This window comes from Salvia splendens, chromosome 18, assembly GCF_004379255.2.
Source record: "Salvia splendens isolate huo1 chromosome 18, SspV2, whole genome shotgun sequence".
NCBI lineage: Eukaryota > Viridiplantae > Streptophyta > Magnoliopsida > Lamiales > Lamiaceae > Salvia > Salvia splendens.
Window position 1 is genome coordinate 19,536,869 of NC_056049.1, and position 64,879 is coordinate 19,601,747.

At 37.4% G+C, this 64,879-nt stretch overlaps 7 protein-coding genes across 9 annotated transcripts; 5 read left to right on the forward strand and 2 right to left on the reverse strand.

Annotated features, from left to right (window-relative positions):
• The first annotated feature begins 10,714 nt into the window (after positions 1-10,714).
• On the forward strand, positions 10,715-14,186 carry LOC121776232 (5'-nucleotidase SurE-like). The gene is made up of 9 exons (XM_042173391.1): positions 10,715-11,068; positions 11,390-11,484; positions 11,678-11,742; positions 12,038-12,081; positions 12,490-12,567; positions 12,699-12,852; positions 13,134-13,307; positions 13,601-13,660; positions 13,736-14,186. The coding sequence occupies exons 1-9, from the start codon at positions 10,746-10,748 to the stop codon at positions 13,826-13,828; spliced, it is 1,086 nt and encodes a 361-aa protein (XP_042029325.1). The 5' UTR covers positions 10,715-10,745; the 3' UTR covers positions 13,829-14,186.
• Positions 14,187-16,410: 2,224 nt separating this feature from the next.
• On the forward strand, positions 16,411-19,994 carry LOC121776870 (phosphatidylinositol transfer protein 3-like). Its single transcript, XM_042174025.1, has 7 exons — positions 16,411-16,493; positions 16,529-16,650; positions 18,121-18,209; positions 18,288-18,334; positions 18,412-18,500; positions 19,221-19,353; positions 19,712-19,994. Exons 1-7 carry the CDS (start codon positions 16,411-16,413, stop codon positions 19,992-19,994), a joined length of 846 nt encoding a protein of 281 aa, XP_042029959.1.
• Positions 19,995-24,240: 4,246 nt separating this feature from the next.
• LOC121776101 lies at positions 24,241-25,786 on the forward strand. Its single transcript, XM_042173235.1, has 2 exons — positions 24,241-24,485; positions 24,719-25,786. Exon 2 carries the CDS (start codon positions 24,774-24,776, stop codon positions 25,512-25,514), a length of 741 nt encoding a protein of 246 aa, XP_042029169.1. The 5' UTR covers positions 24,241-24,485; positions 24,719-24,773; the 3' UTR covers positions 25,515-25,786.
• Positions 25,787-26,448: 662 nt separating this feature from the next.
• LOC121777096 (chloride channel protein CLC-d-like) lies at positions 26,449-33,547 on the reverse strand. 3 transcript variants are annotated; one of them, XM_042174238.1, is made up of 23 exons: positions 32,903-33,547; positions 32,306-32,378; positions 31,950-32,171; positions 31,829-31,875; positions 31,644-31,742; positions 31,160-31,234; positions 30,836-30,924; positions 30,510-30,650; positions 30,351-30,421; positions 30,184-30,263; positions 29,946-30,095; positions 29,701-29,757; positions 29,547-29,621; positions 29,269-29,420; positions 28,596-28,731; positions 28,202-28,333; positions 28,015-28,092; positions 27,878-27,933; positions 27,687-27,773; positions 27,444-27,603; positions 27,233-27,334; positions 27,108-27,149; positions 26,449-26,824 (listed from the first exon to the last, which is right to left on the reverse strand). In XM_042174238.1, the coding sequence occupies exons 1-23, from the start codon at positions 33,089-33,091 to the stop codon at positions 26,810-26,812; spliced, it is 2,328 nt and encodes a 775-aa protein (XP_042030172.1). In that variant the 5' UTR covers positions 33,092-33,547; the 3' UTR covers positions 26,449-26,809. The 3 variants fall into 3 exon arrangements, with proteins under 3 accessions (XP_042030172.1, XP_042030170.1, XP_042030171.1); XM_042174236.1 differs by having other exon boundaries at positions 27,103-27,149; XM_042174237.1 differs by having other exon boundaries at positions 27,103-27,149; positions 27,444-27,600; positions 32,903-33,546.
• Positions 33,548-35,955: 2,408 nt separating this feature from the next.
• Positions 35,956-38,867, reverse strand: LOC121776376 (cation/H(+) antiporter 4-like). Its single transcript, XM_042173549.1, has 3 exons — positions 38,569-38,867; positions 37,275-38,276; positions 35,956-37,176 (listed from the first exon to the last, which is right to left on the reverse strand). The coding sequence occupies exons 1-3, from the start codon at positions 38,812-38,814 to the stop codon at positions 36,073-36,075; spliced, it is 2,352 nt and encodes a 783-aa protein (XP_042029483.1). The 5' UTR covers positions 38,815-38,867; the 3' UTR covers positions 35,956-36,072.
• A 15,134-nt stretch (positions 38,868-54,001) lies between these two features.
• LOC121777961 (WAT1-related protein At5g07050-like) lies at positions 54,002-55,959 on the forward strand. Its single transcript, XM_042175308.1, has 5 exons — positions 54,002-54,342; positions 54,417-54,533; positions 54,680-55,103; positions 55,308-55,459; positions 55,543-55,959. Exons 1-5 carry the CDS (start codon positions 54,086-54,088, stop codon positions 55,787-55,789), a joined length of 1,197 nt encoding a protein of 398 aa, XP_042031242.1. The 5' UTR covers positions 54,002-54,085; the 3' UTR covers positions 55,790-55,959.
• A 138-nt stretch (positions 55,960-56,097) lies between these two features.
• On the forward strand, positions 56,098-57,586 carry LOC121777963 (deacetoxyvindoline 4-hydroxylase-like). The gene is made up of 3 exons (XM_042175309.1): positions 56,098-56,595; positions 56,726-56,993; positions 57,200-57,586. Exons 1-3 carry the CDS (start codon positions 56,396-56,398, stop codon positions 57,473-57,475), a joined length of 744 nt encoding a protein of 247 aa, XP_042031243.1. The 5' UTR covers positions 56,098-56,395; the 3' UTR covers positions 57,476-57,586.
• The last annotated feature ends 7,293 nt before the right edge of the window (positions 57,587-64,879 follow it).

The window sequence follows — 64,879 nt, forward strand, 5'->3', positions numbered from 1 at the left end:
TTCGGCTCAGCTGCTTTCTATACGTCAAGGTCGCGACGAAAAGATCAGCGACTTTATGACGAGATTCCACAAGGAATGCCTACAAGTAGATGATCTCAATGATCTACTTGTCATTTCGGCATTCCAAAATGGAATCCTGCCCGGAGCTCTCTACAGAAAGCTCGTGGAATGCAGTCCGCAAACAGCTCAAGAGATGTGGGACATTGCGGACCAGTTCTCCCGTGCCGATGAGGCAGACCGTCGCAAACGGTCTTTAGACAGCTCATCCCGAGGAGACAGGAGGAAGCCCGATCATAGCGATCAGGGACATCCTCGCCGAACTCCTTTTGGCGATCAGGGACATCCTCGCCGAACTCCTTTTGAAAGGATTCAAAGGATTCCGGTGCAAGACCGATTGGGGCCACGTCTCAATCCTGAGAAGCCGCCCGCTCAGTTCGTACCATTGAACAAGTCGAGAGCGGAAATTTTCGAACTGCATTCCGATATGTTCGAAAAACCAAAGCGGATGACGAAATCGGCCGCGCGTCGACCTCAGGATCAATATTGCTCCTTCCATCAAGACCACGGTCACGATACCGAGGAGTGCCGACATTTGGCTGCAGGTATTGATGCTCTTGTGAAAGCAGGGACGTTAAAAAAATACCAAAGCAAGCAGCCGAAAAAGAACAAAAAGCAGAGAGGTGCGAACTGCGCTCCTCAGGATCTGAAAAGCAACAGGACCCCGAAGACGATGACGAGCTGCAATATGATGGAGTAATCCTGACTATTGATGCTCTCCCCGCCGGGAAGACTAAATCGTCCCTGAAGTCAGAGCGCAGAGGCTTCAATCGAGAGGAGCCAACGCATAAAAGGCTGAAGCAGGACGAAGTGATTACATTTTCAGATGCAGATCCCGTCCCGGCCATCTCTCCTCATCAAGACGCTATTGTCATCCAAGCCGGAGTGGCAAACAAACTGATCCACAGAGTGTTTGTGGATACCGGAGCGTCAGTCAGCATTCTTTTTAAAGAATGTTTCGATAAACTAGAAGTGGATCCAGCTCGGCTCAGTCCGGCTCCACTTCCTCTGAAAAGTTTCGCCCAGGAGGACACCCGCCCTGAAGGTATTATCAGCCTTCCGATCACGGTGGGAAAAGCGCCTACAAGCTCCAGTACGATGATCGAGTTCTTTGTGGTAAAAGCTCGGTCCCCGTACAACATCATCTTGGGAAGAGACTGACTCAACGCAGTTCGGGCCGTTTGCTCTACTTATCACCTCACCATCAAGATTCCCACTAAAGGTGGGATAGCGGTCATCCGAGGTGATCAAAAGAGAGCAAAAGAGTGTCTGCAGATTGCGCTTAAAAGTGCCGAGCAATCAGATCGGCATCATCAAGCATAGCAATCACAGCAGCCGGAGTCAGAGGCAAGCGAAATGACCGAAGTCACACCAGAGTCGAACTCAATGACCGTTCAGTTATACGAAGATGATCCCTCCAGAACGGTCAAGATCGGTTTCGCGGGAACGCCTCTACTCCGGGAAAAGACCATCCAGCTCCTCAAGGAGTACAAAGATGTCTTTGCATGGTCTCCGTTGGACATGACCGGAGCGCCCCCTGAGGTAATCACTCATCGGTTAAATATTGATCCTTCAGTCCGGCCTATAAAACAGAAGCAAAGACTCTTTGCGGCAGAAAGAAATCAAGTCATCCATGACGAAGTCCGCCAATTATTGAAAGCGGATGTATTATTCGAGGTGAAATATCCTTCTTGGGTGGCCAATCCTGTGATGATCAAGAAAAAAGAAGGAGGATGGCGGATGTGCATAGATTTTACCGATCTAAACAAGCACTGTCCTAAAGATTGCTATCCCCTTCCGAACATAGATAAAAAAGTAGAAGCTTTGATCGGCTTCGAAATTTTCTGTTTTCTTGATTTATACAAAGGCTACCACCAAGTTTTAATGGATGAGAATGATGCTTCAAAAACGGCTTTCATTACTGACTTCGGCATCTTTGCTTATAAAAAGATGTCATTCGGTTTAAAGAATGCCGGAGCCACATATCAAAGGATGGTAGATAAGCTTTTTCGGCATTTGATCGGAAAAGAGGTTGAAGTGTATGTTGACGACATAGTCGTCAAAAGCAGAAACACTTCGGAGTACGAAGACAACCTCAAATCCACCCTCGACGTGCTCAAAAAAGCCAACCTCAAACTCAATCCCCAAAAATGTACCTTTTTGGTAGATTCGGGAAAGTTTCTGGGTTGTTGGGTTTCAAAGGACGGACTCAAGGCAAATCCCTCAAAAGTTCAAGTTGTTCAGAACATGGCGATGCCGAAGTCCATACATGATGTGCAAAGGCTAACTGGATGTCTAGCCGCACTGAATAGATTCCTTTCCCAAGCAGCCGAAAAGCAACTGCCGTTCTTCAAAGTGTTGAAAAAGGCACCAAAGTTTGAGTGGGGAGCCGAGCAGAAAAAGGCTTTTGACGAGCTCAAAAGTTATTTAGCCAAGCTTCCAATTCTCTCTGCTCCAACAGATGCCGAAGTGATATTCTTATACTTAGCGGCATCAGATCAAACCATTAGCGCGGTGCTTGTACGAGAAGAAGGCCTAAAGCAGCTTCCCATCTACTTTACAAGCCGAGCATTAAGAGGTCCAGAAACAAGGTATCAACCTCTGGAAAAAATTGCTCTGGCGTTAGTAAATGCAGCAAGGAGACTGCGGCCATACTTCTATGCTCACAAGGTATGCGTCTTAACCGATCTGCCACTTCGGCAAGTTTTGACCAAGCCAGAAGCATCAGGCAGAATCGCCAAATGGGCCATAGAGTTGGGAGAACACTCAATCGAATACCTACCTCGGAAAGCCATCAAGGGACAAGCCTTGGCAGATTTTCTTACAGAGGCAAAGTTCGATCAAGTAATCCCTGTCATTGCCGAACAGAAAAATTCTGCCAATACCGAACTAGCACAGCCCCTGGAATCCAAAGTAGAGCCGCCGGATTGCTGGAGCGGATTCGTAGATGGAGCTTCGAATAAAACGGGAAGTGGAGCTGGTATTCTACTTATCGCTCCCGACGGACACGAGGTAACTTATTCACTTCGGTTCTTATTCCCAACTACTAATAACGAAGCCGAATACGAAGCCCTCCTTGCCGGACTTCACTTAGCGCAAAGTCTATTTGTCAAATCTCTCAAAATCCATTGTGATTCACAAGTCATAGTGAATCACATGCTGGGTACAAGTGAAGCCCGAGATGAGAGGATGAAAAAATACTTGGACAAAGCGCAAAGCATTAGCCGAAGTTTCTCTTATTTTCGGATAATCCGCATTCCCAGAGCGGAAAACAGCCGAGCAGATACTTTAAGTAAGTTGGCCTCATATCCGAGCTCAAAGGTGGAGGAATTACTACACCGAAGCATTGATGAAGCTGAGGTACATTCAGTAACCAGCTCGCCAAACTGGATGACGCCGATCTTACAGTATCTAGATCAAGGACAACTGCCCGAAGATAAGAGAGAAGCTCGGAAAATCACATGCCGAGCACTTCGGTATGAACTTCATGAAGGAGTCCTATACAGAAAGTCCTACCTTCAACCGTTATTGCGATGTGTAGGACCAGAAGAGACGGACTACATCCTTAGAGAAGTTCATGAAGGATCTTGCGGTAGCCACATCGGAGCTAGAGCTTTAGCTAAAAAAGTTCTGAGATGGGGATATTATTGGCCAACTTTGGTACAAGAAGCAGTGCAGCTCGTCAAGACATGTACGAAGTGCCAAATCCATGCAAATGTCCCAAGGATGCCGCAGACCGATCTATGTGCTATGCAAAGCCCTTGGCCTTTTATGCAATGGGGCATAGACATAGTAGGACCACTACCACAAGCTCCTCGGCAAATGAAATTCCTTATCGTTGCCGTGGATTACTTCACGAAGTGGGTGGAGGCTGAACCATTAGCTACGATAACGAGCTCGAAGGCATTGAATTTCGTCTGGAAGAACATAGTGTGCCGATTTGGCATACCCCACATCCTCATTTCGGATAATGGGACTCAGTTCACCGACAAGACATTCAAGAATTGGTGCCAAGAGCTGAATATTCAACAGCGGTTCACTTCGGTCTCCCACCCACAAGCAAACGGACAAACGGAGGTAACAAACCGTATCATAGTGAAAGGGATAAAAGCTCGGTTAGAACAAGCCAAAGGACAATGGGTAGAAAATCTCCCTCAAGTCCTATGGTCCTACCGAACTACACCCAAAACCTCCAACGGTGAAACTCCGTACAGTCTGGTGTACGGCACTGAAGCCGTGATTCCGGTTGAGATCGGCGTACCCAGTCCCCGAACTCTAAATTTCTCCTCAGAAATGAATGATGACGGACTGAGAGCCGAACTAGATCTGGCCGAAGAAAGAAGAGAATTGGCCTGCATAAAAGCAGCCAAGTACAAGGAGCAAGTAGCCCGGTATTATAACCAAAGGGTGAAAAAGCTGCAATTTCAAGTGGGAGATCTCGTCTTGAGAAACAACGAAGTAAGCCGAGCAGAAAAGCTGGGCAAACTCGAACCCACATGGGAAGGTCCATATCGGGTGTCAGAAGTCCTCGGCAAAGGGTCTTACAAATTGACTCACGTGTCAGGAGAACAAGTACCCCGAACATGGCACATTTCCAACCTCAAGAAGTTCCATTTGTAAGAGACAGTCCGGTCAGTCAGTCTTGTGTCTGGTTCGGTCCTAGGGGTATGTGCTTTCTTTGTTTTTTACTTGTTTTTCGTCTTTTTATTTGTCTATGTGCGTTTTGTCTGTCTATGTGCGTGTCGTCTCTTACAAATGTTACTGAGGTATCTTGTTCTTCGAAGGCTGATCCCCTTTTTAGAACATGTATAAGCCAACGATTGTGAGTCCAAGCTTCTAAGGAGGATACAAGACCACAATTCAGCTTAAGAAACAAGCAGTTCGTCTGAAACGAACTGCAACAAAGGGAAAGTCCGATCCACGCGATAAAACTCGCCGAATTAGGACAAGGGAAAGTCCGATCCACGTGATAAAACTCGCCGAATTAGGACAAGGGAAAGTCCGATCCCCAAATTAGGACAAGGGAAAGTCCGATCCGAGCGATAAAACTCGCCAAATTAGGACACAAGCTTAGTCCGGTCAAAGAAATTTACTTCATAAGACCAAAGACGAGTCCGGTCAAAGAAGTTTACTTCATAAGACCAAAGACGAGTCCGGTCAAAGAAGTTTACTTCATAAGACCAAAGACGAGTCCGGTCAAAGAAGTTTATTTCATAAGACCGAGGACCAAGTCCGGTCAAAGAAGTTTACTTCATAAGACCAAAGACGAAGTCCGGTCAAAGAAGTTTACTTCATAAGACCGAGGACGAGCACGATGAAATTTTTTCGCTGAGCTGTAAATACGCAGTGATAGAAGCGAAATGAAGATTTCATTTATTAAAACTTGTTCGGCATACAACTCCGCTGCCCTACGAGAAGGCGTTACGCTATTACAAAGGACTATTCTACTGTCCACGGTTGCTAAAGTTGAGCCACCTATTCAAAAAATCCTCGTGAAGCCGAGTTCGGGCGTTCCGGGCAGCTGAAGAATAAGCAGGTCGACGAGATGCTCTCATCGACCTACCGCCTCTTCCTTGAGTCCGGGAAGTTCTGGCACCTCGGCGGCGAAGAGTCTATTCACGAAGCATTTGTTGATCTTGCTCACTCATAATCACAGCTCCTCTACGAACTTCAGTCCGTCCTTGTCTTGACGTTTCCGGTTGCTCCTGAGTCCGTTCTCGTCTTGACGTTTCCGGTTGCTCCTGAGTTCGTTGCTGATTTGGAGTAGGATTTTGAGCAAGTGGATCAGAGGTTTGAGCTGGAGTGTGAGCATCTGTTGGCGGGAAATGCCTAAGGAATCTCTCGATTGAAGGACGCCGGGAAAGAACGATGTCGTACCGAGAAGCCCAGCGCCGCAATGATTTCACAACTTGTTGGCAAGCCGAGCTCTCCAGCGCATTGTTCCTCCGGAGTACATGAAGCTCCTCCCACAGTTCATCAACTTGATTCTGAACTTCAGATATGCTCATTCCCCCGCGTCCGCAGATGAAATCTTCATACGCAGTCCTCTCAGCGACGGCAGTATTCAGCTCGGCCTCCAGATCTTTCTTTTCGGACTCTAAGTCCTTATTGTCGGCCTCCAGCTTCACTAAACAAGCCAAGAGTTCGTCATTCTTCATCTGGTCAGCTATGGCTTTTTTCTCAGCTTCGTCTAAAGCGGAAGAGTACAGCCGCTTCCAGTGAAGTACCTCCAGCTCCTTAAGAGTTAAGAATACAAAGCAGCTATGTCAGTTCGGCATTTCAGTTTACTGAGCAGGTAGTAAACCACAACAGGAGTAAAAGAGAGTACGAAAAGCTATACGAAGACACAAGTGTAGAAAGAAGAATTTTTTCATTCATAAGAAAAAATTTTTTACACAAGGAGGGCTTCAAGGCCATTTTACAAGAAGGAAGAAACTAAACTAAGAGAAGGGAGACGAAATCATACTCCGCCAGCTTCGTCTCCGGCTCCTCGGTGAGGTTTAGCTTCCTTCTCCTTGTCTGCCTCAGCTTCAGCCTCGGCCTCCTTGCTCCCCCCAGCCTGCTCGGTGCCCCCATCACCGATCAGCAGCACCTCTTGCTCGGCCTGCCTGTCTCCGGTCTGCTTATCAAGCTGCTCGGTCTCACCCTCTCCGTGGAAAATTGGAGCGGGTGAAACTGGCCCTAAGGAGGCAAAGATAGCCTCCATATTCTCGTCCCGGTCAGCTCGGCAACTACGAACTCGGTCAGCAGAAAGCAGAACCGAGGACGAAGCAAGCTCCTCAAGGAGCGGCAGACTCTGGAGACGAGCTGCTATCTCTCGGCCGTACAGCGGCAGGACGACTTCGGGCCCCTGCTCGGCATTATCGGTCATCAGTTTCAGCAGATCACCGACAAAGGCCGAAAATTGATTGCTCAGAAAGAGTTTCTCCGCGAAAGCACGGAGAACCTCCCCTTGGGCAACCACGGCGGCAGCATCCCTCCGTTTCGTCTGCTCTCGCTGGATGACGAGCTAGTTCTTGGCAAACTGGGCTTCATCCTGGGCCGAGATCCTAGCAGCTCTGGCCTTCTCAAAGTCTGCCTTAGCCTGTTCGGCCTGGTGACGAGCAGCCGCCAACTTCCTCTGCATCTCAGCATAATCGTTGGACGCTTTGGAGAGTTCAACGGCGACGAGCTTGGAGAGCATATCGTTCCTCTGAAAATGGAAAAAGGAAAAAGTCAACCGAGGGGCCACAAAAATACGGGAAAAAAGCAAGGCCAGAAAATCAAGAAGAGAATTCACCTCGGCGAAGTCCGTGGGCCATAAAAAGGGCTCACAGGTATGTTCCGAAGGAGGCGCCAAGACCACGTCTTTCTCTGGCGCTCTTGGGGGTTTCTGAATCCTCCCCTTCCCCCTTGCCGAAGTCGACTCCGGCTTCTTTGGATCCGAAGAGGTCTTTTGCCTCTTCGGATTCTTCTCGGCATCAGACGCCGAGCTGGTGGTTTTCGGCCTCTCCGGTTCCTTAGATTCGGAGGATTTGCGACCGAGCTTGTTTAGCAAGTTCACTGCCAAAAAGCAAGAAAACAAGGTTAGTTTTCGTCGTCAAGGCAGTAATGCATAAAAAAGAAATCCTCACCCTCAGTCTCTTCGTCCGAAGACGAGGAGTCGAACACGAAGTCGCCCTTGACGAGCTCAGACTCCAGGTACTGCTTCCTAATCATAGGAATCTTATTGAGCTCGCCCTCGAGCTCGTCCAACGGTTCTAACCGAGGATGAGGAATCACGGACTTCGGCCCTCTCCAGGGAAAGCCCGGAGCCGCTGTCCTATTATAAAAAAAGAAACGATTTTGCCATTTCGGCCATTTGGTTTTACAAAAGGCTCTAAAGGGCTGTAAAGGGATCAGGTAAAACCAAGATCCCTTCCTCTTAAACTGGAAGAAATTAAGGATTGCCCTCAGAGACAGATCCTTATCTAGCCTACGCAGTTCGGCAGCAAAGGCCGATAAGTGCCTCCAAGAATTCGGAGTCACCTGACCTAAAGGGAGTTGGAAAAAATCAAGAAGCTCTACAAAAGGTGGGGGAAGAGGGAAACGAAGCCCGCATTCTAAGCAGGCTTCGTAAACGGTGGCGTAACCCTCCGGCGGCGAGTCAGCCCTATGAAGGTCGTCGGGAATCGCAACCTTCCCCCCAGGAAAAAAATATTTTTCGTGTAGGGATATCACAGTATCCTTACTCAAGATGCTGTGAAAATACTCTACGGTCTTCTCCCCGGATTCTTTCCGGATAGAAGACCCCTTATCCCCTTTCCTACCGCTACCTGACTCAGAAGAAGAAGAAGAAGACATAGTTCTTACTCTTTGAAAGTCTGAAGAAATTCTGAAGAAATTCTTGAAAGCGGAAGGAAATTTTTACGCAAAAGAAAGAGAATGCAGAAGAAGCAATAGCAAAAGTGTTCAAATGATGAAGAAAGGACGTATTTATCAGATTCGGAGAAGATTTCAAAATCATCGCACCGTTTCGAATCCCACCTTTTCAGGATTCAACGGCCGGATTTTACTGTCGCATTTAATGCAGTCACGCGCAAGGCACGTCCCCTAACGTCAGCCTCCCCCGTACCTTTATCCAGAATGCCGAAGTGACTCGCTTCGCCGAAGTGATTCACTTCGCTTTTCGGGGGGGGGTAGTGATGGGGTACGTACTAAACAAGCCCAATAGCAGTGACGGCCCATCAGCCCAAAGCCCAAGGAAGAGTATCAGTTCGGCATTACCAAAGAGTTCGGCCCCAGCCTACAGCTCGGTAAAAGCCGACCAATCAAGCTCTACTCTCAGATCGGCAAAAGCTGCTCGGCAATAGTTCAGCAGTTCGGTCTCAGTATTCGACCGAACTGGGAGATAGTGGACTCATGCAGAACCTCCACGACCTCCACTACACGATCTATTTAGTGGTGTCAACTCATGCAGGATCTCATGCAGGATAGCGGACCAAACAAAGAGATAGTGGACCCATGCAGGATCTCATGACCTCCACGACATCCACAACCTAGTTAGTGGTGATGTAAGCCACGACCTAGTTAGTGGTGATGCAAGCCACGATCTTAGTTCAATGTATAAATAGAACTTAGATCAGATAGACTAGAAAAAAGGAAAACTCTCTAGACGAAAAAGATCATATAGCAAGTCTGTATTTGTAAGCTGTAAACCAGATCAAGCAATACAATCTTGCCCTCCGTTCTTCCCATGGACGTAGATTTACCTCAGTAAATCGAACCACGTAATTCCTTGTGTCGTGATCTATATTTTCTTTTACCCGCATTTGTTACCATCAAAAATTCGCCCAATCATCACTAGTGGTTTTAAATTTGATGATCTTTAAATTTTTTTATTTACCTATAAAAAAATTTAATGTACATTTAATCAACAATATAATTGTAGAAAAATATATACACATGCCAAAAAAAACATCAACAACATCGTGGCTATTACTAAGTAGTACATCGCTGCTGTAATAATTGTTTTCTGATGGAGTATGCATAGTACTACTCTTTAAAAGCTTTTCAAAATACAATTACGTGCCGACAAGAAGTAATTAAGAACTTAGTTTGATTAGTAGAAATATAACTACGAGCTTATAAGCTATAAGGTGCTTAGGAATTAATATCACTTTAATTTTTGGGGGGTGATTATTGTTTGAGATTTTGTTTTTCCTTTATAAGCTACATGTAGTAACACTTGGACAATCACCATTATATAAAAAAAAGAAGACAATCAGTCAGAACAAATTAATATATTCCATCATTTTTTAAACAGATGCATATTTCTAATATTATCATTTTCATTATCATATCAAAAGTTTTACTTATGCCGATTTGCTCAAATATTAAGTAAAAGATCTTGTAACCTACAAAGATTTTATATGTATATATTAATGAAAACTATCATTTTCGCCCACTTTGATATCAGTTTAGGCACTCTTACACTCCAGCTTTGCGTCCCCATATTTTATGAAGAACTACAAAATAGGTTATTGAATTGGAGATCGGACAATACTTGGTTTCATTTATGTGATACTTAAAAAAAAATTGAAAAAGAAAAGGCTCAAGCATGAAGGGGAGGCGAGCCGAAAGCCGATACAGAGAAAGGAACAAAAACAAACCCGAACGAACTATCTAGTAGAGGGGGTAGCCACAATCTGAAGACAACTCTCCAATTCTTCCGATATAGCCGATTGCCCTCAAAGCATCATAGAGAGTGCAGTTATTACATTATAGATTCCAGTCTTATAGATTTAACAATTAAATAAAAGTCTGTTGTATTAAATCATTTTTTATTATTTTAGACTGTTTTCTAAAACTAGATTATTCTATTTTTAATAAGTTCTTTTTATGAGGCAAACCTCATTCTTTACTAACAGCACACCTATATTTTACTTTACTAATTTCTTATTAAAATTCGTAATATTGCACTTGGTATTTTAATAGGGTAGAAGAAATATAAAATCAACTTATTATACGTAAGAGTCCGCCGTATTAAATTTAAAGCAGCATGATCTAGACTGAGAGTTATGTATACTCTTTTATCGTCGCCTATAAAATGCACTATATTTATTTGCTAAAAATAATTGTATACTAATACATGATTTGAGACTTTTAGTTAATCATCTAATCTTGTTAAATACTGAAATTATATTTCTTTGTTTTTTCTGAGTCGAAAAATGGGAGAATTGATCTTGGCATCCAAATCAATTGCACTTACAAAAGGTGGAAATACTACAAAGTTGCACAATTGGGGTGATTTGGATAGTGTGAGTAGAAATGTAAATGTAAGTTTTTGGCGGCAAAATGCAAAAGCTCAAATCGAAAAAGGAAAGAGAGAGATAACTGTAAAATCAATTGCCAGAATGAGCAGCGGAGGCGGCGATCGCCCGACGGTGATGGTCACGAACGACGACGGAATAGATGCTCCAGGGATTCGAGCTCTCCTTCATGTTCTCGTCTCCTCCTATCGATTTAACGTCTATGTTTGCGCTCCTGATTCGTATGTTTTCCAGCTCACATTGGTTTCTCCGTCTGCAATTGTATGTTATCTGCGTGGTGTGTGTGTGTGTGTGTGAGAGAGAGAGAGAGAGAGGAACTGTGCCAAATTAGGTTGAAATTATTGTAGAATTATTCTTCAGTATATGATACACTATATTTTGATTTCCTTTTCCTGTGATTTTTGTGTTGTTTTAGTTCAATTTTTGGCTTCCTTTCATGGTGTTGATCGTTTGAATCCCCTACTAATGATTCATGATTTTCAATCAATTTTATGTAGAAAAAATAAATCTCATCTGATAATTCTTACATTGATAATTCCCAGAGAAAAGTCTGCAGTTAGTCATAGCATCACATGGCAAAAAGCTCTATTTGCCAAGCCAGTAGAAATTGAGGGGACGGTTGCTTTTGCAGTTTCTGGTAGGTGCAATGTTTTCTGAAACTATATCTGTTTAAAGTTTAAACTATATCGGTTTAATACTCCCTCCGTTTACATGCTAAGTGACACAATATTCTTTTTTTGAATATTCCACTCTAATTGACACATTTCTTAAATGGAAACATCTTCATCTCTACTTTATTGTCCACGTAAATGTAATACCATATCTTGCAGGTACTCCTGCTGACTGTACATCATTAGGAATTTCCAAATCTCTGTTCACATCAGTACCTGATCTGGTACTTTACTTTCTCAGCATTTGAATGACTTTTCATAGTATGTAATCTCGCTTTGGTTGCACCCTGTCCTCTTTGTATATTAAAACAGGTAGCCTAATACATAAATTATTTATTCACCAATATCACTATATGTGTGTATCACTTAATAAGAACTTTTATTTCATGGCTCATTATTGATATCATGATATGTACAAAACGGCTTCTCCACAGTTGTTGGTGTGTGCATGTGCATGTGCCAGTAAGAAGTTTTGCAGATACAATTCCACATTCCAATTCTTAATCTTCTTTCCTGCAGGTTATCAGTGGGATCAATATGGGTAGCAATTGTGGTTATCACATGTCAGTAACAATTCTATATCTGACTTTTGGATCATTTTGATAATTTGTTTTTTGGATGTAGAATTGCTCATAACTTCTTTCCATGCAGTTTTTCTATATTGGGCTTAAGTAGTGTGCACCTAATAAACCATAGTATTTGTTTCTCTATGAAATACAGTAATGTGAATTCAACTGCTACTTGTCCTTGATGCCTTTATGTAATTGATATTGTAAATGTTTCAAATAATAAGTTGTCTGTAGGAAAATGTCTAAACATTCTATATAAATATAAGGAAGGAGATCAACCATTACAGAAATGTCGACCTCTGAGTCCTATAAGTCTTAAAGTTTGACGTCCTAGCAAAGATTATAGTAATATGTTTACCTGGTAACGTTAATGCAATGACTCTTGTATCTTGATGAATGCAGTTTATATTCTGGGACTGTAGCAGGGGCTCGAGAAGCATTTTTAAATGGAATAGCTTCGATCTCTTTATCATATGATTGGTATGTATACAATATGTTACTTCAGAACCCTGCTCTGTATATGTTTGCTACTATAGTGTTTTATAATCTATACTGCTTCTTCATCTTAAGACAGGAGTTCAGAATAATAGTTACACAGTTCTAGCTTGCAGGGTTGGAGGGAAAAGTACTATAAATGATTTTAAACTTGCAGCAGAGGCGTGCTTGCCGATAATCTGTGGCCTGTTGGGTGAAATCAAGAAGAAAACACACCCTCAAAACTGTTTTCTGAATGTAGATATACCGACAGATGTTGCGAATCATAAGGTAAGTTCGGGGTGGACTTTGGCAAGTCACTTGAGCTGATATGAGAAGGTGTTAAAGTCAATATGTTTGCGATTGTTTTTATCTATATACATATAATATTGACCAACTTAGATTTCTGTGCAACTGTTACGGCCACATCCCTTAAATTTTATTGTTATTCTGATAAATGGTGGTACTAATATGTGATCGTGCTCTCCTGCTCCCATATCTCTCATCCACTGCCTTGTTTTAGTGAAGATTATAAGTATATATATCAATGTTTGTTTGCTGGTCCGTAACAGGGTTATCGACTTACGAATCAGGGAAAGACTATGGTAAAAATGGGGTGGAGACAAGTTGCTTCTGAATCTGAAGGAGGGAAAATGCTGTCAACTATGACTATGGAGACAAGTTCACCATTGGGTTCTGAATCAACGCTTACCAATTTAAAGCATGAACTTGCATTCCAAAGAGAAGTATGACTCATTCTCTTATAATTGCTCTATTGTATATATGAATGGCCTTTTTCCTCCGACATCTATCTAGTCTATACAACTACCTGATAAAGATTTCAATATTTTCTGAATTTCCTAATGTGATTTATGATAAGTTTAGTATTAAGTCAAATGTTATTTATTAGACTACTATATTCGACCTAGTAGAGTATTTAGTAATTTCTGAAGTTCTGCATTGATCACTACCCTATGCTTATATGCACAATGGAATTTGATCTCGAGTAACAGTAATTATCTCTGCATCCTTTTTTCAGGTGAAGGGATCACAAGTTGACAATAGTGATACAGACTACAATTGCCTTAGAGAAGGATATGTATGTAGAGTTTTCTGTAAGTAGATAGTTAGAACGATACTTGTTCGTGTGTAATTTGCCACTTGTTTATTGCAGATAACTGTGAGTCCTTTAGGAGCCCTGTCTCCCGCAGACATGGAAAGCCAAGCTTATTTTAATCAGTGGTTGGCAGGTGTTTCAGCACTGTGAAGGGGTATTTTCTTCACATCTCTAAAGACAAAGTCGTTGATCAGGGTGCATTTTACTTGTTGAATCATGCCATCGACATATCTTGAACTAATCTATTCAGTTTTCTAAAAGGTTCCTAGTCCTGTCTCGGGATCTAGGATGTATGGAAGGATATCTAGATGGTTTGCTTATCATTTCTGATCACGAGATCTCTTTTAGAGGTATCATCTTCCCGGGTACGGGATCACTTATCAGCCTCGCACATCCTTTATTCAGTACCTATAGTAGTTAATCACAATCTCATTGGTTCTGTTGTTGGGACAAATCTGAATAGCCATGTTCTACTTTGGTTATAATGAATAAAAATTTCAGTTTGTTATGCCTTGAAAAGTCAGTTTGCCATTTCATTTTCATGATTCATCGAAATTGTAGTGACTATTAGAAAAAAAGGAGAAAGAACAACATGACAGAGTTTGAATTTTATAACAACAAAGTGTGTTTTGGAGAAAGAGTTTGGAAAAGAATGGCGTGGAAGAAGTCTTTGGAGAAGAAGATAGGCGCCGTTATTTTGTAGTAGTAGTAGTAAAATTGTATCTTGTCATTTTTATATTTTAAATTTATTTAATACTTTATTTAATATGGGTGTTTACTGTTTAGTTACTTATGTTGGAGTATTTTGAGTTGTTATTACTTAATTCAATCGGTATACAATATAAAAAGTATTTTTAATTAGTACTATTGTTTATTGATTTATTTATATTTTGAGTTCAATTTTATCATAGTTAAAATACAAGTAATAATATTACTATATTTATGCAAAATAACAAATATAATTGTACGACACACTAAAATGATTAACAAAAGTATAATCTGAACCAAAATGTGACAATAAATTACCAGTATATCATTAATAAAAATACAAATATTTTGGAATATAAAAAATATAAATGTTTTTGTGTGATATATGGCATTTTGATTTGGTTGCTATAAATCCACTTACTCGGTACTTTATTTTCCAATACAATTTTCACTGCTTTTTTGGCAAAAATCTTGTCTCAGTTTTAGCTATTTTTCTGTCTCTTCGGCAAAATTGTTTTAACATGAACTCCTATAACTATTTCAGTTATCAAAATGTGCTGTATAATTGGATTATTAGAGCACTCACAACGGTGAGCAACCCACCGTCCGTCCGTCCGTGCTGCTCTTAGAGCACTCACAACGGTGAGCAACCCACCGTCCGTCCGTCCGTGCCAGCGGCACGGAGACGGTGTCCGCCGCTGGCACGGCGCTGCTCGATGAATCGAGCACGTCCGTGCCAGCGAGCAGGCGACGTGGCAGCGTGTGATTGACCAACGGCATATCCGTTGGAAAATCTTTTTTTATATATTTTTTAAAAAATTGAAAATAATACCAAAAAATAAAAAAAAATATTTTCCCAATCCCAAAAAAATGCCCCTTTTTTTGCCCATTTTTCTATATTTTTTTTATTTTTTTATTTTTTTTCCCTAAAATCATCTATAAATACACACATTCATCATCCAATTTTCACATCAAATCATCTTTCATTCATATTTTTCATACAACTTATCTATACCTTCATCTCTCACTCAAAACCTCAAATGGATTTCACTCATCTCGTTGCAGAAGCGGAGCGCGAAGAACAAGAATACTACGAACAACATCGTGCTGCTTATGAAGCATATGTCGCAGCGAATACCCCCGCCCCTCCTCCTCAACCAACTAGATCAACTCGCCGCTACATCCATCGTGACCGGGAGGGAGCCCACGAAAGGCTCGTTGCCGACTATTTTGCCGACCCGCCGTGGTTTCCGGCAGATTACTTTAAGCGCCGTTTTCGCATGTCAAAGCGCTTGTTTATGCGTATTGTCAACACATTATCCGCCTGTGTTGAATTCTTCCAAACAGGTCCAAATGCAGCCGGTCGGCAAAGTATCTCGGCGTTGTAGAAGTGTACGTGTGCCATCCAACAACTCGCTACTGGGCAAACGGCCGACCTCTTCGACGAGTATTTGCATGTCGGTGAGTCCACTGGAATCCTTTGTCTGAAAATTTTTTGCGAGGGCGTTCGTACAGCTTTCGGTGATGAATTCCTTCGGGCACCCACCACCGATGATTGTCAACGGTTGCTTCGTCTTCACGAATCAGTCCATGGCTTTCCCGGAATGCTTGGCAGCATTGACTGCATGCATTGGAGGTTGAAGAATTGTCCGACTACTTGGAGGGGGCAACACTTAAGCGGCCACAAAGGCGGCGGCCCAGTACTTATCCTTGAAGAATTGCCGGATCCAACAACGACTTGAAAGTGCTTTATTCTTCACCCCTCTTCAATGATGTGTTGAATGGTGTAGCACCGGCGATCGCCTATAAAAAGGGCTCCATTGCTAATAGCATCTCTCTCTCCACATTAAACCTACATAGCATCACAGAGTGGACACTTAGTTAGTAGGTGTAGCTGGCAACACAAACATTTAAAAGAAACAAGATTTGCTAACGCAAGCTTTGTTTCATTCATTCATTCATTTCAATTTTCAGACACACTATCTCTCTTGTAGTAAGAGTATTCTCTTTCAAGTTTCAAGGAAATGGGATTTGGGGGAGATGAACATAATCAAAGAATTCAAACAGTTGTTCAACTCCTCAACAAACAATCTCCACTTTCCCTCAAAAGGTATCTCTTTCATATTATATGCAAATAATTTTGCAGGAGAAATTCTGCAACAATGCATGCGTGGGGAGGTTTTTGAAAGCCAAAGGCCAAAGTGTGAAGAAAGTAGCTAAACATCTCAGGAATTGCCTTTCTAGGAGAGATTCCTTTGCCATTGGTAATAATTTGGGGTTTTTTTTTTTTCTAGAATAGAGATATCATTCCTCAAGTGTACTGGACTTTTTTTTAATTCCGGATTTAGGAAAAACGCATGACCCTCATGCGTCACCCATTAATGAAACTCATGACCGTGATGCGTTTTAGGGTAAGAAGCATTAGCGTGATGCGTTTTTCAATTTTTTTTAATTTTAATTGAAAGACGTATGAGGGTCATGCGTCTTAGGGTAAAACGCATGACATTCATGCGTCTCTCTTCTAGATATCAAATGGCTTTGTAGTTCAGTGGTAAGAATGCCACATTGTGGCTGTGGAGATTTGGGTTCGAATCCCAGTTGCCACAATACAATTATTCTTCATGCCATTATTAATGATTTATAGTGCTACTAATTTAATAGAAATGCATATTTAGTCCTTCAACTTTTGTCAATTCTCTCTAATTATAAACATCTTAACAAAATTAGACTTATTTTATAAAATTTTGTTACATGACTATATATAAATAACCTTGTAATGCGGTATTGTATCTGTACGTCTATTTATATACATATTATTTTATTGTTAGAAAGAAGAGAAGATTACGGAGTATCAAATCAAGATCGATCAAGAATATTATTAGGAATACTGTTTTTCTTGTTACCATAGATACACACATTACCTTGTAAACCATACATGTATCTTATTACCACAGATACACACATTACCATAGAAAAGTTCAATTGTTTCACTGCGGCAAAATTTAGTTTTAGCAATCTTCATCTCTCTCTCTGAATTAAGATCACATAATAATGAAAAATTGGTGATCTTGATGTATCAAAACACCGTAACTAATCTAGAAAATGTGAAGTCATCTCAAAACATAACTAATCAAGAAAATGTGATTTGGGGCGATCATATTAAGGGTATGATAACTTCAAAATAAATGTACTGTGGCAGCTGGGATTTGAACCCAGATCTCCACAGCCACAATGTGGCATTCCTACCACTGAACTACAAAGCCATTTAATGTTTTGAAGAGAGACGCATGAGTCTCATGCGTTTATCCTAATACGCATGACCCTCATGCATCTTTCAATTAAAATTAAAAAAAATTGAAAAACGCATCACGCTCATGCGTCTTAGGATAAAACGCATCACGCTCATGCGTTTCATTAATGGGTGACGCATGAGGGTCATGCGTTTTTCCTAAATCCGAAACAAAAAAAAGTCCAGTACACTTGAGGAATGATAACTCTATTCTAGAATAAAAAAAGAAAAAGCCCCTAATAATTTTCCCTTTTTCTTTCCACACATCTATATTAATTACTTTCCATTTTTTCAAAACCCCACCTTTTCTTTGCCTATATCTCCTTTATTTCATCCAACTACTAGTAAGATTTTTTAAACTCTTGTAATTTAATTTGTAAGTAAGTAAACAAAGAAAAAGGAAATAGTACAACTTATTAATTGATGATTTTGTGTGTATTTGAAGATCATTTGAAGGCTGATGAATTCTCTCCCGAGATTGGTCAAGGAATGGCGTACGTCACTGGTCATGACGACGAACTAAGACCTGTCATGGTATATATTTACGTCGAATTTTGTAACTACTAAAATACTTAATTCTTCATAACAATTTTTTATAAACATAACTTGCAGATTTTCCGGATCACTCAAGAATACCAGAAATTCCATTCTCAGAAACTGTAATTCTATTTTTGTGTATCTGATCATCATCAAAAATATAAATTTATTTATATATAATTATTTTGATTTTTTTTAGATTTAATCGGTTGCTAGTGTTTACAATGGAAGTGGCAATTCAAACCATGGAAAAAAATGTCGAACAATTTGTCCTCCTCTTTGATGCAAGTAAGTTTTTATTTAATAAGTTTATAGAAATAAAACTTTTATTACTTTTAATTTCGCAATAGTACGAAACTCTTCAATTTAATTAATGTTTAATTTATTTATACTTGTGATGCATAACTTTTAGCGCATAAAACTTTAATTTGTAGTTCACATAGATATTATTTTTAGACATGTACACCATCTATAAGATTAATTAATTATAGCCGTGCTAGAAATTTGACGATAATGAATAGTTGATAGTTCATCGCTAGAGCCTATGTACATCAATATATTTATTTTACGAGTGTTTCACATATTTTCATCTAATTAAATTAGCGTACCTTGTAAAATGAATAAAGCTATGAAGTTGACTATCATAAAAGGGTATCTTTGTAAAGTGAATAAAGATAGTAACGAATTAATGCTTTCATTTAATTCTCACATCTTTTAATACTATTAGTCATTCATACTTATTCTAGTGACGCTCATTTGACTCAAATGAATCTCTTTACGTTATTATTCATTTATATTTCTTTATATGCTAATCTGACTCAAATGAAAGTTATAATAATCAGAAATTTTTTTATATACTTTTTGCTATAATTATATATGTACTGAACTAATTTGTATTTGAATCCAAATAATTATACACCACAACAAAATTTATCACTTAGTTTTTTCTATTCTCTTTGAAAATGCTGCCTTTTTTTATCAAAATTAAATTTTTATTGTGAATTATAGGCCTTTGCAGATTAGCATGTGGGTTTACGAACATGTTGGTTGGAAGTCTGAAAATCATAGGTGAATATTACCCAGGAAGACTTCACAAGGCTTTTGTGATTGACCCTCCACCCTTCTTCTCTTACCTTTGGAAGGTACCATATATCAACCCTTTTTTTCTTCTCTTTTGGCCATAAATATGATTGCATTTTACTTGCTTGTTTTAATTTGATGTGAAAAAGTAGTTGGCTGGTATTTTGGGACGTCCACATTTTAAAATTTTATTTTAGATAAGTCAGTCCAATAATTCACTAAAGCATTACACTCACATTCTACTAATACATTAAAAATGAGACATGCATTCAACCATAAACGTGGGACAAAGGGAGTATCTTTTTGTGCTAATTGTTGTGTTTGTTCTTTTGGAAAACTCATGACTTGTCCGTGGTCTGGTTTGAGCATTTTTCTTTTCACAAATTAAAAAATAATTATTTTAAACTTGTGATTTTATGGGGAGTTAGGCCGTTCGTTGAGCTTTCACCGATCATGATCACCATATCGTCGCTCGATTTTGAAGAATCTGCCGGATTGGATGATCTAACGCGACTGCGCTTTAACTCCTCCTCATCAAGAATCTCGGAGTCAAAATTAGGTGCGAAGATATCTCATCTGAATGTTAGGTCTCGCTCCTTAAGGGTGGTCAGAAAGGGCTTCTTTCCGGAAACTAAACAACCCAGAACTCCAAAACCCTCCTTCTTCGTCCAACCATTCGTCGTCCTTTTTTTCTCGGGGTAGAGTGGAGAGAAGCACCGAATCGTTCATGCCATATATAAAGTTATATCGACAGCCCTACGACGAAATGATTTATAGATCAAAGATGAGGCCTCCTCTTGGCGGCCTCATCTCCGTTGTTTGTCCACATATCACCCGCACTCATGTCTCTCACTCACAACGTTTTTTCGTCTAAAGTATCTATATTGAAACATTCTTTGATTTGGTATCATCAGCTCACAAATCTCCATTGCTTACATTGTCAATTTGATTTTTCATCTTATATATATTAGTAATGGACAATTGATCATTCAGAAAATTTGCATGGTTCTCTACTAAATTATAGTCATGAGCAATTTGGTACGATAATAACTTATCTATCTAAGAATTATATAATAAAATATTATTTAAAATATACTCTACCATGTTCTTATCACGTTTTGTTTATTTATCTTACCTAAAATAAAATATGAATTAAATAAAAATATGCCATCAAGTATTCAAGCAGGATGTTGAAAGAAAGTTTTAGAAAAAAAAAAAAAACAATTGTATGCATTTTAGCATGCATGCCATTAATCTAGTGGTACAATTGTATGTTATCCGGTATATACTCCGTATTTGTTTAATGTTGAACAAGAGTAACTAAATTCAACAATTGTCATAAAAATATTTAACATATATCAATCAATTAAGTCTAAATAAACTATACTCCGTCACTATTCCATTATATATAAAAATTAGGAAAGTCTCCATCACTCAACTATACTAAGCATTTTCATTAATTAAATCTAAGAGAGCGATTGATTTTTAGCAATCTGGTCACGAATTTGGATGGTCTAATATGGCCGTTATCATTTGATTACTTCTATATACTGTATATAATATACTCCACATAAAAATATATAGTTTCAAAATCATATGTTATATATACACCATTGATCATACGTACAATGAAAAATAAACAATGGCTTGTTTTTCATCATTAATATACCTGGCAGTAACAGAATTAAATTAAGCAATTGTATAATCGAGACAAACAGAAACGTAGAGACACATAATTTACGTGGTTAACCAACGTTATGTTGGCTACGTCCACGGGCAGGAAACAGAGAACAAATTGTATTCAGATTGTTATCAGATTACAAAGTTATGTGCCCTACTTCTATGCAAATAGGCACACAGACAACGGACTAGACCCAATATAACAATTAGGGCTAAAATAGAAACATAGCACATCGAGACCCCCGTTTGGCTACCGGCAAACAGTACAGATTCAAGGCATACTAACATAAAGTATGTTTGCATAATTTTACTACTTTCTCTGTTTTCTAAAAAAAAACTTTTAAAACAGTATGAGTTTAACATAAAATTGATAAAATAAGAGAAAGATAGAAAAGAAAAGTATGTTATTGGAAAATGGATTTTAAGAAAAGGTTTCCTATAATAAAAAAATTTATTTTAGGAAAATGGACAAAAATAGATAAAGTTTCTATTTTTAAAAAGCGAATTGAGTACTATTCTATAAACTGTGTAATCACAAAAGATGGAAATATGTGTTCATATTATTCAGGTAAACCCGCATGATATTTTCATTATCTATAGAGTAAAGGCCTAATTTGGTTCTTAACATATTGCGATTTTACGATTTTGGTCCAAAACATTATCTTTTGAATTATTCGGTCTCTCACAAATAAAAACGGGTCACATTTGGTTCGAATTTGACGAAACTGTTAAAATTTAACAGTCAACGGATTTTAATTACATTTTGACCAGATTAAGTTAATAAATACGTTTTATTAATGTCTAATATCTAATTAACCCAAAACTAATAAAATAAAAAAGATTGCCTCGCTCCAGGGGGAAGGATTGCCAGGGGTAGGTGTTGTTGAAGACGCGGGAGAGGATGGTGCGGCGGACGTCAGTGGGGGGAGGGGGCGGCGCAGGGGGCGGGGAAGGAGTTGTGCTCGAGGACGTCGCTAGCGGTGCTAGAAAGGAGGGGGTGGGAGAGGTAGCCGAGGGCGAGAACGAGGAGGAGGATGACGTATGCCCTGGGTTTGGATGCGGTGGTTTCGAGGCGTTTCTGGTAGGGGTTCTTCCGCCGCGGGTGGTGGTGGTGGAGGCTGCCGCCTTGCAGCAGGGGTAATTGACATGACATTGGCACATGGATTCTAAACCTTGGGCATTGCACGAATCCCCTATTTCGGAATAGAATAGAGCGGGCGAAGCCCTATTTCTTCTTTCATTCTCGGGTAGGAAGGCGCTCGAGGAAGAACCAGCATTTAGCTCATCTTCAATCTACTTTGAATCAGGGTCCAGAGCCTTTGTCCTAGCGGTAAGGAGCTTAGACATTATTGTATGAGGTGCCGAGTTCGAGTCCTCTTGACATCAGGTGTAATTTCCTCCTTTCTATAGTATAGAAGTTTATTTGTAATTTCCTCCTTCGTATAGGAGTTCATTTAAAAAAATCTACTTTGAATCAGGGAATTACCCCAAGAACAAAAAGAAGAGCTGGCGCATCAATCCCCTTGACTTAGGATTGAATTCCTCAGTCAGTTCAACAAACACTTGAGCAAAGCTGAAACACAAAGAAAACACAAAGCTGAATTCCTAAGGTGAATCACATTAATAAAACATATTTATTAACTTAATCCGGTCAAAATGTAATTAAAATTCGTTGACTGTTAAATTTTAACAGTTCCGTCAAATTCGGACCAAATGTGACTCGTTTTTATTTTTGAGGGATCAAATAATTCAAAAGATAATGTTTTGGACCAAAATCGTAAAATCGCTATATGTTAAGGACCAAATTGGGCATTTACTCTTATCTATACAAAATATTTTATAATACCAAAAAGTTGAAGTTCTTATAAGTACACAAAATTGTATTTTTTGCTTCTTTCTGTTAATTATATTTAGAAAACGCAATCTCTTTGCCCAAATGAAATACTCCATCCGTCCACGAAAAATAGGATACATTGTGAATGACACGGGATTTAATGTGAAATTGTTAAAGTAAAAGAGAAGTAGTGTCAGTGGAATGTGATATCCATATTATTAGTAAGAGATACGGGAAAAAAGTAAAAGAGAAGGAGGAAAAGTAAAAGAGAAGTAGTGATAGTGAGGTCCATATTATTAATATAAGAGAAAAGGGAAAAAAAGTAAGAGAGATGTTGAAAACTTTCCTTATTTAAATATGCTCTATTTTTCATGGACAATAAAAAATGGCAAATGGGCTCGGTACAAAATATTTCACTATTATTTTATTGTTAGTTCATGTATTACCAAATACTTTATTATTGTCATAATTTTATATCGCGCAGATGTAGATGACGCAAACTTTAAACCCTGGTGTAATAATTGTCGAAAAAAATAATTGTAAAATATTCTAAAAATTAACCGTGGAAAAACTTAATTGTAAATATTCATGTTTTATTCAAACAAAATTTAAAGAGAAAGGAGCGAGCATAATTTGGTATACGTTCCATACAAAATGTTTTACCATTATTTCAATTTAGTACAAAAAGTATTAAATTTACATATTTCATACAAAAAGTTTATTTAGTGTTCCAAAATAATACATTCCGTTAAGTCCCTACTAACACTGTTACTTCCAATTACATCATATATACAAAAAGTTTCATCAATGTTTCAAATTTGTACAAAAAAATTTAAATTAAAACTTTTCATTATTTATTTCAAACACAATTATCTTTATTATTCACAAAAATGAAAAACACATAAAAAAATCACCATTCTTCGCCATAAAATTAGAGAATTGGATTTTATTGTCGAAGTTTTCTCATGTAACAATGGAGAATACAACTAAAAAGATATTGAATCTTTCTTGTAAAAAATAAATATTGATTTATTGATTGTTTGAAGCTCAAATTAATCATTTTGTAAAGATGAAATGTGGAATTATTTGATACTATGTTCTATAAAGAATATAATAAAAAATAGAGTATATTGAAAAATAGAATTTTTTTCAAACCACGATCAATTGAAAAACAGAGTATATACTCTATATTGAAAAATAGAGTATAAAGAATATAATAAAAGATATCGACTGCTATTTTTTTAGAGTGATTAATTGTATTAAATCTTTAATTATTCTTTTATTATGATGATAAGTTGGACAAATTATAAATTAACTAACGGTGTTTAAAATATTTAACGGAATGTATTAATTTAAAATACTAATATAACTTTTTGTATGAAATATGTAAACTTAATACTTTTTGTACTAAATTGAAACAAGATAGTACTAAATTGAAACAAGATAGAAACATGTAATTACCCATAATTTGGTCCTAATCTAGAGCTACACTTTGTCCTTTCCTTGAAAAAGATGATTCCTTGTACCTCAAAGAACAATTCCTCTTCCGCATTCAACTCCAAATTCTTCTTGCATCACTACCCCAATTTGTTCAAGCAGTTCCATTTTCCTTGAATTCAATTCCCTCACACAGATATAATTCTTGACTCTATCTACCTTGAAAAGAGTCAATTTTATTGGTATGTTTACCGGCCATTTTCAATTCCTCCATCTTTGTTTTCATGCTCTTCAAAAGGGGCATAAAGATTAGATTTTTATTTAGGTGTTCTTCTGAGTTTGTGTACAATTTTGTGGGGAAAATGAGGGATTTTCCTTCTTGTTTGGGAGAGAGTGGGGTTCAAGTTGCTGATGTTTCGTGTTCAAGTGCAATTGTGAGTAAAGCCTCTCAGAATTCTGTGACTTGCATGTATAGGTGTAGGCTGTTTGATAAATCTTGCTTGATTAGCATTGTTTGGAGCAAGAATTTGATGGGGCAATGCCTCAGTGTTGAGATAGATGCTGCATCTCACCAATTTGTTTATAGAATGGATGTTAAGCCCTCCTTGTTCTCGAAGAGGAAAGGCTCCAAGTGTATAGAGCTTAATTCTTGCAAAATTGAAGTGTTTTGGGATCTTTCTGTGGCAAAATTTGGATCGGGGCCGGAGCCGTTGGGGTCTTATTATGTAGGTGTTGTGTGTAGAGGAGAGATGGTTTTTCTCATTGGGGATTTGGCAGAAGAGGCATTCAAGAAAACTGGAGCAGCTGCTGTAGTTTCTAAAGCAATGCTTGTTGCCAAGAGGGAACATACTGTGGGGAAGAGGTTTTTTGGTACCAAGGCTCGATTCTGTGAAATGGGACCGATCCATGACCTTAAGATCGAATGCGACACAAGGGGAAGTGGTGATCCGTTTCTAGTGGTTTGTGTTGATGCAAAAGCAGTTATGAAAGTGCAGCATTTGCATTGGAAGTTCCGTGGGAATAGTACAATCTTGGTTGATGACAGGCCGGTTGAGGTGTTTTGGGATGTCCATAACTGGTTGTTTGGTTCGGGCGTGGGGAGTGGGGTATTCATGTTTCAGACAAGTTTGTCAGCGGATAAACTGTGGAGCAGCCCTTCTTCGCTCTCTGATCCATCTGGCTGCTCGTTGAGATGCTCCGAGAGCTTCAAGGAGTCCAAATCGAGAAGCCTTGGATTTTCGCTAGTTTTATACGCTTGGAAGAGTGAATAGGTATATATTGATTCTTCCTTGGTTGCTAACTTTTGATATTCTTTGATCGGCTTATCTTTGATTTGATGGCGAATTTGGTTGCTTTAGAATTGTTATTTTGTCACCATAGAATGTTAGCAAAAATGCATTATGATGCTTCAATTCGAGTCTTTGTGAGTCATTTCATTGAGAGTTTCATCTTTGATTGGTCGGTCTTTTTGGATGCACGACTTTGTAAATTATCTTGTTTTGACAAGAGCCATTGTAAAATATAATCTCTCTTTCATACATTAGTTGATGATAGATTCAACCAGAGCTTCACATTTTCTAGTTGAACAAACAATTTTCTTGATAGTTCTACTTAGTTGGAGATTAGGTTTATGAATGCATACTACTAGCATTTTTGTCGTATATAAAACTACCTAGACAGCAATATTTGTTACTAGAGATTGTGTTATTCTTGTATGCTGCAATCAAATATACATGAAAAAATATAGATACAAGAATCAAGACAAGAAAATTGACTTTGAACAGAGAATGAGGCTGCTGTTTTTCAATCTCTCTTCTTAGTATTTATTGGCTTCTAAATTGCTAAACTTTCCATGGTTAGTTAAAAGAAGCTGGAAATTGATTGATGCTTTGACAATATTAGGTGACAGCTATTATAAATTTGTAGTTGAACTCGATAATGAGTTTGTCTGGTTTCAATCATGTCCCAATTTGGTGTTAAAATATGTTAGTTGAACATGTTATTTCTATTATTGGTAGTATAAGAGTTTAAAATTGTTTCTATTATTTATATAATGATAAATGTTACTCGTGTGATTTTATTTTAATGTATGAACCCAGACAGACACATAAATAAAACTATCACACCTTTACCCTTCATCAAAGAAATCAAAATACATTATTTTTTTAATGAAGAAAAAAAATGAAAAGGGAGAAATGTGACCTGTAATGTAATCCTTCCTATCTCAATATATGAATATATAAACTCAGAACTACGTACAATATCCTCCAGATTACAAAGTGATACAGTTTGCATGCATCTTACCAAATCAAGAATCACATACCATAGCTTGTATCGCATTGCTCCTTATACCATCATCGTCCCTTTCTATTTTACCACACTTTCTGTCTTTATTCTATACATTGGTACGCACCTATAATGAATCTCGAGATACTAGGAATGAACCTCTTGTTTAAAGAATGGAGGATATGTAAACGAACCGCCATGAACGGCCTTGTTGTAACTTTAGACGATAAGACCATCAAGCAGAGGTTGCTCGGCATCTTTCCTCCTCGACGCTTTTCTGTCATTTTGATGATCCCTGCAGAACCACGAGGAGAATTTATGCATATACATAGATAAGAATTAGGAACAACTACAATTGTAGATAAACGATAAAAAATAAATAGGTCTAACCGACGAGAAGATATTTGCCTGAATTGATGACATTCCAAATTGTACACATGCTAGCTACGAGGGATAATGGGAATGTGTCCTAAACCGCTATCTTATATAGTTTCAAAAGCAGCATTCAATTATCAATGCAACGGATTATGGTGTAGTGGAGTCGAGCAATAAAGTTAAGAGCAGATTTGAGACCTTACACTAGTGGATTGAAGCTCTATGGTTGTTGTATCTTCATGGTCCTGCGAAGCAGAAGGGAACATATATGATTACAACAAAGTGTGATCACATTCGACTGGGTAATACAATCTCTGTACTAAAATACCTCTATCAACAAATCCTTCCTCGTAATCATTCCGATAACACGAGAAGCACGTGGAACGACGAGTACATGCCTTAAACCTAATTGCCGGAATAAAGTATATACCTGAATCATCACCACCATCACCACGATCAACATGGTGACAATTTCAACCTCAATTCTTTAAATGAAGTAAGACAGTGACCACAAGAGTAAGATAACATGGGATTTTCACCTTAGTTAATGACATGTCTTCTGGAACAACATAAGGTGACGGGTTAAAAAATGGAACAAGGTCAATGTACATTTCCAGATCATCAGGGGTTAGGTGGATGTCATCAATAGAAATCCCCTTACTGGAAACAGGCTTGACGAATTCTGTTAGATTGTGCCTGCTATGTGGACGACCAAACAGAAAAAATTAGCATATTCTTCATGTAACTAAATGAGTAAGTGGAATGAAACTTATTTCCACCACCTGATCGGTACGGGCCCATCTCTCGAATTAAAGGGTAAAGGACTGTGTTGAAAGTCGACCTTTGACTGTAAAAGCACTAGTAGGTGACTGCAAGAATGAAAAGGATTTGATGTTGCATATCAAGTTATTTTGAATGCTCATAAGCAAAATAGTTAGGAAATTATGAAGTTGAAGCCATGTTGTAAAGCCACCTTCTCAATATGAGCCCGATGACCAGCGTCTCTCCACTTCTTGTGTGATCAATGACCTGGAAGGCATGTAAAAAAATACATCAATGATCAAGTACAACTCCTAGAGACTAATAACTGAAAAGAATGCACCAACTTACAGGAAACCCATTGTGATTGTTGCTCCTTAAAATAGAAAGTACATCCACAACCTTCACAACACGAGGGAAATAGACAACCTACAAAAAAAATATATGAAACGAACACATTCGAGGCAATGAAATGGGACAGACCCATATAGTAAGTGGTAAAAAAAGTAACTGGGGATGATATCATGATACCACCAACCTGTTGATTTCCAGAAGCCTCCTTCGCTGTCATATTCCGCATTTGGTATTTTGGTCTTGATTCCAATAAAGGAATACCCCTTAGTCGAGCCTGCTCTTCATACAGGCCTTCATTGAAAGCGTCACCAACAGCCTACAGACAGCTCTGTCAAATCTAGAGAATGGAAAGGAATATAACAGCTAGAGACCGTCTTTTGTACAGCATTTGGCCTTGCTTAATACTCTCTTGAAAACATGTGAGCACAAGGTTCTAGAAGATTCTAGGATTTCATTATAGATACATATATACACAATGGAGAATGATATTAACAAATTGAAAAAAGAAAGAAGAAAAAAATATATTTGTTCAAAGCAGCGGATAGTTCTTAGCAATATAGGTTTCAGGAAGATCATACCTTGGATATGAGGAGAACCAACATGATGAGAGGTAGAAACTTCAAGTTATTTGAAATCTCAACCATGATTACACAAAGAGATACAGTCATTCTCATAGAGCCTCCAAGAAAAGATGCAGCCCCTAAAAGAGCATACCTAATTCCAGAGACGAAAAATTATAAGACCTTTGAGAGACTATGTGAAAAAGCCTTATCAAAATTACAAAGGCGTATGATGTATCCCTATATTGACCGCCTCAAACTTTATAGGGTACCATTTCCATTTCATGAATAACAATGTCTTTAATACCCTTTAACTCAATTATGATACAATAATGTCATGGTACACTCTTCAACTCAAAATCTGAAAAGTAAATGGACTGCAGAGCATAAATCAAAATTTTAAGAACCAGAATATAATGCCAAAACATTCTGTGTTCAACTTAACATCTCAAGCATTTCTAATATTTCAGCAATCAGTGTGTAAAAGTTTATGGCCCATACTCCAATCACTAAAACTGCAATTACTTCAAAAATCAATATTTGGGTCCAGTAGTTTCTACTCTATTGATAATTTGATACTTGTTAAACCATAAATTTTGAACTTAAAGATGGCTCCAAAACATTCAGTTTGACTGTTGAGAGAGATGACAAATAATTGGTCAACTAGCAAAGAGTGGGATTGGGCACTTACGTTCCTTCTTCAATATTCAGCTTCTGGTAAAAGTTCACAACAAACATGCCAACAAGCCGACCATAAGTAGAGCCAATCATTATCCCAGGAACAAATTGACCAGCTGGAACAGCAGTTCCAAAAGTAACTACCGCTAAAGAGTAAAACATGACCTGCACAAGAACATAAAAATAGAATTCCATACATCGAGTGGTCAGAAGATCAGAGTTATTAGCATTTATAGTACAGAGATGTATATTTCTCATAATAAAGCACCATTTAGAAAATTAGTGCAATACCAAAAAGGTAAGGAGACTCTGTGCACTAAATTCATGAATTGTTTTAGCACTGAACAAATTTCTGATTGCATCATCCTGCAAGCATCACTGGTCATTAGCAAGGATCATATTATAACCATCATAAAGATAGAACTGCAGTGGAATTGTAATTGACCTGAGTGTTGAAGAATATAGTTGCAAGGTCATTGTATTCCTTGTCACTGCAATAAAACTGTAACATAAAAGATCCAATATCAATTCATTGTTCATACTTCATACAAAACCACAAAAGAGCAGTAGTCGTGTTTATCTAGTGGAGAAGTTCTACATGGGCACATCGAATTTCCACATAAAAAAGTTATGCCTAAACCAAACCAACCCTCCAGCAGAAGAATGAGCAAACAGCTGAAGAAATCTTACATTGACATAATTCCCATACATCCCTGGGCGACGTGGACACTCAATGCCAGAATTAGCATCTGCTTCAGGGCAGGGTGTGCATTTTCTAAAGATTGGCAATCCAAATGAAATAAGAGACGTTATCAAAGAGACAATGCACGCTTCAATAACCTACAGTATGAGGTGGGAAAAGTCAATTTATAGCTCACCAAGATAGTGCCAACTGCCAAAGCATAGTAATCTTATTTCAGGAACTTACTTTCACACGGTTCCCTCTCTTATGCAAATAATTTCGGCGCCAGTATGCTATGTGAAAAGTAAGTTGATTGAACAGTGCTCCTGCAAAGGCAGCAGTGAGGCAAGACTACATTAGCATGGATCATCACTCTAGTACTTGTAAAAAATTTCTTACTTATTCGCACATACCAAGAAGACCCCCAATAACACCTATGACTGCCATTGGCAACAGCTCCTGAAATGAGTAATCTTCTTGACCACTAAAAAGAACCTTTGTCAGAATGGATGTCAACACAGATGGATCAGAAATAAATTAGACATAATCAAGTAAAGCTTTCAGATCGTCACCCTGAGATGTCCCAAATAATAAAGCCTCCAGAACCAAAATGTCCACATTTTCCACTCCTACACCACGCCATTGCTGTCCGTACAACCACACCCACAATGGCAGATGTGAAAAAGACACGCCACATGAGCTGACTCCTCCACCTTAAATAAGAAAGACATAACTGAGTTCAGGTAACAATCACACTCAACCAATCCAAGCAACTGTCAAGACTTAGGGAGTTCAAGTAGACTGTTGAAACAAATTATCCATAGTAATTAATGCCCACCGGCATAAGAACACTTGGCAGATCATACTAAAAATGATTTGCTGGCATAAGAACACTTACCATGATGTTACTTCTTCTAGTGCAAACAATACACCACCAACTGGAGCTCTAAATGCAGCAGCCACTCCTGCTGCACATCCACAGGTGACCTTGTTCAAAAAATTAAAACAGTACAAATGAGCAAACCAGAGAGGCCTTGTCGCCTCTTCGATCACAACAACAATGTAATCTTTTAAAAAAAAACACATCCAATTGGCCACATAGGTTGCAAAAAAGGTTTAGATCAATTCAATATTCACTAGGGCAAAAGGAACACAGAATAAAAAATACAAGTTCCACATTAAATCCATCTCGGGTATATCTAACATGTTAAGATCAACTTACAAGATCACGCCGATCTCGTTCACTGGTAAAGATCTGTAGCCATCTTGTGCGCAGATGATACTTTGTGGATCCACCCTGTAGCAATAAACAAGAGGGAAGTTAAGAAAGCAGCTTGGTCCAGAACCAGCACATTAGAAAAAGAAAAAGACTTCTTATGTGGTCACTGCAATTAATCTTCCCTTGGGAGTTGCCTAGCAATAAATAAAAAGGCATTTAAACAAGTGATCATATATTTGACAGGTCTATGCATAGAAGTTGAATGAAATTTGAAGGCCTCAATTTACCATTGAAACAAATTCCTTGCGAAATTCAAACAAACATTTAAACACTTGCATGTCCAAGCGTGGAAGCAATACAAGCGCCAATATGCACAAGTGAACCTTCTTTACCAATAAATAAAAAAGCATAAACAAGTGATCATTTATTTGACTAGTCTATGCATAGAAGTTGAGTGAAATTTGAACACAAACATTTAAACACTTTCCTGTCCAAGCATGGAAGCAATACAAGCGCCAATATGCACAAGTGGACCTTCTTTACCAAGTGCTAAACCACCTCCCACGGATCCTATGCTGCCAAAAATCTATAGATGGGGTAAACTAATGTAAGCATTCACACAGCAATTATTTAGTGGAGTATCAAATAACATGCAGAGAACAGACACCCTACCTTGCCTACTAAAGTCCTGAACAATAGTATACCATGTGTGTCAATTCCTGCACATGTGGAGGACTGTCATGAGATTCAACAAGAAAGTAACCATCAACAGATCTGTCTCATTTAAACTTACCGTTTAAATAACCCTTTATTTCAGGGATTCCTGATCCCGCAGCTTCAGGTGAAAATTGTGTAACAATATAAACTGAGGATAACACTAGAGCCAAGTTGATCAGTGTATAGACCAAAAATCCAGCAAAGTATGACTTCTGAATCAGATTGAATGTCCAGGAATATTTCCATCCGGCAAAGTTCTCAACAGAAAGATTGATAAACACAGCAGCTAGTGCAGTACCTGATGGTAAGTATCAAGACAGTCAATGAAAGAAGTTACTTTCTGGGAACTCTGTTGGCTCTGGAGATTTACTCCGAGACAGTGAATATCTAATCAACCAGTAGATCAGACAAAGACAGAGGTAGCAAACTTACCAATCCCAATAAGCAATGCCATAAGCCATTTTACCACCACACTATACGCCATATAAACCTTCCCCCTTTTTGCCTGTAATTCAACAATACAGACTGAACCATTACGATAATAAGAAAAAGAATGGGTAAGTCATATTCATGGATATATGACCCAGTCCTGAATTATTTTTTCACTAAAACTGACTCGTACTCCATTCAATTTCTTGACTAGCATCAATTTTGGTCTCTCTGCATTTGCACAAATTATTCTTTCAATAAAAAAAGGATCCTATTGATAAAATGGAATGTAAGATACCTTCAAAGAAGATAGTATAAAATTGAATGCAATAGTGGCATGAAAAGGACAATTGAGTTAGCACCATGGAGTACGACAAGCTTTTCTCCACATTAATGCTAATAATCCAAACATAATTCCCCTTTTGAAAAAATAAATCAAACTAGTAAATTCAGCTCAACAAAATAAAAATCAGTCACAAATACTATCTAAATCCATGAGCCAGTTTGTTCTTAATAAATCTACAATCAGGCTACATAATTCAACCCATAAATCCGATAAAGATCAAAACTTCACGCATAAACGCGAGTGTTATACTGCACCTGTTCTTGTCTGTAGGCATAATTTTCAATTACTTCATAGTCAAGGCTTTCAACAGTGCCGCCATCGCCCTTCTTAATCCGGCTGAAATCTCCGGCAGAAATCCCATCTGCTTCCACCTCCGAGTTAGGCACCCGTGACCAGATCAACTTCGCCGTCTCCATCCCATTCTGCAAATGATTCGACAGCATCCTCTCTCCCTCTCTCTGTGTCACTCAATATACGAGCATGAAGCGAAATTCGAACGTAAAAGCAAGCCACAATCTGATCAAATCCAAACACTTAAATCTCGGGGGGGATTCTTCAATTAGAAGAAAGAATTACTGGATTCCAAATCAAAATGCTTCGTGACTAGGCAGAATCAAGTTCCTTCCCGGATCAAATCAAAACCCTAACTGAATACGACTGTTTCCGGAGTGAAATCTTCAGGGGTTTCCAGAGAATCACACGATTCAGAAAAAGGAACAACCAAATTACAGAGATTCAGCGATGCTGCAGCTCCCACGAATTGACAGGAGAGAGTTATTGGGGAATTGAATTGAGTGCCAATTTTTCTTTTAAAAAAAACAAAATTAAAATAGTTATCTCGGCGGTCAAGAGAAATCGAGAGTGACAACTGCACCGAATGAGTATGAAAGAAAGCAAGACGGTTAATTTTGCTTTTTAAGTGGTTTAATTTCTAATTATATCTATTCATCTTGAATATAATAATACAAATATAAAATATAATTGAATATACATGAAGTCACGAACCTATACACAGAATGACATAAAGGGTATATATGAAATTGCATTTAATTGAGATCGTCACATCCATCAATTAAACTATCTTCCTTTTCTGAAATAGAATATATTTATTTAACGATTTAAATTGCAAGGAGTGAAGGTGGATTTCGATATTTAAAAATGAAAGAAAAAGATGCTATTAAATTCTAAATTTGGACGGTTATTGTCATTATCTTGTAGACCTAAATACATAAATCATGAAAGGTGTATGTATTGTCTAATGTAATTGGATCCTCTTAAAAATTCCAAGAAATGTCGACCACTATTAGTGAGTGGGGCATTCGTAGATCTACACTATGTCTAAACCATCAAATTATAAAATTATGACACAACATTATATGCATTCCATCAAAGACCAAAATCCAAATAATTCCTAATATGCAGTCAAAGAAAAGAGCACTTTCTAAATTATTCCTTACCAATTGTGGGACTGTTATATCGAACGATAACCATGTCGATTTAGAAAGACGCTCAACCTTACAAAGAAATTCAAAGAACTTGCATACTCGTGTTTGTTTAGTCAAAAATAAATAAGGATCTCAATTCAGTATGATAGGATAATTCGAATAATCCACTAAATTTAGAGTGTGAATGATTAAATTCGATGCAGCCGGCAACATGACCAAGGGCCTGCACTCAGGGGTGGAACTACATATAAAGGGGAAGGCTTCTGCCCCTAATGAATCCAATTATTTTTAAAAATTTCTATTATAAAATTTCAAAATATGTTCATATTTTACACATATTATTATACTCCCTCCGTCCCAAAAAAAATGTGCATTTGGGACGGCACGGGAATTAAGAAAAAATTGATAAAGTAAGAGAGAGGAGAGAAGGATAGTTAAAGTAGTGTTAGTGGATAGTGGGACCTACATTATTAAATTGATATAACTTTCTAAAAATGGAATGCACATATTTTTGCGGGACAGACAGAAATGGAAAGTGCACATATTTTTATGGGACAGAGGGAGTAGTATAAAAGCCCCTATTGATAATCTAAATTACTTGAAAATTTATTTTTAAATAAAATTTAAAAAAATTAACCCCACTCGTATTCATTTCTGCGTCCGCCACTGTTCACAATAAATGATGTGAATATGTGAATTCGGCGGTGTTGGGCTGGAGGAGTTGGGTGTGGTGAGAGTGGGGTTGGGGGTGGGGAGGCGCTCGATGTCGTAGGAGGCATGAAGGGTGCAAGCTCCACGGCAGAGATGGGCTGCTTTGTGACGTTGGGAATGAAAGCTCACTCCTTCCATCTGAAGCTTGGAAATTTAATTTTTTTTAGTGATTTTTTCTCTCATTTTTGGCAATAATATATTCTAAAATACCATAGCAGAAATCAAAACTTTGTAGGTAAACTTAGTAGTCGATTTTCATTTCTGTGGGTCATAGCACAACGATTTAGTCTTAGATTTCATTTCTCAAGAATTCTCAAATGGCAAGTCTAGCTTAAAGCCCAATATATTGTTGCAATTGTTACTTATTCTTCCACCATGTTTGACTACTGATTCGACATGTTAATTATAGGGAAAATAGCCTTAATCATGAATTTTCCCTAAAATATGATATTTCATGCAAATTCTAAAAGTGGTAGGAAATATTATGAACTTTAATAGATGTATTGATTACCCATGAAATGGATTTTCTAGCCACTTTTAAGTGACGTGGCTCGTCGGACATCCTACACATAACATAGAAATAGGACAAAGCATAACGTTCTTAAAATAGCAAAACATCGTTGTTTGAACCTTAACTACAATTATAAGGGGGGAGGATCCCCTACCGTGGGGAAAATCACAGCACAAGGTGCTGTGCTACAAAACGACACAGTTTTGCAATAAATTACATCTATTTTTTTTTGTCAATAAGCTCATTAACTATTTTAGATTTTAATTAAGTCTTCTCCTCCTTTTTCCTCTAAAATCAATGAACTGGTTAGAAAATTCATTTCAGGAGAAATTCACGCATCAATCAAAGTTTATGATATTTCCTGTCAATTTTAAAGTTGGTAGGAAATACCAGATTTTGAGGAAAGTTTATGGTTTTTAAGGAAATTTCCCTTAATTAAAAGTTTCATGTTCTCTATAGAACTATTCTCAATTTTAAGATACACATTAAAATTTATCATAATGTATTTACGTTTCATTTTAATTTAAAAATTTTAAATAATTTTTTTAATGCCAAGATCCATTATAAATTTTTTTAAACTCAAACACATAATCTGGACAATTGAACGGATTTCAAAGTCTGTAAAATTCTGCAAGTAAGATTGGCATAAAAATTCTAATTGATATTAGAAAAAAAAAGTATACATCTCCAGGAATAGCAAATTTCTAATTGATATTAGAAAAAAATGTATACATCTCCATTAATACCGAAAAATAGCTCAAATCGATTTGATATTCTGGTGCTGCACCACCAGTACGGACACAGGCACAGTCAGATCCGGCGACGCCAGCATGTCCCCAACAGGTCCCAGCTCTGCCAAATCATTCCACTCACTCAGCCCCAACAGCTGCGGCGTGTCGTCTTTATGCCTCCTCCCGACCATGATGAGATCAAACGCCTCCTCCATGGCGTGTATGAGCATCGCCGTCTCCGCCCCGTCCTTGACCCTCTCCTCCCGGTACATGATGTTGTCCTGCTGCGTCCCCTGCATCCTCGTCTCCTTCAGTATCTCCGCGTCCAGCACCGCGTCCCACTGGCTGTCCCCGGCATATATGTCCCACGGCACGAACCTCACCACCGTCAGGCAGACGTCTGGCGACAGGGCCATGCGCCTCGCGTACGCCAGCGCCTCCCTGTCGTCCGCCCCCCCGAAGAACGCCACCCCCACGTTGTACGCGGACGAGGCAGCGCGGCGGGCCTTGTGGCGGTCCACCAGGATGGCGACCGAGCATGGCGCCAGGTCCAGGACCTGGCAGTTGATGGCCCGCATGCTGCTGGAGTCGAGTATGAACTTGCCCTGGTGATTCCACTTCCTGTGGAATGGGAGTATGATCAGTGATGCCAGCTTGTTGAATGCCACGGTGCAGATGTCGTGGTGCATGAACTTCGTCAACGACATGGCGGTGAACTGCTGCACGGTTGCAACGCCCGAGTATTGCTGCTCGAGCGAGGAGAGTATGTCGATCATTTTCTGAGTCCTGGTAGTGCTGTTTGATGATTTTTGGCCTAGTTGGTGGTCGATTAGCTGCGGGTGGGCCCGACCAGCTAGCTCCACCATGTGGAGGGCGTACAGAGCGATGGGGCTGTCTCTGCTCGGGAAGGAAACTTCTACGACTTTCCGGATCGCTAATGCGTCGTCCACGCGATGCGCGCATGCGAGGACACGTAGCTCGGAGTTGATTGCGGTGTGTTGGATGTCTCTTTTCTGGTAACCAGTGTACAATGTTGAGTAGTCGTAGAGAGACTTCACCACCAGGCTCGATAGAGCAGATTGTATCAGGACTGATGTAGTCAGCATAGAGAATGTTTCTCCATCAAATGTCTGTAGTTCAACACAGGAAAATATCAATAGTTTTGAAATGAGAGAGGATGAAAGTGACTGATACAGTTCCAGCAGTAGACGCTAGCGACGCAACTGACCTGGTTAACATAATTGTAGTAGTAAAAGGACATTTGGACAACTCCTTGAGCACTCATGATGAAGGCAAGAGCAACAGCATCTTTAACAGGCACTCTACATATGATTGCTGGCACGAAAACAGACACCAGCTTCATTACCAAACATGATCCGACAACAGACCAGACTAGGCTAACGAATTGTAGATCGAAGATCTCAACTAGATTCACATTCATCCCGCAATAAGTGACCAAAAGTGGTGCCAACAAGCCCGAAACTAACGTCTCCATCCTGTTGACCATCGTGGCCCCCAAAGGCGGCCCATCAGGCACTACTAACCCAAGCAAAAATGGGCCATACTGATAGTTGAGGCCGACGTTATCAGTAAGCAACACCACAACCAACACCAAGAAAGACATGAGGATGACATGAAATTTGTGAACTGGTTTCCCTTCAGGTGTATTCTTGATGATCCAGAGGCTGAGCGGGCGCCCCACGCAGAAGATGAACAAAATTAAGCAGACGGTCAAGAAAGTAGAGTGGACCATGATAACATTTGCAAAGCTCATGATTCCGACTCTGCCATAGGTGATCACAGTCGACGAGAGGTTGCTAACCATGTCACTGATCAGAGCCGAAGCTAGGGCAAGGCGGCCCAGCTCAGAGTTCATGATTTTGAGATCAACAAGCATGGTTGCAATGACAGGAAAGGGGAACAAATTCTGGATGGAGATAGTGTTTTTGTAAGCCGGGATTCGATACTTGTGTATCTCTTTTTGTTGTAGCACAGTCATCATCAAGCTACCACCGAGTGGAAGTGTGACAGCAAGAACTCCGATTGTCCACGCCTTGATACCGGTCCTCAGCACAGTCCTGGGATCCATCTTCACACCACTTAGGAATATGAAAAATATGTAGCCAATTTTGGAGAGTAAGTCCAAGTAAACATCTCCTTTTGGTGGGAATAATACTTTCTCCACATTTGGAAACTGTCCTAGAATAGTAGGCCCAAGTATGATTCCAGCCTGGTTCAAACAAACACATGGCTCATTTAGCAATGTTACATTACATATGATAAACTTCCCCTAAAAAAAGGGAAATTTTATCCATTTTGAGTGCCTGTTTGGCGGGCATGTTAAGATAACACAAGATAACTAGAATAAGATGGGCTTTAAACGCCTAACATGGGCCTCAACTTATGTACCAAACATTCCAATAAAGCCCATATAACCTATGGCCTTATCTAGACTACCAAACAGAATAAACATGACAAGAGAAAATGAACATTATTGCATGATAGTGTTTATAAACACGTACGAGGATTTCCGAGACAAGGCGAGGCAAATTGAAGCGACGGAGGAGGAGATGAAGGGATTGGGTGATGAAGAAAATGATGGCAAGCTGAAGCTGGAGGCGGGGGAGGGCAAAGTCGAGTAAGTCTGCGTTGTCATGGGAGCCCCAGATGCCGGTGGAGTGCAGCGCCATATCGACATAGCAGAAATCGGTAGTAACGTTGCCGGGGCGCTCCCTGCCGCCGTGGCCGGTGGAAGACCCCATATCCATGGCTCCGGCCTCTTTGATTTATCCTCGGCTTCCAATTTGGAAGGGGAGGTGCAAGAGGCTAAGGGGGGAACAAACTTTTGTTTGCTTTCTTTCCCTCTTTTATTACTTTTCGATTTTTTTGTTGGAAATGGATGGAGCTACGACAAATCTGCTCACCCCTTTCACTTACGTAGCTACATGCGCATCACATATTTAACTTTATAATTAACCTTGCACTATTTTTTTAAAAATTAATCAGTCATTAATATGAAGATTAGATAAGTAACAAACATCTTTAGTATTAAACTTTGGTTAAATTTTTGATTAATTTTATTAGAATGTACTATATTTATATTCTATTTTTAAATTAAGAGTAGTGAATGTTTCAACATTTATAATAAGAAGAGAAGAGAAAATAAGCACAGCAAAATATGTTGTATGTCAAAGTTGGTAACTAAGCTATACTTTGCTTTTTAGTTCAACTTACTACTAATATTGAATACGCATTTGATTTGATTCATTACAAGTTTTCAAAAATGTAAAAAAAGGTTAATACAAAAAGTTAAATGATACTTTAGCCTCAATTTTATGTAGTACTATTAATTTACTAATAAAATGCAAGTAAAATGAATTAACAGAATTAGACTTGACAACTAGGTCAGGCTGGCGTAGCCCAGCTCGACCCAGGCTAGACACATTAGTATATGGTCAAACGTAGTATCGACACCTTATATAAGACATCAAATATAGGTATGTTTTTATAGTGCTTACCAAACGAGCCCAAAATATATATAGTATACATTATTCTTATCAAACTCAAATTCTTTTATCGAATTAATTAGGGGCAAACAATTAAGTCAATCTTACCAGTCAACTAACTTTGATAAAAAAAATTAATAATAAGAAAATATTGGCTTTTCTTGGAAAGAAACTTTTGAATGGAGGATTTTAGGCCTAAGTGAGTGTTGGCCAAAAGTATTAGAAGGTCCTACATACAAAATTGAATATTCTTCCATTCAAATTCTACTTTATGAAGCTAATTAAGTTGGAGATGACTTCAAATTAGTACAATCATGCAAACTCCTTTTTAAATGTGAATTAAATGACTCAAAAGACATATATCAATGCCTTGATAATTCGTAGTATTTGATACTACTATAAACAATGACCGTTGTCTGATTTTGCTTTTCCAATTGGGAAATTAAATTAAAGAAGGTCCATTATATATTTGAATATTTTAATTATAATAGAGCAAGTTTGTATATGGTGTGGATCATGATGTTTGAATCTTTCATTTTCTGAATACTGATTCAATTGATCAAATACCAATAGACATTGTGTTGTAGACGATCACGCTAAATAAGATTGGAAACAATAAATAGTAAATGAACCTTTTTTTTGTGCTGTATTATTTGACAACTTGCCTATCCAATAATGGCACTCTCTCAGTGTGTGGATTTTGCATCAAAATGGTGCTTACTTTGAATGCATTAGTTGTTGTTAGGATTCGCACACACAAGGCTTTCACACACTCAATAAGATCACACACACACTCACTGTTGTATGAGATCACACAATGCAGAAAACACACACACTCACACTTTGAGTATTGAAGATGATAATCTTGGAGAGAAAACTGGAAAACTCTTTATTGATTAAACTCTACTCTAAACTACATACACGGTGAGCTATTTAAAGCTCTATAATCAAGTAGCAACTGCTACTAACTAACTACAAGAAGAATCAAGAAAGCAAGAAGAATAACCGCTACATCTCAGCTAACTAACTGCTGCTCCAACGGCTAGTTCGGCTAGGTTGCTTCTTCCTTCTCGGTTCAAGACCGAACTCCTTCCTCGGTTCAAGACCGAACTCCTTCCTCGGCTTACAACCGAACTCCTTCCTACTCGGCTCATTCCAGCTCAACGCCGAGCTTCCTTACCGAGCTTCCTTACCGATGAGCTTACCGACTTCTGCCTTCTTCTTCTCGGCTAGTTCCAGCTCGGTAAGCCGAGCTTACCGAACTCCTTTCTAGCCGAGCTTCTTCCAACTGAAATGAGCACTCCATTATTACAATTCTCCACCTGAGGGCTCATCTCAGTTCTTGCACAAACTTCTTATTCCACTGTCTAGGACTTTGCTTAAGTCCATAAAGACTTTTCTGTAACAGGCACACCTTGCCTTCTTCTCCAATCTTCACATAGCCCTCTGGCTGTTCCATGAAGATAGTTTCCTCTAGATCTCCATTTAGGAAGGCTGTCTTCACATCAAGCTGTTGTAGCTCCCAGTCAAGCTGATTCACCACAGCCAATAGAATCCTAATCGAAGTGTGCTTCACAACAGGTGCAAACACTTCATTGAAATCGATTCCCTCCTGCTGTGTAAAGCCTCTAGCCACCAGCCTTGCCTTGAACCTGATTCTGTCTTTATCAGTGGTCTCTACCTTCTTTTTAAACAACCACTTGCAACTGATCAGCTTCCTCTCCTTTCCATCTGTATTCAGCTTGGATTTGTCCACCAAAATCCATGTTTTGTTCTTGAGTAAAGACTCTATTTCCTCATTCATGGCTTCAATCCATCTTTCTCTATCTTTGCTCTGCATAGCTTCTTTATATGTGAGTGGATCTGCACCATCAATACCTTCAGCTGCACACAGAGCATAATACACAACATCAGAGAACTTTGTTGGTGGCCTTGTTTCTCTTCTAACTCTGTCCCTTGCAAGCTGATAGTCTCTGATAGAGTCTGATATAGACTCACCAGCCTGGTTGCCCTGAGTTGGAGCCTCTTCTTTATCTGAATCAGACTCACTCCCTGAGTCAATAACTCCACCTGCTCCTAGGCCAACCCCCACAGGCTCCACCTTGAAGAAATCACCCTCATCTTCACTGGAGTCCAGCTTATCTTTCAGGTATGGCATCTGATCCTCCAAGAACACCACATCCCTACTCACCAAGACCTTCTGCTTACCGGGCTCAATACACCAGAGCCTATACCCCTTAACACCCCTCTGATACCCCAGCAAGATACATTTCAGAGCCCTAGCTTCAAGCTTACTTTGCCTAGCATGAGCATAGGCCACACACCCAAACACCTTGTATTTTGAGTAGTCACTATGAGCTCCATACCACATGTAATCAGGAGTTTCAGATTTCAGGGCAGTAGATGGGCATTTATTGATGAGATAGGCTGCTGTATACACAGCCTCACCCCAGAATCTGCTGCTCAAACCAGACCCAAGAAGTAGGCACCTCACCCTCTCTAGGATTGTCCTATTCATCCTTTCCACAACACCATTTTGCTGAGGATTACCAGGAACAGTCCGGTGCCTCTTCATACCCTTCTCTTTACAAAACAGATCAAACTCAGCAGACAAGAACTCTAGGCCATTGTCTGTCCTTAAGCATTTAACACTTCTACCCTTCTCTAGCTCAACCTCCTTACACCATATTTTGAACTTTGTGAGTGTTTCAGATTTTTCTTTAAGAATATATACCCACAACTTCCTTGTATAGTCATCAATGATAGCTAGATAATACTTTCCTCCACCAATTGAACACACCGGTGAAGGCCCCCAAAGATCACTATGTATGTAGTCTAAAGGGGCTGTAGAAGAGTGAATACCTGTAGGATAGGGTGCCTTCTTAGCCTTTCCAAGTATACATTGCTCACAGGGGTCCATCTTGTTGAAATCTCCAGAGATCAGACCCTTCTTGATGAGTTCTTTCAAGCTTCCTTCGGCTGGGTGGCCCAATCTCTTGTGCCATAGCATTATGGAATCATCTGACACTGCATTGCTTTCTCCATCAACAGCCTTAGCCTTCAGATAATAGAGAATATGCTCTCTGTCAGCCTCCATCATCACTGCATCTCCAGATTTCACAAACAATTTTCCTTGACTCATCAATATGGTGAACCCTTTCTGTTCCAGCATTCCCAATGAGATGAGGTTCCTCTTTACTTCTGGAATATACCTCACCCCAGTTAGGATCTTTATAGAGCCATCTTGTAGGCTTAGCTTTACCTTCCCTATTCCTTTGATCTGACAAATGTGATTATTACCAAGAACAACCGTACCCGATGCTTCTTGAAGATCATGAAACCAGCTTCTATTGGGGCACATATGGAAGCTGCACCCCGAGTCCATTATCCACCTATGACTGACCCCACTATCACTGATATTCATGAGTTGAGCCGGGGGATCAGCACTCTCCACACAATCAGATTGATTGTGTCCCTCAGAGGCCATCTTTCTCTTCCATGCATGACAATCTTTCTTCAAATGTCCAGGTTTCTTGCACCAATAGCAAGCTCTGGTTTCCTTCTGAGCATCAGAACTTGAGGGTTTAGGGCCCTCAAACTTCTTCTTGAAGTTCTGCTTCTTGAACTTCTTCACATTCAAGGCCTCTGCAGCTTGAACATTGGAGCTTGCAGAGCCTCTGTTGGCTGTCTTCTGGAGTTCTTTGGCCATCAAGGCTGAATAGACTTCTGCATAGGTGATAGGTTTATCTCTTCCATAGATAATTGCATCACTTAGCTGGTCATACGAGCTAGGCAAGGCATTCAAGGTGAGAATGGCCTTATCCTCATCTGAGATCTTGACATCAACAGATCCCAGGTCATCAATGATCTTGTTGAACTCCTCTAGCTGCTCAATGATGGACCTATCTCCAGAAAAACTATAGGCATACAGCCTCTTCTTGAGATACAGCCGGTTAGCCAAGGATTTGGCCAAGTAAACTTCATCTAACTTGTCCAAGATCTCCACCGCAGTCTTGGCTTCTTGAACTTCCCTCAAGACCTTATCTCCAAGGCACAGAATCACTGCAGAATGTGCCTTGAGCTGCATTTCCTCCATCTTTGCCTGAGCTTTTTCATCAAGCACTGGAGCCTTTCCTTTCTCCTCTGATTTTGCAAGAACTGCCGTCAAGCCTTGTTGAATTAAAACCGCCTTCATCTTCATCTTCCACAGGCCATAATCATTCTTGCCTGTGAACTTTTCTGCATCAAGCCTTGCTGCCATCTCTGAAACCGTTTGATCCTCTGCAAATCAGTTTCAATATCCCTTTCCCACAGACGGCGCCACTTGTTAGGATTCGCACACACAAGGCTTTCACACACTCAATAAGATCACACACACACTCACTGTTGTATGAGATCACACAATGCAGAAAACACACACACTCACACTTTGAGTATTGAAGATGATAATCTTGGAGAGAAAACTGGAAAACTCTTTATTGATTAAACTCTACTCTAAACTACATACACGGTGAGCTATTTAAAGCTCTATAATCAAGTAGCAACTGCTACTAACTAACTACAAGAAGAATCAAGAAAGCAAGAAGAATAACCGCTACATCTCAGCTAACTAACTGCTGCTCCAACGGCTAGTTCGGCTAGGTTGCTTCTTCCTTCTCGGTTCAAGACCGAACTCCTTCCTCGGTTCAAGACCGAACTCCTTCCTCGGCTTACAACCGAACTCCTTCCTACTCGGCTCATTCCAGCTCAACGCCGAGCTTCCTTACCGAGCTTTCTTACCGATGAGCTTACCGACTTCTGCCTTCTTCTTCTCGGCTAGTTCCAGCTCGGTAAGCCGAGCTTACCGAACTCCTTTCTAGCCGAGCTTCTTCCAACTGAAATGAGCACTCCATTATTACAGTTGTAATATTGATTATAGTTAATTTGGGGATAAACTAAAATGACTCATATATATGTCTTCTGTCTTAATTTTTTATAATCCCAAAGTATCAATCTTCAAGTTATAGGATACTATTTTGTAAATTATTTCATTCAAATATCACAAAAATAATATTCGGTGGTGTGATAACTGTGATTTGGTAAAGCACTAGCAACATTAATTGATGTACCAAAATTGTTAAGTGATCAATCAACGTATCAACTTAATTATTCTGTTAAAAAGGGGTTTAATTGGAAACATATAATTATTCAGTAGGAATGTAATGTTGCTTTATTATAACTCTACATCCTACGATAAAGTTGATCCTCCTAATATATCTCTATATCGCTACGTGTCACTAATGTTTGCTTTAATGACATCAAAACTGTGAAATCTATATTCATTTATTTATAGGGTCACGTTAGGTTGAGATTTTTTAGCTTAATTGAGAATTGAGATGCATTTTCAGCCACTCATCCACAACATTTTCGAAATGTCAACTGTAAGTAGATTATGTCAACTCGATGGTATTATCGTCAATAGTCTGCACATCAAATGTCAATAGTCTGCACATCAAATGTCAACAACTTGACATTATATGTGTGTAGTTGACATGAATTGTATATGTAGTTGACATTATATGTGTGTAGTTGACATAAATTGTATATGTAGTTGAAAAAAAAATTTAAAAAATTTTAAAAAAATTTTAAAATTAAAATTAAAAAAAATTATTTATTGAATAAAATGTACCATGAAATTACAATTCTGCCCTTTCATAATTAATTAATCTAAAAACATTTTCCATGTGACAAATTCTGGACCACTCATTTAATAAAAAGGAGTGACTGATAATGCATCTCAATTCTCAATTAGGCTAAAAAATCTCAATTGATCACAACCCTTTATTTATATCTATTGTATAGGCATTCGATCGGGTCATCGATAATAATCAAGGTTAATTAGGGTTTTAGTTAAGTTTAGTAAATTTCCTAATTCCAGTTCATTATTTCTCTCCATCCCACATTAGGAGACACATTTACTTTTTTGCACTTATTTTATAAAAATGATAGTAATAAATAGTTAAAGTGGAGAAATAGTAAAGTAAGAGAGAGTAATGTGACTCCTAACTTGGGACGGAGGTAGTACAATTATATACACTTTAGCTAATTTACGATTCAAAATTAGTAGCCATAATTGGTTAATCAATTAGTCATGACTCATGAGCATTAAAATTATGATTGGTTAATTGTGGAGATGGGTGTTGTTAATTAAATTAGGGTTTCAAAATAGAATTGTTAATCAATTAGTCAGCATCAAAAGAGAATTAACGTGACAATCAGTGCCTAGAACTAAATTTTTTGGTGGTTTGATATGTGTATTCCACTAGGATAGTGCAACCATTTAATTTGTTGAGTTGAATTTTATTAGTTTGTTTGTTACATTTTGCTGTTGAGATATCGACAGCTTCAAATATAAAAATGGTTATAATTAAGGTGACGCCTTAATCGAGTCATATAGAATAACATGTCAGACATCATTGACATATCCAAAACAAAACTAACATAATAAAAAAGAAATCGGAACATATACTATTTGTTGCGTATCCTAGTGCAAACCAATCCATATATACAAATGTAGTTTTACGTGCAATTTTTTTATTGCTAAATTGTTACTTCGAATATATACCATAATACACGAGCACGATTGATTAATTAATGGTTATGTCATCATTGTAAGTAGCACTATTTTGGAGAAATTGTAACTACGTACGTCACTATAATGAAAAATAGTTAGAGATTTAAAATGAAACATGTTCTTGTATCGCAGAAACATGTTAACCAGTGGGACTATTAAGATATTTGAGATTTTTAACGCTTTCAAAATAAAAAAAAATTGCAGAACTCCATATAGCTAAAAAAAATTAAGTTAGTCATAAATTTAGAATAAGTGAAATTGATTTTATAAATCTGCTTACTAAAGCACTACTTCATCCTTAAAAATAAAAACTTTCAAAATTTTTTTAGGAAATTGATTCCATAATCCACTAACATTAATTTCACAATTTTTTTTTCTTTTTCTCTTTCTTACTTTATTTATTTTTCTCTTTATCTCTCTTATTTTACCAATTCCTTTAATTTATCTGACTTTACCAATTTTGCATTCACACTTATGTCGATTCAAAAGTTTCTACTATTTTTTTAAAGACGAGGTAGTACTAAATTTGGTGGTTGCAAATATGTTAGTGTCATCTGTTTTTTTTTACCAAAATACTAAAAAAAATGATATATTGGTAATTTTGTCACATACTCGGAAATAAATTTCTCTCCTAGAATACTCAAAATGTTCATAACTTATTCGACTTAAATTATTTCTTTACGTACCTATACCTTATAGTATGAAATTACGCTTTATTCCTATGAAGAAAATAAAATATTCTTATATTACACTTTATGAAGCTAATAAATTTGGACATACGCAAACTCTTTCTAGTCAATGAAAATTATAGTATGACTCAAAAGACAGATAAAGCAAAGCCTTGATAATTCGGTTCGCAAGATTGTATTCCGGGATTAAATATGTAGTGTGTTTAGTTCATGACATTCAATCCCACAACTGATCAATCTTAAATAGATAATCATGAGATAATTAGTCATAGCTAACCCTTTCTGACTAAAATAAATTCACAACTCAACACTATGATCTAGATTATATCTTAGTACTATTATTTTATCTTGAAAACTGAACGCCACCTATATAAATGACCGAATGTTATCTGAATTTCCACTTTCCAATTAGGAAATTAACTTAAAGAAGCCCCATTATTTAACATTTTAATTATAATAGGCCAAGTTTGTATATGGTGCAGATGATATCAATGTTTAAATCTTTCATTTTCTAAATACTGATTCTTGATCAATATATAGACATTGTGTTATAGACGATCACGCTAACAGTAAATGAACTTTTTGGTGCTGTATTATGGAAACTTGCCTATCCAATAATGGCACCCTTTTATTGTGTGGATTTTGCACCAAAATGGTGCGTTCACGTAAACTGAAGCCAAGATTATTTTAGTTAAAGAGAGATGACTATAACTCATAAATATTATGAAATATAATCTTTCAAAATGAATGACTTTTGAAATATTAATTAAAATTAGAGCCTGAATTTTCATTTTCGTAGTTGAATAAGATTATAAGTTTGCGAGGATTCGTCGAAAGTGGAGATAGGAAGAAGGGACATAGAAGCAACAAATGTATGGTGCCATTCTTTTCCTTCATTTTGACTTTATGAGTCTTTGTTTTATTGAGATTTTTTGGATTTTTAATGCTCGTTATTTTCTGCTGCTTATTGTTGGCATTCTATATCTTTGCTTATTTGAGTTTGCTAATTTTTATTTAACTGGAACTCTTTTTAATTACTTGATCATGAATTACAGGATTTCATCATCCTTTTATCAAAATAGGAAAAATAAATAAATAAAGTATTCCTCTTCTTACACGGAATGAAAAGATATTTACTAACTCAACAATAATGAGACTTTTATTTCAAAACGGCCAAAGGGAGATAGATGGCTTTTCTCCACTATATTTTGTCGTTATTGGCTTTTTATGAAACACATGTAATTATACAGAGTAACATGGTGATAATCTGCAAATTGTATCTTTCTTATAAATTTCAAATTAGATCTACTCTCTACGCCCAGCTAAAATGACACGTTACTTTTTTGTTAAATATTTTGAAAAAATGATAATAAATAGTTAAAGTGAAGAGAAAATAAAGTAAAAAAAGATAGTAATATAGAAGATAGTGTCTTCTACAATATTCTCTAACTTACTTTATTTTTTCCCTATTTTAACTATTTATCATCATTTTTTCAAAACAAGTGCGAAAAAAGGTGTCATCTTAGTTGGAACAGGGAGAGTATATTATTAGATTTCATGATTTGATGTTAACATATGACAAATGCAACAGAACATGTTCACACAATGTCAATCTGTTAACAATATTAACATTTTATATTGCCGTTATTTGTCATTTGTTGGTATCAAATCTTAAAATTTAACGGTTCAGATATTATAGTTTGGAGTTTATACAATTTATAAAGTTTGCATTTGATTACCCTCGTAAACTTACTGTATTAAATATATGCACCGACAAGTAAATTTTTAGAGGACCAGTATGCAATTATTAATATATAGTGATAACTAGGAATTGTTTATTTATATAGTGATATTACTATACTACACATAATTGTAACCTCAAATTTAAAAAGTCGATCGAATCAAAAGATGATTGCATTTCAAAAAATATTCGTGATATTATGATATCAGCTCCATTAATTCCCCCTAGCTACTCTATATACATATAGGTAATAAGCAGGAATATACCTAGGTGAGCAAGTCCATATATGAATCATACATATATGCCAAGAATCAAGATACCCCATCCAAGCAAGAAACAGATTGATTGAATCCACAATTTGTAATTCAATTTGGAAATTAAGAGGAAGAAAGATATATATTGTAGTGCAAATGGGCTGCAAGGCAAGAATCCCATGATTTAGTAAAATAATTTGTTGTAATAATCGATCAGACTCGACAACGATCGATGTATATACATATTAATTAAGAATATTATTGGAGATGATTAGACGTCCATTTTATTATTTGGTGCTCCACTTACCACTTCTCTTATTCGTATATAAATCTTTAATATCGCCATTTTGATTCCGCAACTCGATCACGAACTATCATCGATTTGTTTTTCTTTATATTAGTATTGCTATTTATTAGTACTATTAAATAATTAACAGCTTATCAAGACAAGACTTATATATAGATTCTTTTCTATCAACTTAATTATATTAATTCAATAAAGCTGATCAATATTCTTTATTGTTCAACGAACTTATAAAATATATGTATTCACAACCGAAACTTGCATTGTGGGCTTTTATAAATTAATTGTCTGCATTAAAATGTACACAATTTAAATTTATTAATCACAAATTAAATAGAATTAATACTATGTCTTTATATATCTTGATCTTGATCTTGATCTTGATCACACTCCTCCCCAAATTATGAAAGATATTTCCTAAAATACACGTACGGTACGGCCATACTATTAATTTCTTCTTATTACCATTTACCTCATTATATATATTCTCCATCCATTTCCTAAAAATATGAACTTTTGATATAACATGAGTTTTAATGCAAAATTGATAAAGTAAGAAAGAGTTAGAAAAAAAAGTGCTTTAGTAAAAAATGGATCTCACTTTATAGAGAGAAAGAAGTTCTCTAAAGTGAAATGTTTTTATTTTCAAAAAATTGCCTAAAAAAAGAAAGAGTTTTCATTTTTGGAAGTCTCTCTCTCTATATATATATATATATATATATATATATATATATATAGGGTAGTGATAATATACAAACTCCCTAAGCTACAAACTATGCAAACTATAATCTCATCCGGTAAGTATATCAAATCGACGGTTCTAATTTATGGTCTGTAAAAATGTCAACAGAGCTTATAAAAGATGTCACTAAGGGTTATTTTTGGGACCAAAATTATAATCCGAAAATAGAAAATCCGATTAGATTAAGGAATCCCAATAATATCGGCTGTTAATCTCCCCTCTCATTTATCACGTCCTCCCCTCTCTGTACTCCACGCAGTTTCACCAATTAAGCCTGTTCAACGCACCTCTCCAATTTCCTCCATTGCAACGCTTCGTCTCTGTACTCCACGCAGTCGTCGTTTGCCAAGCTTCGTGCTGACATGAGTTCTGGGGGGCGAGCGGGTCAAGCGGCTGGTGCTTCGGCCGGAGGTGAGGTTTCCATTGAAAACCCCAATTTTCAACAGCGGTGAAATTTTGAAGCAATTGGGTTTTTGTAGCTTTATTCAGTCAATTGAATGCGCCGCTCGTTTTGTATAGATAAAAAATCGATATACGGAGCTATGTTGACATCCTGTCGCCGTAGGCTGTATGAATCGTGCTTGAATGTCAATGATAGACATTCAAGGCTATTTTTTAAGTGCAATTAACCACAGTAACCCCTTGTAATTGACATGCAGGGTCCATTTATGTTCGTTCTATTGAGAAACAAAAAACCCCACACAGATTTTTGGGTTGTAGTTTGTTGTTTTGTTTGATTTTTAAAAAATCAACACGAATCACCCAGCAAACCACCGCCCTATTATGTTTTTCTTGTGTTACAGGGTTGGTTTTGAAATCACAATGCTGTGTAATTTTTCATATTATTTTGAATTTAATTGTTGCTGACATTGAACTTGTGGTGACATTGTTAGTAGCTGCTGTTGACACTAAAATTATGTATATTCTATGTTGTTGACACTGAAATTCTTTCAAGGTTCTCTGAAATTATGTCTGTTCTATGTTGGAGGCATTGAAATTCTTTCAATGTTGTTGACATTTACAGAATCTGCCTTTGACGTTGAAATTATATTTTGGTTGGCATTTAAATAATAGGCTGGTGACTATTTCACCTGGAATGTGAATGTTGAATCATAAGGCAGGTTTTGATAATGATGCTTTATATTAATCTTCATTGCCTATATGATGAAATTAACGCTAACAGTACAGCTGTCCAATGAATCGAGGATGACATGGAATAGCTTACATTTCCCCTTACAATGAAATGTGATGTTGGTGACATTGCTAGTATATGTTGCTGACTTTGGAAATATTATGACATAAATCTTTTGTTTTGGTCATTGACTTAACTTATTGATGGTTGCAATGTAACAGCGAGACGTCTAGCAAAAGGTAAAGCTGTAGCCGATGGTGAGACAAGTGGGAAGCGGAAATCTGTGGGGGGCGTCCCTGTACAAACCAAGAGACCTCAGTTAAGGATCAAGAGAACCACTCGTTTTTTTGGCGCATTCTGAAGTCTATGAACGAAAGGCAGAAAAATGCTGTAAGACAGCTCGGCTTCGGAGGACTCCTCGATTTTGACGTTACCTCTGTTCCAGGAACCTTAGCGTATTGGCTTTTGGAGCATTTTGACCACGTACGGTGCAGTCTTTTGCTGCCCAATGACATTGAGTTAGTGGTTGACACGAAAGACGTCGAACTTGTTTTTGGCTTCCCAAATGGGGGGATTAAAATTGATCGATGTGATCTAAACACTGGCTTCAAATACCTGGAAACTATTCCACTCGAAGAGGAGGTTGATGTGCACGCGATGCAGACAAAGGTTCTAGAAACGAAGGTTCTACAAGAAACTGGGGGGGCGCAATGTTTAAGAAGATATTCTTACTGCTGATGGAGACTGCACTCATCGAGACCTCACCATGTGGTTATGTCAGACCTCGGATTGTTGATATTCTTGGTAATTTGCAAAAGATAAGGAAGCACGATTGGTGTAGGTACTTGCTCGACAATCTGTTGAGGACACGGGAGCTGTGGAAGAACAATAGGTCGAAAGTTTTCAGTGGCCCATTAGTCTTCTTAGTGGTATGGCCATCATTTATCGCAGCAATGCCGTTTATTATTTGATGATTATTTGACATGGACTTGTGTGTGAATATAAATTTGTTGTTGTCGTGTCTGTAGCTGGATCTTAGAGCACTGCTTTTATTGAATTCGGCCCAATTGGCAAAATATCGTCGCACACTATAGCAGACAAAACGCATTGCTGACAGCTAATGTATACAACATCAGAACAAGCATAAAAAATTAAATAAACTTACACAAAGTCTACGTTTCGAAAACACATTCAAACACATTTCGGAATATAACCTAATGACTATGCATAATATAATCTACATACGATGTCTTCTTTAGTCAAGAACAACAACTTCTATACTATATATTCAACAATTCTTAAACAAAAAAGTACAGAAAACTCAGCATCACCGAGAATGTCATCAAGGTTTGTCATCTCGGAATCTAACTGCAACTATACACCGATAGGGAAGCATCACCAAGAATGTCATCATGAAATGTCAGCGGCCATAGCTACAGATATAACATTGCGATAGAGAATCTACCTTGATCTATGTCAGACATTTCCATTTCAACACAAGCGAGGATGTTGCCCTTGGGCGGGAGAAGAAGACTAAAACGCACGTCGAAGAAAATTTGGCTATGAATATCAACGGGAGATTGAAGTTAATATTGCAATGGTGAATAATTAATATATGAAATGATACTAATGGTAGTTTGGGAGAATGGAGATAAATTAGGGAGTCATCACAGTTACAAATAATTGAATATACCAGATTGGAGTAAAATAAGCGTGTATAAAATTGCTGATGCAAAAGGATTTCCATATACACCCCCGGTGCCATAAAATGAACTACCCGGTGACATTGACTTAGTAAACCCTTCCCAACCGCAGATTAGTATCAAAGATGGCGTGTGATTGCAGTTTGGAGTTTGTACGTAAGATGTGAGTTTGCATTTGATCACATCTCTCTCTCTCTATATATATATATATATATATATATGTGTGTGTGTGTGTGTGTTTGGTGAGGGATGTATTCATTTTCAACATGCAAATATTGTTCAAAAATAAAATACTTATAGTCTATTGGATCTTGAGATATAGCGGTTAGATTGATGCCACATGTCATCTAATAATGTAGATTATTAGTTTAATAATGTAACTTAGTGTTAAGGGATAATTTCCCTTAACAAGATTTCGGCGTCGCGATTGCGATCGGCGGAGGGATAAAAGGTAGTCACAAGAGTTTTGCCCGTCGATCAAACCAAGAATAATGCAGAATTGAAATAAAAGCTTTAAAATAAAATAAGGATAATTGTATTTCTGGATTGATTGAGAAGAATACAATGACTCCTATATATAAAACTAGCGCTAACTTAATGAACAAGAAAATAAAGATCCTATAATATATAGGAAATTACTAAACTAACTAGTAGATATATGGGGATTCCTACTCGTATCACTTAGCTAATAATGTACTAGTAAAATAAAGGAGTATTTTTGTCTAATAATGTAACATCTTAGTCTAATAATATAGCTTATTATAACCATCTAATTCAAGGATTAAGGACAGTGATTTATTTGATTCTTTAACATTAAGAAAGTGTGAGGACTCTAGTAAAACTTGTTTGGTGATTATTCAATTAAGTGTAACTATAAGCCCAGGGATTGATAATCTATTTATCTTCATTCTGATCAATCTATTATTGTATGAACTAAACATCCTCATTAGAAAGTAGTGTATGCACATGTCACATGTGGTAGGCGCACATAAATATTGAGACAAGAATAATGATTATTCTCATAATGGGAAATGGCTTACGCCATGCAATTATTTTTCCCATTTGTTTCCTGACTCAGACGCCTTATTCTCTCATCACTACGTGTAATCCATCATCTTTAATTTTGTTTCTAATTTCTCGTCATCTTCCAAAATGAAGCTAAATAATAGATACCATATCTTATTATTCCAAAATATGGATAACAAAGCCAATATTCCATTAGATTCCATACATATTACTACTATTCTCTTCCCTCTATAAATAGCCTGGCTCCTTAACTCTCCATCTCCTAAGAAGAAGTAATTAATCACTACTCAACTCTTCTTCAATACCATTTTTTGATAGAGAATAACAAAATGAAGAGTGGTGGGAGTTTCTTCAACACCTGCAAACCCTATATTGCTATGATATCTCTCCAATTTGGATATGCAGGCATGAACATCATCACAAAGATATCTCTCAATGGAGGGATGAGCCACTACGTTCTAGTCGTTTATCGACACGCTATCGCCACTGCTGTCATCGCTCCTTTCGCTTTCTTCTTCGAGAGGAAACAACAGCCAAAGATAACATTCCCTGTCTTCATGCAAATTTTCATCCTTGGCCTTCTCGGGTAATTAATTAATTAATTAACTCTCTAATTTTATTTTATATATTAATTAATTTTTGTCTTAATTTTTGAGTTAGGCCTGTGATTGATCAAAACTTCTACTATGCTGGTCTAAAGCTGACATCACCAACATTTTCATGTGCGATGAGCAACATGTTACCCGCTATGACATTCGTAATGGCCATAATATTCAGGTGAGGGTTGGTCGATGCACACCTGAACTCAAAACTAGTATGATATTGTTCGTTTTGGTCCTCGTATTATATGCATTGCTTGTACATTTTTTAATTTCCAACGTGACGAAATCACATTACTAATTTACTGAAAATGTGAAAAAAAGGATGGAGAAAGTGAATATAAAGAAGGTGATATACCAAGCGAAAGTGGCGGGAACGGTGGTAACGGTGGCCGGGGCGATGCTGATGACCTTGTACAAAGGCCCACTAGTGGAAATGGCGTGGACGGCCCACCGCCACTCCACCAGCGGAAGCAGCAGCAGCAGCGACGACACAAGCAAGGACAGCAGCGACCGCGACTGGTTCATCGGGTGCATCCTCCTAATAATCGCCACGCTGGCATGGGCATCCCTCTTCATCCTGCAGAAAGCAGCACTAAAAACCTACTCCAACCACCAGCTCTCTCTCACCTCAATGGTCTGCGGCATGGGCACCCTTCAAGCCATCGCCGTCACCTTCGTCATGGAACACGACCCCTCGGTCTGGACCATCGGCTGGGACATGAACCTCCTCGCCGCTGCTTACGCGGTCAGCACACTCTCTCTCTCTCTCTCAACATCTTTTTTTTGTCTGGCGCGTTAAAGTCAAAACACCCCTTTAAATACATGACGCAGATTTAAAAAAAATAAAAAAAGGTCAACACCTAATTAAGGTCATTTTGACTTTGTTTTAAAGTATATTATAGGAAATTCGGATTTTAAGATGAACTAAATTGGAGTTTGAATGGAGCAGGGTATAGTGACATCGAGCATATCATACTACGTGCAAGGGCTGGTGATGAAGACGAAAGGGCCGGTTTTCGCGACGGCTTTTAGCCCGCTCATGATGATCATAGTTGCGGTCATGGGATCCTTTATCCTAGCGGAGAAGATCTATCTTGGAGGGTAAATTAATCTACCTAATTAATTACCATATTTTTATATATGTAGAATTCAATTATATGTAACAAAATGTATATATGTAACAGGATGATTGGATCAGCTATAATCGTGGTGGGGCTCTACTCGGTGCTGTGGGGGAAGTATAAGGAAGACCAAGAAAACAAACATAAACTCTTACTTGAAGAAATTCCAGAAGTCATCAAACCTAATAATCATAGTACTACTACTAATAATAATAATGGGATTAATGTGGCAGGAAATATTGAGGAGGAAAAGGCAGCTGCAGTTGCAATTGATCTGCCCATATTTACTGCACCAATCAAACCAACTTGATCAACAAGTTTGACATGATCATCCTTAATTTATAGTACTATATCTTCTTCTTCTTTTTTTGTATTTTTTTTAGTTTTTTTTTTCACTTTTTGTTGTTGATTTCGGGTTTTAGACGAATCGATTTTGGTTGGATTATGGAAGCGATGTAAGGAACTAACTACTTTTTCTTATACTATTATGCAACTTAGAGTTGGCTCTTTTCAAATTTAATTTACTTAAACCACTCTAAGCATAAGCAAATTAATTATGATCAGATCGATCAATATAGTAATTCAGTATAATGTGACTCAAAAGATAATTTATATAATTCGCAATTACATACAATAAGTTCAATAAACTGATGAACTTTTTATTCATCTTTTTATATAGGAGTATAAATGATCTTTGTCATATTTGTAGTGTAGGTCTACCAAAAATAAAGCTAAACTAAACTCCGAAGGGTGATCAACCGCCTAATTACACAGTAAATATACATTAGGGTGATCAATCACACCTAGATTACATAATACAAGACTAAATTAATATTGGAAAGAGATAATGGAGAACAAGAGAGAGAGGCAGTGAGATAGAAATCTAGAATGGTTGGAGCTCTGATGAATAGTCGGTATGTCAATGCTGAAAATTATACATGTGGACGGGCCGGCCATGGGCCTTTATTTAATATTGGGCCGACATAATTTCCAATATTGGCAACCGAACAGCAACTTCGATCTCTATACGAATGTCGTTGCTAATTGGAGAGACAGTCTCTACTTGATCATGGCTCCCGACCCTCCCACACCGCAGGAGCTTCCTCAAGTTTTCAGGTATGAGTTGTCGCCATATCAGTTGAGTCATGAACTGATATGTTTTGTGATGTCAGTTAATATTAATAAATCAGCGAACTGATATGTGTTTAATGGTTTGGATTTTGTAACTGGATGATTATATGTGCAGAGATCCGATGATGGAATTCTCGGAGCAAGCTAAGAATGTGGGGATCGGTGTGTTTGAGTTGTTGTGTGAGGGTCTTGGATTGAAGAAGAGTCACATGTTAGACATGTGGTGTGCCAAGGGAGAGTTTCTTGCTTGTAATTACTATCCGGCTCTGACTTTTCTGCTGCAGGACGAAATCGGGGGCATACAGGTCCTGCACAAGGATCGGTGGGTTGATGTGCCACCTTCCCCCGGATCTCTTCTCGTGATCTCCGGAGATATGATGGAGGTAAGCAAGTTGGTTGGATGTTGCATCATTCTGTTATTCTCCATCTGTCCCTTAAAAATAGAGATTATGAGAACGATACGAATTTTATTGCGAAATTGATAAAGTATGTAAGAGAAAGAGAAAAGTAATTAAAGTAATATTAGTAGTAGATAGTAGGACCCACCTTATCAGTGAATTAATATGTTGGTGTTTGTTGGCTGTTGCAGTTGATCACAAATGCTAGGTTTAAGAGCGCCTACCACAGAGTAGCGGCGAAGAATTTGGGCCCCAGAATCTCGGTGGCGTTCGTGTTCAGGATGCATGTCGCAGGAAGCGGGAGCTCCCGGCTTTATGGGCCGATCAAGGAGCTCCTGTCCAAAAATAATCCACCCATTTATAGAGAAGCCAAAGGAGAAGAGATCGTTGTGTGTCGATATGCGAAAGGAATCGAGAAGACTCCTTTACTGTGGTATTTCAAGCTCAATAATACACAACAGCCTTAATCAGTGAATGAAGTGCATTGCATTTCAATCATATTCATCATCACCATGTACTATTTGTGTGCCTATTTCTTTTCTATTCTTTATCAAATAAAATGTCTTTCTTTTCATGAATATTTGAATATTACCTAAACTATGTGTTTGGATAACTAGTAATGAGAGAAAGAGAGCATAACATCAGAGTTTTAAAAAATGAATTTGAAAAGATCATTTAGAAACACAACTTATTTAAGAGTGAACGGCATGAAATATCCCTAACTTTTGCACTTGTTACACCCGTGACCTCTAACAAAAAAATAGCACCATAGGGGCCTAACAAAATATACAATCACAAACCAGGTGTTTTTAGCCATTTTTCGAATGAAAATGTCCAAATGGCTTGAAGGACAATTTTATCTGATGACCCCCAAACCTGCACACCCCTGCACACCTACTCTGCACAACTACACATGCCTGCAGAGATTTGTCAAATCATACAGGATATTTCATTGCTCTCATTTCGTGTTATTTTAATTATTCATATTTTTACTTATTTTTCTTTATCAATTATATTAATATCCGTGTTATTTTAATTATTCATATTTTTTTGGGACTAACTATTAATTAAGGGGAGAAAATGACCTTTGATTCTAGTGTAATGGTATATGGCCACATTATAGCCAGCCATAAAAGGGTATTTAGGTCAATATATAGCATAAAAACAATAACTACTTAATTATGTTATTTAATTATCAAGTTTGTTTACACTATTACCCTTTGCTATTTGTTTTAAAGATGAGAGTATTATTTTTAAGTTTGAATTTAATTCATATATTTATAAAAATTGAAAACATGAAATTAAATAAAATTAACGCAAAAAGGGGAATATACCGACGTTCATGCCTTCACCCGCTTTGTCAAACAAAAATTCTCCCACACCGTCTCAATCTCGTCGATTTTGATATCAGGATTTTGGAATCATTTATTTTTATTTTTATGTACACTGTAATATGTTTACTTAATAGTAATATTCAACTTATTTTTATGCACACTATATAATGTATATTTAATAAATTTTCAATTTTCAAGTAATTGAATTTATTAGCACTCTAGCTTTTATACTAATAACATAATACGTCATGACATGCCGATTTATCTTATATTAATTAATTAGAAATTTTAATTGATTATAGATTTAATTCAATAATTAGAGTTATCCATTGATTTTATAGTTGATTAAAATATTGGAATTCAATACAATTTTTTTATTATAACTAATTAGAAAATTTGATTGAGATTCAGTAGAATAGTTAGAATTCTCAATTAAGTTTACATTCAAATTTGATTGATAAATTGAAAATGAATTGTTTACATTCAAATTTGATTGATAAATTGAAAATGAATTTTTTCAGTTTATTTTATATTCAGTATTTAATTAAATTGACCAGTTGATTGAATATATTAAGTGATTTTAGATATCACTTGGACGGTTTAGGTCTTTAGGATTGTAATAACTGATATTGAAGTTCATTAGATTTGTATCAATTTATAGCATAGCATTTCGTTACATATATTTGTGTTCATATATAATACTCCCATGTTCCCTAAAAATAGAAATCTTTTCCTTTAATCCGTCCTCTTACAATAGAAACTTTCTATTTATAGAAATTTATTTCTTTCTAATGTGGTGGGACCCATTTTTCACTAACACACTTCTGTTTCTATTTCTCTCTTATTTTACTAACTTTACATTAAAACTCGTACCGTTTTAAAAAGTTCCTAACTTTAAGGAACGGGGGAGTATAAATAAGTAAATTTCATAACATTTTATCAATATACATAACTATTACAATAATAGTTCCAACTTCCAATTGATCATAGATTAACTTAAAATCCAGAACGATAGTGCAAAAGTTTATTTTAGAAATAGGACGGAGTACCATAGGAAGCGGTTTCAGTGAGATCTTTTTAAAAATAAAAACTTTAAAAACAGAAAATCATAACAGTTATTTGATAATAACATGTGGCATCATAAAACATATTAATATATGATATTTAGTCAGATATTGAGTCAAGAAAAAATGGATATTCATGAATCAACGAACTGGTATTGAGTCATGATTGATATGTTTTGTGACGCTAATAAATATTAATGTAATTGCGAACTGACATCTTTTATGGGACAAATTAAAAGGGAAAATATGACATCTACTATGGGGACGGAGGGAGTATTTACTTTATAAACTAAGGTAGAGGATAGAGTTGTCTTAAGAGTTTTGATACTTTTAAGGTGATTTAATTATTAACTGAACCCATTTAATTTTCGGCTAAAAGATAAATTATAAATTATGATCGGCAATAATATAGCCATTTAGGATAGGATCTGTGCATCAATGCATGTGTCATCAATGTGATGAGAAGAGAGAGAAATGGAGAGAGAGAAATAGAAAGAGAGAGGATCATGGAAAGGGAGAAGAAGAGGAAAAGAGCGGCCAAATCGGAGGCTAGGAAGGCCGGCGACAAGATGAAGATCAAATCAAGAGAAATGCCGATTTATCTTATATTAATTAATTAGAAATTTTAATTGATTATAGATTTAATTCAATAATTAGAGTTATCCATTGATTTTATAGTTGATTAAAATATTGGAATTCAATACAATTTTTTTATTATAACTAATTAGAAAATTTGATTGAGATTCAGTAGAATAGTTAGAATTCTCAATTAAGTTTACATTCAAATTTGATTGATAAATTGAAAATGAATTGTTTACATTCAAATTTGATTGATAAATTGAAAATGAATTTTTTCAGTTTATTTTATATTCAGTATTTAATTAAATTGACCAGTTGATTGAATATATTAAGTGATTTTAGATATCACTTGGACGGTTTAGGTCTTTAGGATTGTAATAACTGATATTGAAGTTCATTAGATTTGTATCAATTTATAGCATAGCATTTCGTTACATATATTTGTGTTCATATATAATACTCCCATGTTCCCTAAAAATAGAAATCTTTTCCTTTAATCCGTCCTCTTACAATAGAAACTTTCTATTTATAGAAATTTATTTCTTTCTAATGTGGTGGGACCCATTTTTCACTAACACACTTCTGTTTCTATTTCTCTCTTATTTTACTAACTTTACATTAAAACTCGTACCGTTTCAAAAAGTTCCTAACTTTAAGGAACGGGGGAGTATAAATAAGTAAATTTCATAACATTTTATCAATATACATAACTATTACAATAATAGTTCCAACTTCCAATTGATCATAGATTAACTTAAAATCCAGAACGATAGTGCAAAAGTTTATTTTAGAAATAGGACGGAGTACCATAGGAAGCGGTTTCAGTGAGATCTTTTTAAAAATAAAAACTTTAAAAACAGAAAATCATAACAGTTATTTGATAATAACATGTGGCATCATAAAACATATTAATATATGATATTTAGTCAGATATTGAGTCAAGAAAAAATGGATATTCATGAATCAACGAACTGGTATTGAGTCATGATTGATATGTTTTGTGACGCTAATAAATATTAATGTAATTGCGAACTGACATCTTTTATGGGACAAATTAAAAGGGAAAATATGACATCTACTATGGGGACGGAGGGAGTATTTACTTTATAAACTAAGGTAGAGGATAGAGTTGTCTTAAGAGTTTTGATACTTTTAAGGTGATTTAATTATTAACTGAACTCATTTAATTTTCGGCTAAAAGATAAATTATAAATTATGATCGGCAATAATATAGCCATTTAGGATAGGATCTGTGCATCAATGCATGTGTCATCAATGTGATGAGAAGAGAGAGAAATGGAGAGAGAGAAATAGAAAGAGAGAGGATCATGGAAAGGGAGAAGAAGAGGAAAAGAGCGGCCAAATCGGAGGCTAGGAAGGCCGGCGACAAGATGAAGATCAAATCAAGAGATCCGATTGGGGAGGGGGAGGGGGAGGGTTCCGCCGCCGCTGAGGCTTCTCCTCCGCCGACGGAGGAAGAGGTGGAGGAATTCTTCGCCATACTCAGAAGGATGCGAGTCGCCGTCAAGTATTTTGAGAACGAAGCTTCTAACAGTAACAGTAGTAGTAGAATCGGCGCCACCGAGCCGTAGAGCTCCACGTCATCTGCGGCGGCGGCGGACGGCGGTAAGAGTGCGGTGGCGAAACTTGGATTGGATCTCAACTCCGCACCGGAGGCGGAGAGTAGCTTAATTTAGTACTCCCTTCATCCCACTCAAGATGGCCACATTCTTGAGTGGCACGAGATTTTAGGAAGTGTTGTTAGATGAAATAAAATAGAGAAGAAAAAAAGGTAGTTGAACAGTTTAACGAGGGGAGATGAGGTTATTTCCAAAATTGGAAAGTGACCCTCTTAATGGGGACGGAGGGAGTAAATTTTTTCTGATTAATTAGCTTTTATCTAAGCTTAAAGAAAATAAAATATTTTAAAAATTTACTCGAAAATTACGGTGGCTTCCAATTTATTGAAGCGTGTTCAAAGATCCTAGAAGTAATTATTTATCTTACTACTAATTTATCAAAATTATTGATTCATAAATTGAGGGAGAGGAGAGAAGACACGACACTTTTAGTCATATCATTAGTTGATGTGTCAGTCAAGAACAGTGCATGATGTAGGTTGCATGTAGGGCAGCATCATCAGGCCAAGTAATTTGACAAGAATGTCCTTTAAGGGCCAGAAGGTGTTATCGTCCGAAAAAATTTAGCGCAATATACATATTCCAAATGTGGAATGGTCATACAATGGTAAACTCGAAAATGCTCTTCTCGGCTAAAATCGTTTTCAATCAAGTACATAATAATTTATGATCAATAAGACAATAACTACAAATAAATATCTGCCTATACCTCATTTTGATTTGTATGTGGAGGTTGGTAGTTGACAAAATACTCCTATAATAATCGGTACTTTATTTATTAATGTTATTTTCTTTATGTTTTATTACAAACAAAACTCATTATTAAGATATTTATAGCGTAAATAATTTCATTTTTGTAGTATGGTTTGTGTGATGGTTTAGTACCTCATATTTTAAATATGAGGTTTCAGATTATTGTCATTGAGATTAGTCCTCTAGCTATCGATCATAACTAAAAATTACTTAAAAGGGTCAAGTTGGTGTAGGAATTTGGTTGGGATTATATAGGAGAAGAAAGAACGATACATTGAGTCGATAATAAGTTTAAAAAATGAATATTTGATCCAACCGCAATGAGGCCGGAGGTGATCAACATGAAGAATTCGGTCGAAACGCTGCCCGCGCCAAGACTAGCACCTCACTTGTACTAGCGCGTTGCTGTCGACACCAGTTGATCAGTGTTGCGATTATTACTGGAATTACAAGAGATAAACAAAAACCGGGGGTAATACAACCCAAGAAGGAAGAACTGAAACTGAAAATACAATGAAAAAACGAAACTGGAAATCAAACTTAGCCGAGTCGAGGAAAGTCCTCTTTCCGCAAGACGAGATACGCTCTGGTAGTGCTCTCGGTTATGGCGTGTCGTCCCCAAAGATAAGACGACAACGTCTCTGGTGAAGCAGCACCGCTATCAGCAAAGCTCCGACGAACTGGAGGAGGAGAAGGTAGAGCTCCGGGAAGAAAGACTATGCAGAGAGAGTATGATGCTTGTGTGTATGTTCTATTGATGCAAGAAATGACTAGCCTATTTATAGGCTTAGTCCACTGCAGGGGTCATCTCAACCTTGATGGCTGTCATCATGGCTCATCATGGCGTGGCTGTAACGGCCAGCCGTTACGAATTTGAAAGCTGGAGAGGTCGACGTTGAATCTAGACGTTGTACACGCCCAGTTCATCCGTCGCATGTGGACTTCGTTACGTGGCAGCCTCGTAGACTTTGACTGCGTCATAATTGACGATGTGTCATGCCACTGGTCTCGCTGACTAAGCGTTGGTCCAAAACATTAAGTTTGGGCCTACGAACCAAGCCCAAAGACCAATTGCCAAGAGCAAGAGCACGGGCACGGCTCGGCGCGCGTGTGCGCGCGTGGGCTCTTCATCCCATCTTAGTCCACTATAATTATTAAGTGTAGTAAGGTCACTTAATAAATACACATTTAAAGATGTGTCTCATCTCCTATGATAATTAACACTAGTTAATTACTCTTTAAGCTTTAATTTCATAGCTTTATTAAAAGCTACAATGTGACCAACTTTAATCTAATTTTTCTCACTCACCGGGAATCAGATTTGAGAAAGTGAATATACTACGGTCATCTACGCGGAACGTAGATCGACACTATATCATTTAATTTCTCAAAATAAATGTCTCGTCACATTTATTACTGGTCAAATTTCATCGACCGAGCATCTTAAATTCAAGATTCCAATAATCAGCTTCTCTTTTCATCATGTATTTTGATGCTTGTTTTGCCCTCACTTGTAAAATCTATTGATTGAATATAATGATTTCAATCAAACAATAGTATGTTAATCACCCCTTCTGCTCATTCTAAGAAGACTTATTCTTTCTCTAAGTTTCACATGCAAAATTAAGTCTCCATATCCATTTAAATGTATTGTATGGAACAATATTTGAGATGTCCTAAGCGTTTATTGATTATTTGAAAATGGGGAAAAAATGTAGAGATGTCCAAACATTACAAAAATGGTAGGAAGTAACTAAAAAGAGCACCACTATTTGAATTTGGAACTTATATTTCTGACACAAATATTGATTATTTATATTTATAATTATTTGTATCGGAGTATTTATTATTCTATTCATTCAATATTTCTTTAGATAAAAAGCACATATTTTAAACTTAAGTTATTAATACTGTTTAATATTTTGATATATTTAACATTATCAAAATTAAGTGTTGAATGGTATCATATGGATTATGAATGGTAAAACCAAGTAAAGATTTTTTTTCTTAAATCATTTTCAATGATACACTAAAACCTAAAATGTAGTAAGTGAATATAGTATCACCAACTTTTACACTAAACTCAGTTTTATTTTAATGCAAATGTCACATCAAATAGCAATATTACTCTAACTATTTACATTAAATTCAAACTTAAATATTCTCTATTCACTAACTTTTTTTACTCACAAAATTTGAAAAAGTAATATAAGTTTGGTTTATTATAAACCTAAAAAATAAATAATTTACTTAAAAATCTAAAATAAGATTAATTAAAGTAAAATCACTATTTAATGTTATATTTATATTAAAAATAAGTTTGAATTATAAATAGTTGAAGATATTCTTTATTTTTTTCGCATCAACACATCCCTGATTAGGGGTGGGGAAATGGTTCTCGGTTCTTGGTTAACCGAGAACCGAACCTTATTTTTTCAGTTATCGGTTAACCGAGAACCGAAAAAATAAGGTTAAGGTTCGGTCCCGGTTAGTGGGTTTAG

What these genes read in the sequence shown, in the direction of transcription:
- LOC121776232 (XM_042173391.1), top strand. Translation starts at nt 10,746, where the DNA reads ATGGGAGAATTGATCTTGGCATCCAAATCAATTGCACTTACAAAAGGT. An exon ending in AGCAATTGTGGTTATCACAT is followed by an intron (nt 12,082 to 12,489) that starts GTCAGTAACAAT and finishes TGATGAATGCAG; the next exon opens with TTTATATTCTGGGACTGTAG. An exon ending in AACTTGCATTCCAAAGAGAA is followed by an intron (nt 13,308 to 13,600) that starts GTATGACTCATT and finishes TCCTTTTTTCAG; the next exon opens with GTGAAGGGATCACAAGTTGA.
- LOC121776870 (XM_042174025.1), top strand. Translation starts at nt 16,411, where the DNA reads ATGGGATTTGGGGGAGATGAACATAATCAAAGAATTCAAACAGTTGTT. An exon ending in CAATCTCCACTTTCCCTCAA is followed by an intron (nt 16,494 to 16,528) that starts AAGGTATCTCTT and finishes GCAAATAATTTT; the next exon opens with GCAGGAGAAATTCTGCAACA. An exon ending in TGTCCTCCTCTTTGATGCAA is followed by an intron (nt 18,501 to 19,220) that starts GTAAGTTTTTAT and finishes TGTGAATTATAG; the next exon opens with GCCTTTGCAGATTAGCATGT.
- LOC121776101 (XM_042173235.1), top strand. Translation starts at nt 24,774, where the DNA reads ATGGGGCAATGCCTCAGTGTTGAGATAGATGCTGCATCTCACCAATTT.
- LOC121777096 (XM_042174236.1), bottom strand. Translation starts at nt 33,091, where the DNA reads ATGCTGTCGAATCATTTGCAGAATGGGATGGAGACGGCGAAGTTGATC. An exon ending in ATGCCTACAGACAAGAACAG is followed by an intron (nt 32,379 to 32,902) that starts GTGCAGTATAAC and finishes GTTGAATTACAG; the next exon opens with GCAAAAAGGGGGAAGGTTTA. An exon ending in CTATATTCTTCAACACTCAG is followed by an intron (nt 29,622 to 29,700) that starts GTCAATTACAAT and finishes TGATGCTTGCAG; the next exon opens with GATGATGCAATCAGAAATTT.
- LOC121776376 (XM_042173549.1), bottom strand. Translation starts at nt 38,814, where the DNA reads ATGGATATGGGGTCTTCCACCGGCCACGGCGGCAGGGAGCGCCCCGGC. An exon ending in GCCTTGTCTCGGAAATCCTC is followed by an intron (nt 38,277 to 38,568) that starts GTACGTGTTTAT and finishes TGTTTGAACCAG; the next exon opens with GCTGGAATCATACTTGGGCC. An exon ending in ACTACAATTATGTTAACCAG is followed by an intron (nt 37,177 to 37,274) that starts GTCAGTTGCGTC and finishes GTTGAACTACAG; the next exon opens with ACATTTGATGGAGAAACATT.
- LOC121777961 (XM_042175308.1), top strand. Translation starts at nt 54,086, where the DNA reads ATGAAGAGTGGTGGGAGTTTCTTCAACACCTGCAAACCCTATATTGCT. An exon ending in TTCATCCTTGGCCTTCTCGG is followed by an intron (nt 54,343 to 54,416) that starts GTAATTAATTAA and finishes TTTTTGAGTTAG; the next exon opens with GCCTGTGATTGATCAAAACT. An exon ending in GTAATGGCCATAATATTCAG is followed by an intron (nt 54,534 to 54,679) that starts GTGAGGGTTGGT and finishes TGTGAAAAAAAG; the next exon opens with GATGGAGAAAGTGAATATAA.
- LOC121777963 (XM_042175309.1), top strand. Translation starts at nt 56,396, where the DNA reads ATGTCAATGCTGAAAATTATACATGTGGACGGGCCGGCCATGGGCCTT. An exon ending in GAGCTTCCTCAAGTTTTCAG is followed by an intron (nt 56,596 to 56,725) that starts GTATGAGTTGTC and finishes TTATATGTGCAG; the next exon opens with AGATCCGATGATGGAATTCT. An exon ending in TCTCCGGAGATATGATGGAG is followed by an intron (nt 56,994 to 57,199) that starts GTAAGCAAGTTG and finishes TGGCTGTTGCAG; the next exon opens with TTGATCACAAATGCTAGGTT.